The sequence below is a fragment of the Hevea brasiliensis genome, chromosome 16 (genome assembly GCF_030052815.1).
Source record: "Hevea brasiliensis isolate MT/VB/25A 57/8 chromosome 16, ASM3005281v1, whole genome shotgun sequence".
In the NCBI taxonomy this organism is placed as follows: Eukaryota; Viridiplantae; Streptophyta; class Magnoliopsida; order Malpighiales; family Euphorbiaceae; genus Hevea; species Hevea brasiliensis.
In genome coordinates this window covers 65,717,185-65,781,603 of record NC_079508.1, presented here as the reverse complement: position 1 = coordinate 65,781,603, position 64,419 = coordinate 65,717,185, and the positions used below count along the sequence as shown (strand labels likewise).

At 35.9% G+C, this 64,419-nt stretch overlaps 6 protein-coding genes, 1 non-coding gene and 2 pseudogenes across 13 annotated transcripts; 4 read left to right on the top strand and 5 right to left on the bottom strand.

The window, feature by feature from the left end:
* Nucleotides 1–696: 696 nt before the first annotated feature.
* On the bottom strand, nucleotides 697–11,631 carry LOC110670245 (ATP-dependent Clp protease proteolytic subunit-related protein 4, chloroplastic). 3 transcript variants are annotated; one of them, XM_021832222.2, is made up of 8 exons: nucleotides 11,280–11,631; nucleotides 10,473–10,676; nucleotides 10,289–10,344; nucleotides 9,333–9,459; nucleotides 9,143–9,220; nucleotides 2,326–2,439; nucleotides 2,119–2,236; nucleotides 697–922 (listed from the first exon to the last, which is right to left on the bottom strand). In XM_021832222.2, the coding sequence occupies exons 1-7, from the start codon at nucleotides 11,553–11,555 to the stop codon at nucleotides 2,165–2,167; spliced, it is 927 nt and encodes a 308-aa protein (XP_021687914.2). In that variant the 5' UTR covers nucleotides 11,556–11,631; the 3' UTR covers nucleotides 697–922; nucleotides 2,119–2,164. The 3 variants fall into 3 exon arrangements, with proteins under 3 accessions (XP_021687914.2, XP_021687915.2, XP_021687916.2); XM_021832223.2 differs by lacking the exon at nucleotides 697–922 and adding an exon at nucleotides 958–1,251; XM_021832224.2 differs by lacking the exon at nucleotides 697–922 and adding an exon at nucleotides 1,250–1,388.
* Nucleotides 8,103–8,175, top strand: TRNAK-UUU (transfer RNA lysine (anticodon UUU)). The gene has a single exon. It is a non-coding gene; the product is annotated as a tRNA-Lys (tRNA).
* A 6,163-nt stretch (nucleotides 11,632–17,794) lies between the features above and the next one.
* Nucleotides 17,795–19,233, bottom strand: LOC110670257 (polygalacturonase-like). The gene is made up of 4 exons (XM_021832236.2): nucleotides 18,808–19,233; nucleotides 18,423–18,712; nucleotides 18,102–18,330; nucleotides 17,795–18,013 (listed from the first exon to the last, which is right to left on the bottom strand). The coding sequence occupies exons 1-4, from the start codon at nucleotides 19,231–19,233 to the stop codon at nucleotides 17,795–17,797; spliced, it is 1,164 nt and encodes a 387-aa protein (XP_021687928.2).
* A 6,227-nt stretch (nucleotides 19,234–25,460) lies between these two features.
* Nucleotides 25,461–27,371, bottom strand: LOC131174698 (polygalacturonase-like; annotated as a pseudogene).
* Nucleotides 27,372–27,967: 596 nt separating this feature from the next.
* Nucleotides 27,968–29,493, bottom strand: LOC110670262 (polygalacturonase-like; annotated as a pseudogene).
* A 1,216-nt stretch (nucleotides 29,494–30,709) lies between these two features.
* LOC110670243 (light-harvesting complex-like protein 3 isotype 2, chloroplastic) lies at nucleotides 30,710–33,104 on the top strand. The gene is made up of 3 exons (XM_058138103.1): nucleotides 30,710–31,203; nucleotides 32,476–32,613; nucleotides 32,710–33,104. The coding sequence occupies exons 1-3, from the start codon at nucleotides 30,816–30,818 to the stop codon at nucleotides 32,958–32,960; spliced, it is 777 nt and encodes a 258-aa protein (XP_057994086.1). The 5' UTR covers nucleotides 30,710–30,815; the 3' UTR covers nucleotides 32,961–33,104.
* Nucleotides 33,105–34,245: 1,141 nt separating this feature from the next.
* LOC110670252 (dihydroorotase, mitochondrial) lies at nucleotides 34,246–38,017 on the bottom strand. Its single transcript, XM_058138267.1, has 8 exons — nucleotides 37,703–38,017; nucleotides 37,472–37,617; nucleotides 37,212–37,393; nucleotides 36,694–36,830; nucleotides 35,818–35,983; nucleotides 35,598–35,714; nucleotides 35,051–35,211; nucleotides 34,246–34,657 (listed from the first exon to the last, which is right to left on the bottom strand). The coding sequence occupies exons 1-8, from the start codon at nucleotides 37,730–37,732 to the stop codon at nucleotides 34,463–34,465; spliced, it is 1,134 nt and encodes a 377-aa protein (XP_057994250.1). The 5' UTR covers nucleotides 37,733–38,017; the 3' UTR covers nucleotides 34,246–34,462.
* Nucleotides 38,018–39,246: 1,229 nt separating this feature from the next.
* LOC110670225 (uncharacterized) lies at nucleotides 39,247–56,528 on the top strand. Of its 5 annotated transcripts, XM_058138761.1 has the most exons (10): nucleotides 39,247–39,384; nucleotides 40,076–40,163; nucleotides 40,325–40,364; nucleotides 40,470–40,517; nucleotides 40,663–40,748; nucleotides 43,828–43,923; nucleotides 44,583–45,326; nucleotides 45,466–46,735; nucleotides 54,690–54,758; nucleotides 56,280–56,402. In XM_058138761.1, exons 7-9 carry the CDS (start codon nucleotides 44,586–44,588, stop codon nucleotides 54,746–54,748), a joined length of 2,070 nt encoding a protein of 689 aa, XP_057994744.1. In that variant the 5' UTR covers nucleotides 39,247–39,384; nucleotides 40,076–40,163; nucleotides 40,325–40,364; nucleotides 40,470–40,517; nucleotides 40,663–40,748; nucleotides 43,828–43,923; nucleotides 44,583–44,585; the 3' UTR covers nucleotides 54,749–54,758; nucleotides 56,280–56,402. The 5 variants fall into 5 exon arrangements, with proteins under 5 accessions (XP_057994744.1, XP_057994740.1, XP_057994742.1 ...); XM_058138757.1 differs by lacking the exon at nucleotides 54,690–54,758 and having other exon boundaries at nucleotides 56,280–56,528; XM_058138759.1 differs by lacking the exon at nucleotides 54,690–54,758 and having other exon boundaries at nucleotides 40,451–40,517; nucleotides 56,280–56,528.
* Nucleotides 39,279–41,312, top strand: LOC131174697 ((S)-ureidoglycine aminohydrolase-like). The gene is made up of 6 exons (XM_058138471.1): nucleotides 39,279–39,403; nucleotides 39,486–39,570; nucleotides 40,470–40,574; nucleotides 40,663–40,748; nucleotides 41,060–41,141; nucleotides 41,298–41,312. The coding sequence occupies exons 1-6, from the start codon at nucleotides 39,279–39,281 to the stop codon at nucleotides 41,310–41,312; spliced, it is 498 nt and encodes a 165-aa protein (XP_057994454.1).
* Nucleotides 56,529–64,419: the final 7,891 nt, after the last annotated feature.

Here is a 64,419-nt window from a genome sequence, read left to right as displayed (position 1 = left end):
AATTGTGCTTAGAAATTGCTTGTTGGAAGATCCCACCAGGCCATGCCCATTCAAGGAGGCCAAGACAGGACTTATTACTAGATAGAGTCGTCACGTATCAAAGCTGTGGGCTATTATAACCAATCGGATTAAAGCCAATAACCCCGCGTTGTTAGTTTCGTTGTAACGCACAGAAGAAGGGCTGCCAATTTACGTAAGCATTAGCTATTAGCTATTCCTCGTGTCAATCGTTCGGATAAGACTGAAAATTTGGGTGGGAGCACTTAAATACTTTCCAAGATTTCTCTCAAAATTATGTTAAACAAATGGCTTCGCGACTTTTTGAGCTTCAATGAATTTGGGGTAGGTAGAAGGCAGGCAAAGCAAGATGCCAAATCCAAGTGTAATTTTAGCGTAGGAGAGGTTGTATAAATCAACATTGGGGGAGAAATTGGGGTAGGTGACTCTTATTCCTTGTCGTCCAATTGGCAATTCCATAGCAGCCCACCAATTTGCAAATAAGAAAGGGACAATAATAGCCTAATCGGCTGCCTGCCGTCACCAATATCATTATTCATGATTCTCAGACGTCCCATTATGAATCTATTCCTTAAGAGGTTAGATTTTCTATATTATTGCATTAATTTTCTAAATTTCAATTTTATACATGAGGTAGGGGTACTGAAGCTCCTGTTCTCTCCATTCTCCACTCAAAAATTATGGTGCAAACTATTTCAGCATTACATGCTTCAGCCATTCACCAAAGAGAGATTTCTGCAATACATTATGTTACCATCAACGCTTGTTATATGCACAGATTAACCACAGAAACAGTATAATCCAAGGCTAAAATCCCATTCAAAAACACATTCCGTTTCTTGGCTCCTTCGAGTCATCATCAATTCAATATACATTGCTCCAGCCAAATGAAAATCAACATAACCTAACAACATTAAAAAGAAGAGTTGGAGAAACAAAAAAGCAATAACAAAAATACAAAATTACAGTTTGAAATACTTAATAATGCTTATTGATTTGCAATGAATCCAATGATAATTTGACAGAGAGAGAGAGAGAGAGAGAGAGAGAGACTGTTCCAAATCTGAGATAGTAACTGCCACTAGCTACCATTATGGCTTGTGTAATGTGATATCGCTTAACACGGTGCCCCAAACACTGGATACAAAATGGAGGAGGTGCTGTTGATATCTGGGACCATAGACGCGTACGTTTGATATTAAAAAAGCACTGCTACCATGCGGCATCCCCACCCTACATTTGCAAATTTGAGATGACAGAAGGCACAGAAGGCTATATAGTGGTGGATGAAACTGATGATACCAGACAATAAAGTACACCACCAATTAACGTTGTCTCCTCGATCATTTTCAATGTCAAATCCAACGATCCTAACAGAACAATCAAAAAAGCAAATACAAGGTGTATCCACGTTTAATTGTAAAGTCAATCTACAACTTAGCTGATACACTTTTCCAGGAGTCTTTCAACAGATATTTCAGGAAGGAAGATAGTGCAATAATGGTAAGGTGGCACGGCCATGAAAAGAATGGTAAGGTGGCATGACCATGAGAAGAACAAGCAAGTTCATTCAATTTCAGAATATACTTCACCTTACATGCTAGAGCAGTGGAGTAGTTAAAAAAAGCAACCTGCTCTGAGTGGGTCTACGATCGAGAGGCATATGATAGTGATTGAAATATATCCCCAAGGGTTGGTCACGTACATCTTAATATGTTCATCAGTAGCAAGATTTTCAAGGGCCAGTGGATCATAATAATAAATTTATCAGGATGCAGAGGTATTCTGGTCAGCTCACTGGTAGCCTACACTTTGCTCCGGCCAGTTGTGATAATGCTACCAGGGCCGTACCTAATGCTAATTAAATTGATTTTCAAGTCTCGAGCACTGTCAAAATTGTAGTATGTTTCAAATGGATCACTGATCAAAAGTGCCATAAAGGATTTCAGGAAAAAGTACAGAATTTTCAAACACTTTGTTGGAAAGAAAGCACTAAATGTCCCCCATGAACTAACATTTATATTATTATAAAACAGCAAAAGTTTTATATTTAAGAGAATTTTCACATAATCCAAATCTGACAATGACTTGCAGATATACCTTAAGCGGATTACTGCCAAAAATCACCAATTGAAATTTCTCTCAATCATATAAGCTGTGCCTTTTTAAGGTCAGAAACAACACCACGGTCTTCAGTGCTCCTTTCATTATATAGTACCTGCAGAAAATCAAGGAGAAAAAAAAAAGAAGCAATCAATGATGCATGAAAACCAAACTGAAATCAAATAACTTATCGAACCAAAGTACCTTGTCTATGATGCCATATTCAACTGCCTCAGCGGGATTAAAATATTTTGGGCGACTAATGTCTGCTTCAATCTGCTCAGGTGATTTTCCAATATGTTTTGCCAAGAGATTGACCTGTAAGATTTTTTTTTTTTTTTTAAATTGACCTTTAAGATATTTTTTTAAGAGTAATGAATTATTGTGTTGTGATAGCACAATTATAGATATGTTTTTCTAACGAGTACAACATTACACTTGTTAAATTTCATTAAATATCCTTATTTATTACTAATTTTGTATCAGAAATTATAACTCCACCTAAGTAGCTTGCTCTTAGTCGGTCCCAAGCCTGGATAAAGAAGGAGAGTTGCGGTAGGTGACAACCAGCGTAAAAATTTCGTCACATCTTATGATATGGATTCAAATGATATAAATATTAGGGCGTCCTCTACTCACGACGCGCTACATCGGAGCCCGGGTGTAGTGAAAAATATGCAAGGATGTAGAGGCGTTCACCAAAAGCGATGCGCCATGCCGGCCCCCGGGTGTGGTGTTAAGTGACAAGGGTTCCCACATTATGGACGGGTGTGGATAAAGAAGTTAGTCCATAGGACAGATAGTAGAACAAATAGTGGAACAGAACACAAGATAGACATAGAAAACAATAGAAGATATCATAAAAGGAGACCTATTAGGAAGGAGCAGGATAGGAGGAGGATCAGGGTTAGTATTTGGAATGTTGGATCACTTACAGGAAAATTAATGGAGCTTGTGGATACCTTGGAAAGGAGAAGAGTGAATATTGCTTGTATTCAGGAGACTAAATGGAGAGGAGAGAAAAGTAAGGAAGTGGGTAATTCAGGGTACAAACTGTGGTTTACCGGAAAGAAGAGAAACAATAATGGAGTGGGCATAATCATAGACAGGACATTGAAAGACGCAGTAATAGCTGTGAAAAGAGTAGGAGATAGAATTATACTAGTAAAGCTAGTACTAGAAGGAGAAACAATAAATATAGTTAGTGCTTATGCCCCACAAATAGGACTAGACAGTGAGAGTAAACAAAAGTTTTGGGAAGATATGGATGATTTAATGCAAAGCATACCGAATGAAGAGAATGTTTTCATTGGTGAAGATTTGAATGGACATGTACGAAGTGATAGACAAGATTATGAGAATGTTCATGGAGGTTTTGGCTTTGACAGTCGAAATGAGAAGAGAAAAAACATCCTGGATTTTGCTATGGCATATGACCTAATACTAGCAAATACCTACTTTATAAAAAGAGAGTCACATTTAGTGACTTTCAAAAGTGGGCAACATAGAAGCCAAATCGACTTTCTCTTAACCAGGAAGACAAATAGAGCTCTATGCAAGTATTGCAAGATCATTCCAGGAGAGGCTTTAACAAGTCAACATCGGTTGGTGGTCTTGGACGTCAAGTTTAGGAACAATTCAAGTAAGGTTAGAAGAAATAGTGTAGCTCGAACAAAGTGGTGGGAGTTCAAAGGAGTAAAGCAAGTGAAGCTCAAAAATGAGCTTCTCGAGTCCGAAGTATGGAAGCTGGATATGGAGGCCAATGATATGTGGATACAGATGGCATCAAACATTAGAGAAGCAGTTAGAAAAGTACTTGGAGAGTCTAAAGGACATGGACCACCCTCAAAAGAGAGATGGTGGTGGAATGAGGAAGTACAAAAGGCAGCGAAGAGAAAAAGGGAATGGTATAAGAAATTACCTAAATGTGATAATAATGAGGCATATGAACAGTACAAAATAGCAAAAAAAAAAGGCAAAAAAGGCAATTAGTCAAGCAAGAGCACAGGCCTTTGAAAAGTTATATGAGAAACTTGGAACTAAAGAAGGGGAGAAAGATATTTATAGATTAGCAAGGAAGAGAGAAAGGAAATGTCAAGATCTGAATCAAGTTAGGTGCATTAAGGATAAAGAAGGAAAAATGTTGGTGAAAGATGAGGACATTAAAGAAAGATGGAGAAATTATTTTAATGATCTCTTTAATAATAGTAAAAATGGTAATAGCATGAATATAGACTACAGAACAATAAAAAATAATGTGAATTATACTAGAAGGATTAGATCTTTAGAAGTAAAGGAAGTACTTAAGAGAATGAAAGTGGGTAAAGCCTGCGGACCTAATGAAATACCAATTGAAGTGTGGAAGTGTTTAAGAGATATGAGAGTGACATGATTAACTAAATTATTTAATAAGATTCTAAACTCAAAGAAAATACCTGATGAATGGAGGAGTATTTTAGTACCTATTTTTAAAAATAAAGGAGACATATAGAGTTGCTCAAACTATAAGGGAATTAAACTCATGAGCCATACTATGAAGTTGTGGGAGAGAGTTGTGAAGCATTGACTACATCATCATACTTCTATCTCTCTCAATCAATTTGGTTTCAGCCCGGTCGTTCAACTATGAAAGCGATCTTTCTTATTAGAAGCTTGATGGAGAAATATAGAGATGTGAAGAAAGATCTACATATGGTTTTTATTGATTTGGAGAAGGCTTATGATAGTGTTCCAAGAGATGTCTTATGGAATGTGTTAGAATAAAAGAGGGTATTTATTAGGTACATACAATTATTGGAAGATATGTATGAAGGAGCAACTACTATTGTGCGCACAGTGGGAAGGGACACGAGGTTTTCTGATCTCAATTGGATTACACCAAGGATCAGCCATAAGCCCTTAACTTTTTATATTAGTTTTAGATGAATTGACGAAACATATACAAGAGTGTATTCCTTGGTGCATGTTGTTTGCGGATGATATTGTTCTAATAGATGAGACACGAGAAGGAGTCAATAGAAAGCTAGAACTTTGGAGAAGTACTCTAGAGTCAAAGGGTTTTAAGTTAAGTAGAACGAAGACAGAATACATGCATTGCAAGTTCAGTGAAGGCCAAACTGGTGATAGAGAATGAGTTAGTTTGAATGGAGTGGTACTGTCCCAAAGTAATCACTTTAAATATCTAGGCTCAGTCCTTCAAGTAGATGGGGGATGTGAGTAGGATGTTAGTCATAGGATTAAAGCCGGATGGTTAAAGAGAAGACGTGTCACGGGAGTTTTATGTGATCGTAAAATTCCCAATAAGTTGAAAGGAAAATTTTACCGTACAGCCATACGACCGGCTATGTTATATGGTAGTGAGTGTTGGGCACTAAAAGAGTCGTATGAGTTGAAGATAAGTTGAGTTGCAGAGTTGCAGAGATGAGAATGTTAAGGTGGATTAGTGGCCATATTAGACTAGATAAAGTCCGTAATGAGGGTATTAGAGAAAAGGTAGGAGTGGTGTCAATTGAAGATAAGTTGAGAGAAGGGAGATTGAGATGGTTTGGTCATGTGAAGCGTAGGCATACGGAGGCTCCAGTTAGACAAGTAGAGCACATTAGGTTAGATGATAGAAAGAAAAAAAGGGGTAGACCTAAATTGACTTGGAGGAGAGTAGTACAACATGACCTAGAAGCATTACATATTTCTGAGGATTTAACCCAAAATTGTTTAGAATGGAGAAAGCGAATCCATATAGCCGACCCCAAATCTTTGGGACAAAGGCTTAGTTGAGTTGAGTTGAGTTGAGTTTGTATCAGAAATTATCAATATTCATAGAAATGTGTAATATTACATCGAAAATGTTGCAATATCACATAGAAAATATAATTTCTTATGTTATTGATGCAAAATTAATAATAAATAAGCATATTTAATGAACCTTAACAAGTGCAATGTTGCACTCGTTAGGAAAACCTTTTTGGATATAATAAATACATCAAGTTGCAAGGCAATTTGTTATTCAATTAGAAAAAAAAAAAATCTGTGAAATTAGTGCTACATTCAAATAAAGCTTTTTGAGATATTTACAGCAGCATTTTCAAATCTGAACTCCGTAGATAAATATTTTTAGGACAGCTTCTAAGTAATCTTTTTTAAGGAACTTATGGTGCTTAGTTTTAGCCCCAAAGGGCAACTGTTCAAGTTCCAAACAAAGTCCTTGAATTAAGGTCAACTATCAGAGAGTTTGGAAGTAAAGGGAAAGGTAATGATAGAAGCTAGATATACACACACATACCTTATGCACTTGCAAAAGGTTGCACTATTTTTTTTCAAACCTCCATCTACAAGCAGTAAACTAGCCAAGTGTTAATGTAAAGCATAATCACCAAGAGTATGCTATTCTCTAGATTGTGGAATGCGGAGGGATACATCACTTGAATTAATATGTGGTAATAGGCTTAGTTCATTAGCTAATTTAAATTGTGGTACATGTATGACATTTATTGGGATCATGCCATATGTATTATGCTTATTAATATTGATTACAAAGCCTCCTAGTAAGTTATATTGGTTGAATAGCCAATGGAGTAGCCAATTTTCATTTTATTTTATTTAAATTTTAACAATGAGGTTACTATTAAAAGCGAATCCATATAGCCGACCCCAAATTTTTGGGATAAAGGTTTAGTTGAGTTGAGTTGAGTTAATGAGGTTACTATTAAATGCTTAATCGCATTTGAAATTGATTAAAAAAATTTTTATTTTCAAATTATAATAAATTAAATCACGAGTTCTTGCACAATCCTTTTTATTTTTTCTTTAAAAGAGAAAGTAAGTAGAATAATAGAATTACACAATCCTTAGAATTATTGGGCTAAATAAGATTATTGAAGGGCCTACATATATATAATGAGAGCTCCAACTAGAGATGGGCTCAACCAAACAGGCAGGGTAGGATTCAACAAGCCCAAGCACTGCTTGGCATTGTCTAGGTTCTAGAATGATAGTCTAGGTTCTAGAATGATACTATCTACCCAAATTCCTCTTTTCATACTTTTGTTTTGCATTCTTATCCTTTATGAAAATTTCCAGACCACCATCATCGATTTCATTGGCACTTTGGCAGTACCTTGGCCTTTTTCACACAACTTGAGTACAGTCAACAACCACATGAGACCAACATCGTCAACAGTAATCTTGGCATCTGAGCCAGACATTGTTTGAGATAAATGGTGATATTATTCTTAGATCAAGCCATAGTGGAGACTGACAATCATTCCACCTTTTCAATGCTGTTAGACCCAACAAAATCTATTAACACCCCTTGGTTTTCTCTCACCTCAAGGAATGGGTTCCCTAATATTGAGATCTAGATTACATACCATTGTGATTTGGATCATAAAAATACCAGTCTCAGATGCAAATTGTTGAAGTCCCACATTGGAAAATAACAAGAAATTGAAAGTGAATATATAACAAGGGGGAGCGAAACCAACTTGGCTTAAGCCATTTTAGTAGAGGCAACTTTAAGCTCAAATAACTAAACTATGACGACAATCTTCAGCACTCTCCGGGTCAGAGCAAATTTCACGTGATATCAGAGTAGGCCACAATTCGGAACCTGAAAAAGCATGGTGGGTTGTGTGCAGTGAGCCAAACTTAAGTGCATCCATGGGCTAGTAACAAATAGAACTAGACCTGCAGAGCCAAGCCACAAAAGAGAAGGCCAAACTCTAGATGGGCCACTGCATGCAGTTCAGGTGATAACTGGATCTAAAACTGAAGTTCGGTCTAGTTACACTTGAGGGAGAAGTGTTGGAATCTTACATCGAAAAATAACAAGAAATTGAAAGTGAATAAATAGCAAGGAGGAGCCAAGCCAAATTAACTCAAGTTATTTTAGTGGAGATAACCCCGAGCTCAAACAACTAAGAAGAAGAGGGGCTGCCCTCTTTTCTTTTCCGCACCAATCCTTATTTACTACTACATAATTTTTTGGTTGTATGGCTCAATTGGTAGAGAATTGGGCTTTTAACCTAATGGTCGCAAGTTCAAGTCTTGCTATACCCAAATACCTTACACTACACTATTAGTAAGGATGCGTAGTAGCGTTCAAAGATCACTCTTTGGCGCAGACAGTCTTCAGCACTCATCAGCTCAGAGCAAATTTCACATAAATCCCAGATGGCAGTACCATGGAGAGGTTATGTCAAATTAGGAAATTTCTGTGTAAACAATGCATTAATCACTTTTTTTTGACTGAATGGTAAAAGAATATTATAGGCTATGGAGCTATGCAGTTGAAGATAAGTTTCCTGCATTACTTCTTTCTTTCTGAAGTGGACTGCAGTCTCTAGCCTTTTTTTTCAACCAATAAATAATGAACAGATGAGGCATCACAAAACAACTCACATTCTAACATGATCTTAATACTGATCTATTGGTCGGTAGATAAAAGAAAATTTTGTTACGAAATACTCTTTTCCTGGATTGTTAATTAAAAATACTTTTGTATCCACCAAAGCAATCAATGAGGGGCTGTGTTTGGTAGAGGGTAAGGAAAGTAGGAATAATACAAGCTAAATACATAAAGTGGAGGAAGTGTATCTTAACTTATAGAGTCAAAATACAATTCCTTGCATCTTCCTTTCCTTCCAAACAAACACATAATTGGAGTCTCTCAGGCTAAGTATAGATGAGATTCCATCTCCATGTTAGCCCTACTTTTGTGGTCCCAGTCCTACCTCGTTAGGCCCAAGAGAAAGGCCTTCCTCTTCTATAGGATGTCCAACTATAGTAGAAAGAAGAAAGATAATGTATTACATCTCTCTTCATTTCATATGTTGCTGTCAAACATTGTGGCATAATCTACTAGGCAATCATTCATGCCAGTTAGAAAACTTATGACCAAGCCCTACCCAAGAACAACTATCATTCCTAGTAGTCAACAAATATGCCATTCTGGAGGTTGGATGTATACAACCAAAGTTAGTATTATTTAATCAGAAAGAGACACCAAAGCCATTATTAATTTTACCAATTCTGCTTTCACATTCTTCACTTCTTTTCTTGCGAGGTCGACATCTGTTGCTTGACCTTGAAATCTCCCAATTGGCTATAGATTGGTAGGACAAAAAAAAATTATAGATTTTCACGTTAGAAATATCTGGTAGCAAGATATTAAAAGAACAGAGTGCAGCACTAAATAACAATGGTCAAGAAAACACCTGCTTTATCATGATAGTTGATGAAGGTAGAGCAGAACGATTTCCCTTTGACCCCGCAGCCAGAAGCAGAGCTGCTTCTCCCCAAGCATTACCAACACAGAGAGTAAATATAGGTGGCTTAACATACCTGCAGCAAAATAAGTCAGCCCTAAGCAAAATAGACAATACAGAATCTCCTTAATAGTTAGGTGGTTTACTGATGTTCATAACAAACTTTTACATTAAACTTACTGAACATCACAAAATAGAAAACAGACGCAGATGAAGGGAATCAATGAAAAATTATCTCCATGACTTATGAGACATGTCATGCAACATATATGTCCTACTCATATCAAAACTAAACTATTTTATTTCTCTCAAAGTCTTCAAGTGGGCATTGAATAAGTAAATAATCAATGATATGCACCTACACAATGATGTAATATGCATTACATATATGCATACAAGTACGTGTTTGTAATTTGAGAGGGAGAATCAATCAAGCTTGTAACATGCATATGGCTAAAACTAATAAGAAGATGGTAAGTAAATACGTAACACAAAGTTGTCCTTCATACAATACACATCAAACTGGCTTACAGTAATGTTGAAGGTATTTATTAGGATCCCATTCAGATTTGGATTATTCATCCCAGTACATAACTGTAAGAATAACCATGTCCTATGTTAAAGTGAACTATCCTTCAATTGTTTAGATCACATAAAAGGATGAATTGAAACACAAATGCATTGGTAAATGCAACTTTGGAAAGATTTAAACCCGGTCTTATGTACAATTGTTGTCAAAGACAGCAACATTTCATGGTTAGATATCCCCAAGCTACCATGAGGCCTCAGCATGATTATGACAGAAAAATGCAGAAAAAAAGGGGTGGGTATGGGGTTAATTTTGAATGGCTTAACAGAACGTCATATAAAAATTGCATTATGTAGAAGGGCATAAAGTTTATGACCCCATAACATCATAGATTGCAAAAGCCTCTGTCTCATAACCCAGCTTTTCACCACCCTAAAAAAAGAAAAGGCTTTTGTTAGTATCATAAATTATCAGAAGACACCATAATTCAAGAAACATGCTCTGGGACACACACATATATATCAGACAAAGGAAAGCTAAAGTAATGAAGAACAGTCAACCTTAGTTGTACCAGTGGAGTTTATATAAAGGTAAATAGGTTTCTCTTCATCCTCATACTGAAGGTAAAGAAATTCTGCAAGTATTAACTCTGTGACAGAAGGAACAAGAGACATGCCCAAGTAAACAATCCGATTCTTAAACAAGTAAGATGCTAAGTCAGGAGGAGGTTGCTCCCATGCACTTCCCCTAGTATAAGGAATAACCTGCCAAAGGAGAACAACAAATAAACAAACAAATGTTCCCAACATGGCAAATTTTCAGAGATTTTATGCCCATGAAAGATCTCATTTCACAAGGACATACAGAACTTAGAACAAATTTATGACATCACATAATAATGAACAGAAGAACTATCAATCTTACTCTGTTGATCAGATAAGGTTCAAATCAGATATCAACCATGATAAGAATATGAAACGAAAGTAATAAGAATCAGTCCTTGAGTCACAGGTCAAAAATACAATGCCAAACCCTGATATTCCTTTGACGGGCAGCAAGCCAAAAATTATAATAGGAACTTTCATGAATTTTCAGTCCCTTGAAAGGTCTGCCATGCAATGTGTTGTGAAAAGTATATGTCTCAACTACAAATCTATCATTACATAGTCTCATTTTACGTAATCATATATAAGCACTGGAACCTACCAATGAGATTAATAACCTTAGCAGAGTGGAAAATGATTCCCAAGTCTTTGGTTACAGTACTCTTTATGTGGTAATCCGAAACATCAAAAATCAAGACAAACCTATAATAATATATCAAAAAGGGCGAGAAAAGGAATAAGGAGGCTAAAAATTGAACTCACCATAGTGACCACGCTTCTTTTACCTTTCGAACTCGAAATTGATGCCGGACTGAGACATTCAGGTCGGATTTTGATGCCAGAGAAATCGCCAATAACACTTCCGCCGCCAGCGAAGGAGGATAAAAAGCTTGTTGAGAGAGAAGTCCTGAGAGAAGAAGATGAGGAAGCGAAAGACAGGGTTCCGTTGGAGCTTGAGGTTCGTGAAGAAGCCTGGGGAAACGTTAAGATGCGCGTGTGGAGCGCGAGGCTCGATGCTGTTGCAGTTGCTACTTCCATTGACAGCGTTGCTGAATGCTGAGAGAAAGAGTAGAAGAGATTGAAATGAAAATGCCGAAAGAAACAGAACTGATTGTCGATGGGTTTTTGCCCGTTAGTGGACACCACTACCATAAAGCCCAATATCATGGAATAAGCCCAATATCATGGAATAAGAAAATCGTTCAATCACATTAACACGCTTTTTATAATATAAAAAAGAGACCATTTTTCATATTGTACAGTATATTAATTTGATCAATATAATAAATTATATTTAAATATAATATATATACATGTATAAATTATTAATTTAATTAAAGTTTCACTATAAATCATAAAAAAATAAAAAAATTATTTTAATTATTATAATTTAAAATGTGCTTACTTCAATTATTCTAATTCTAAATTTGTTTTATCATATGATACAAATATTTTAGGATAATGAATCCTATAATTTAGGACACAATGAATAAAAATTTTAATGATTTATTATATTTTAAATATAATATAATTATTTAAATATAATATATGAAATTATTTAAATTTAAAATGCATTAAATATTTAAATATAAAATTTTGATAAAAGAAATAATTTTTTAATTAAACAAAATTTCATAAAATTAATTATTTCAATTGAAAATAAAGTTAGCGATAATTTTGACGAAGGGATTAGTTTATAGATGTTATAAAACTTAAGGTATTAAATTGATTCTGATTAAAAATAGAGAGACTCAATGTGATTTTTTTTGAAGCATTGTGATGCTTCCAAAAATCTATTATTTTATAAATTTATACTTAAAAAAAAAAAAATTGTTCCGAAATATAGTAGAAAGTATAAGTTTTGATAAAATTGAAGGACTAGTGTGTAATTTACCTTTTTAACTTTTGGAGATGAAGAAAACAGTTTGACTGCTTCAGAGATGAATACTGGCAACAACTGTTTTGGATGCTGGCATCCACATGACCAAGGCCAAATTTACCAACCCAAAATCATTAAAAGAATCCTGATCAAGAAGATATTCTACAGTTTGTTTCATTCTTTTGCCCTCCCATTTGCTTATAATCTTCGTTTGTCTCAAGAAATCAACACCGAAAGGGGAATATCCCCACGATATCCCTAACATTGCTTCCTGTGAATAATGTAAAAAAATGCAGTTACTTATTCAACAATGATTACCTCTTTCGGATGATTAGTCCGTTCATTAGCCAACGTTTATTTCAATGCAAATGTCACACTGACAAACTTCATATTTTCATATAAATTTGTGTTTCCTTCTTTAAAAATACTTCAAGGCCAACGGCTGTTTATTTACATCTTAATCTTCTCTAGATTGAGGGCCTACTCTTCAGCCTAGTTATTAATCTTTACATATATCGAGGCTTGGTTAATGATATTGTGCTTCTTAGGGTGATGGATCAAGATCAACAGTTGATTAATGCTTCCCAAGTGGGAGACGTTGATACCCTGTATGCACTGATTCAAAAGGATTCCTATGTCTTGGAGCACATTGACAAGCTTCCATTTGCAAACTCCCCTTTACATTTCGCCGCATCTGCAGGGTGCACTGAATTTGCCATGGAGATCATGAAGTTGATGCCATCATTTGCTTGGAAGCTTAACCAAGATGGGTTCAGCCCCATTCACCTTGCTTTGCAAAATGAGCAAAGCCAGGTGGTGCTTGGGCTGCTACAACTTGATGGCCTCCTTGTCCGGATAAAAGGAAGACAAGGCATAACTCCTTTGCATTATGTAGCCAGGTCAGGAAACATCAATCTTTTGGCTGCTTTTTTATCAGTTTGCCCCAAATCCATTGAAGACGTGACTAGTAGAAATGAGACTGCTCTGCATATAGCTCTCCGAAGCAACATGTATGAAGCTTTTCAATTCTTGCTTCACTGGGTCTGCCACGAAGAGGACTTTTACCTGAAGAAAAAATTCCTCGACCACAAGGATGTAGAAGGCAACACCTTATTACATATTGCAACATCCAGAAATCAACCCCAAGTATGCATTTTCTTTTCTTTAGTTTCTCCCAGTTTGGGAAGGCTTTAGATTGATTACTGATGAATTCGTTGGTGCATTTCTCTATTGTAAAAGCAGTTTGTAAGGTTATTAATAGATCAAGGAGTTGATATAAAAGCCAAGAATTCAGAGAACATGACTGCTCTGGCCATTGCCCAGGGACAAGAATTAGAGAACAATGAGGTTAAAGATATACTACATGATGCTGAAGATTCTGCACTTCCCAGTTACTTCTATGACTATTGCTTAAGGTAAAATATGCCTTTTGGAGAAAAATTATCAGTAATTTTCAAAATGAGCATACCTTTATTCACAGTTATAATTTATATACATAAATAAGAGGCAAGTTCAGTCTAGATTAAAATCAATTGGGAATCTGTGCAATGCATAATCAACAACTTTTAATTTGCAAATTTAACTAGCAGATATACAGTTAATTATACCCACCGTGTCAGGTGATTTCCTGCTAATCAAGTGAGTCTCCTCATTCTACTGATGTGTACATATAATGTTAAGAGTTGACTAATTACCTTATATTCTTTAGGATTAATAGATATGTATATCTTGACAGCATAGATGAGAAGTTAAGGAAGGCTGCGGAAGGAGGATCCGTTGTTATGCTACACTTTTTACTAGAGCAAGATCCACATCTTCTGGAGTGTTTAGATAGGATAACAGCAGCCGACTCTCCAGTGCATATAGCCGCAAGAAAAGGGAACACCACTTTTGTTTTGGAAATTGTGAGTCTAAAGCCATCTCTTGCTCGAAAGCTAAATCAACATGGGCTTAGCCCCATCCACTTAGCTTTGCAAGAAGGGCAAACTCAGACAGTGATAGGGCTCATGAGAATTGACAGTGAACTCATCCGACTCAGAGGAAAAGATGGGATTACACCTTTGCATTATGTGGCTGAAATGGGGGATGTTGTTCTTTTGTCTAAATTTCTACGTTCTTGTCCATCCTCTATCCATGATTTGACAGTTCATTGTCAGACTGCAGTGCATATTGCCGTCAAGAAGAAAAAATTGGCAGCTTTTGAATTTCTGTTCGGGTGGCTTCATCGGCGAAATATGGAAGAGATCCTAAACTGGAAGGATGATGAAGGCAACACTGTTCTGCATATTGCCGTACAGGAAAATGAACCGAGGGTATGTATGATCAATCAATTCCTAATGCAAGCGATGTTAAGATAATTTCTAAGTGTCTAGTGCCTAAACCCTCCCAGTATTTTGGGATCAAATGCCACAATATATATATATATATATATATATATATATATATATATATATATATGACTAATTTGCAACCCTTTACTTTTTATTGAATGAAGGCTGTGCAGTTGTTGATCAATAATGTAGATATAGATGTCAGAAACCTTGACGATAAGACAGTTGTGAATATCTTCGACAGTCAAGGGCAATCTCAGAATAGCAAGATAAAACAAATCCTAAGCAGTGCATCATCATTTTCAAGATTGTTAAATTCGCTAGTGAGGATACGGGACACATACCTGGGAGTTTCAGCTGAAAACGAAAATCCTGCAAGTGATGTCCGTGATATAATACTTGTTGTGGCAGTATTGATTGCAACAGCAACCTACCAGGCTGTACTCAGCCCTCCTGGTGGATTTTGGGGGGATAATTATGATCCACCAGGGAACACCACGAACGCCAGCGTAATTGATGGGCAGCAAAAGCCACACCGCGCTGGTACGATAATCATGGATGGCTGGGAGAGTTCTTATTTTGCTCTTCTGAATAGTGCAGCCTTCTGCGCCTCCGTGAGCACTATTATTATTCTGATGATGGGGCTTCCTTTTGCTCTCTTGCTTGTAGGATCCACAGTGTTCATCTCATTCTCTTATTTCTTTTCACTTCACACCATATTCCCAGCATTGGATGGTATTACAGTGTTTCTTCTTTCATTACTTGGGGCGATACTGTTTTCTGTTCATGTCCTTGAATTTGAGGTCCATCGACGCCAGCGAGAGAGGCGCAGGGTGGGAATACTCTACTAGCCACCACATTTTCGATTTTCGTTGTCAGTATCTCAAAATTAATGTGATCAAGAAAATCCTATTCAGGATTATGCATTTTTCAGATATCTATAAAAATAAAATGCGGATTCTGGTTTCTTTCTGATTTCTATAGTTAATTAGTTCTAATTGTTCTGTTTCGTTGATCCTGTATCTTAGATATCTGACCTAAGACTTCCCATCATGAAATAAAATTCATTGGTTAAAATAAATGAATAAATAAAATGTTTTCATGTTTAGCATAAATTCAAATCCAGGAAACACATTTTAAACTAAAAATTACATGATCTCATCGGTCATCACTACGTAAGAAATAGCAGTTTTTTTCTTTTTCTTTTACAAAAGAATAGAATGGAGATATTAACTAGGCTTGTTACTAGTCAGTAATCAGAGCAGCAGTCTTTTATCTGAGCTCGACGCCTGTTACTTTGTGCTGTTTTGCAACTTGAGCAAGCTAAATTGGGAATTGTTAGGACCCAGAAACAAATAACGGTAAAGGATGTCAAATATAAATTGAGCAGCTTAATGAGAAGAGAACTCCAAACGTTAAGGCCGTCAAGAGCAACTTGATGATGGGATTGAGCTTATTCAAACACCTACTTACTTCATTGAAAGAACGACCCCGTAAGGCATAAATCTAATTCAATAACTAGGTTAGAACCAGTAATGCTTGCTTAATCAACGGAAAAATTTCAAGCCTTTTATATAGTCCTGAAATCTTGATGCCGGCCACGTGCCTAGTAAATATCGAGTAAACTGTAGGCCCTGAAATGTTAGTTCTCTGTTTCTTTGTCTCTGTCTCTGTCTCTGTCCTCTGCACTTCTTGCCAAAATCCGTTCTAATTAGTATTTAAAGTGTCTATGGAACTCTTTCTTATTTCAAACTTCTGTTCTACCTTTTCGTAGCTTAAGTTGAAGTGATCTTTATCATTTCCTCTCCCATTTAGCTAGAATGGATCGCCTTCTGGATGCTACTGTAGGAGGAAGTATAGATAGCCTATATGCTGCGATTGGAGAGAATCCACATATTTTGGCTCACATTGAGGAGATCCCAATTGTGGATACTCCATTACATGTAGCTGCGTCTGCAGGACACATCCAGTATGCCACGGAGATCATGAGATTAAAGCCATCATTTGCTCGTAAGTCTAACCAAGACGGTTTCAACCCCATCCACATTGGATTGCAGAAGGAGCATTTCCATTTGTTGCTTTGCCTGGTAGACATGGACTGTGACCTTGTCCGCGTCAGAAGGAGAGAAGGGTTTACTCCTTTGCATTATATAGTTGAAAAAGGAAATCTTCATCTGTTGGCAAGAAATCTTCAGTGCCGTACTTGTTGTTGCTGTACTAATAGCAACAGCCACATACCAGGCGGTGCTCAGCCCTCCAGACGGAGTTTGGCAGGGCAATCCTACTTCACTATTTCATAATTTTAATGTTAAAGACACCCACAGCCAAGCCAGCTATACCAACCGGAGTGCATTTTACCGTGTGAGATTACCGGTCTTGATCTCTATGTTGCCGTATGTGTGGCATCTATTCTCGGTTTTGAATACAGCAGCATTTGTTGTATCAATGGGAATAATCTACAATCTCTTGCCAAAGTGGCCTTTGATTGTTCTACCACTCGTGATACCCCTGTTTCTTTGCTATGTGACATCTTGGTATGCCGTGCAATCTCAAAGACTTGTATTGTCCCTCAGCCGGGGTTTTTAGTGCAGTGATATTAATGCTGTCCTTGTAGGGGTACATGGCAAGGTTCCGAAAAGCCTGGCGTAATCTGGCGAACGTTATGGCTTACTACCCCAGAATTGAGAGAGGGCATGCGATTGATTAGTTGTCAGAAACTTCTAGTTATAAAAGAGATTCAATTTTACCATCCTATAGCTCCTTTACAAATTTCGATATGAGAATTAACTAAAAAAAAGTTAACTGCTTAAATTTTTGTAAAATTTAATTTTTAAATAAGAGGAAAAGGATTGCTTCAGAATCCAGTCTATATATATATATATATATATATATATGGCTCCACCTCAATTAACAGCTAGTCTGCAATAAAAATACCTCTGTTTTTTAACATGCATAAATAGCGGTGGATTTAAGAAATTAAAAAGATAATAATAATTTTATTAAAAAAAAAGAATAATTTTATATTTCTCATCATTGGCAATTCATACAAAATGTGTATTAAAGATGAATTACAAGCAACCATTGGGTTGAACTAAACCAATTATCTTTCCGAGCACATTGGCACAAAATGATTGAGCTGCTTGATTCGAGCATGTCAAATCTACATTTTGCAATCTAATTCCATTGCAAGGATACTTAGAGCTGCAGTCAAAATTTATAGCTACTGGTGTGGCTGACGTACCACGAATATCTTGATATATCACATCACTAATTTTCACGCCAGATACCTATACACGACGTAAAATAAGCTAATAATTAAAAAACATCATTTAATTTTCAATTAATAGTGTATAAGATTCATTATTTTTTAATTACCTGATTAGGACAATTTAAATTATGAGGACAGTAATGTTGGTCAATGATAATGGGATTTTGAACGTTCCGCATAATAGCACCCATGAATCGAATCCTTTGGGCAAATCCATTACTTGGTCTAGCCCATGACTTTATCCTGAATCCATTTTGGGTGCCTGCAAAGACCGTCTTTGTGACCGTCACATTTCGAACCCCTTGCTCTTCTGGGTCCTTACCTAAGCTTCCAATGCTGCAAATGTAGTAAGAAACAAAATTATAGATGTTCATGGCAATATGCAAATAATAATCAAGCAAGCTGTGAGAGATAAATTAGTATCTGACCTAATGCCATGACCAGGGCCGCATTTGATTCCTTCGATCCACAAGTTTTGAGTCCCAGGGCCAATGGAGATGCAGTCATCTCCAGTATTAATTGTAGAGTTAGTGATCACGATATTGCTGGATAATTGGACGTGGATACCATCTGTGTTTGGGCTGTCTCCAGCAGCGATCACTGTGACCCCTTCAATATTCACATTTTGGCAGCCATTGATCACAATGTGGAACATCTGGCTATTTAATGACAATAAACCCTTAATCTTTATGTTGTTGGAGTTCGTAAAGCTCAGTGACTGCACCCAAACAAAAAAATTCAATTACCCATTAAACTAATTCTAATAATTAATTGAATTTCACGAATATGATATTAGATATAATTAAGTAGTACCGAAGCTCCACTTGGGCAATCGTTGCCTTTGGCTTTGCAAGCCCACAAGGGTGATCCCTTCGCATCAAGTGCACCACCCACGATGGAAACGCCAGCAACTCCTTCGAAGCTAAGCCAGTTGGCAGCTTGGCCAAGAATGCGATAATCCCCTGGAGCCACTAGGGTTCCATCTATCTGAATGGTGATATCAGGGCTTTTGCAACCACCTGCAAAGACCATAGAGCCAAGCCAATATCTTCCTCTAGGTACGTAAATCATTGTCGAATCTGCAGAGCCGCATGCTGCTGTCCATGCATCAAGGAAGGCCTTGGTTGAATCAGTTAATCCATTTGGTTTGGCTCCATAAGTTAAGACGTTAAAGATTGTTGTGGCAAATGCTGAATTGATGTGTAAGGCAAAGAAAATGAAGAAGAGTAATCTTGCCATGTTAATTATTTTGCTGCTGGATAAGAAGAAAGAAAAGGAGAGATCAGAGAAGCTAATAGCGGAGGTGGTTATGACTTAATTAAGACTTACGTGCAAGTTATAGGAAGTTGAAAATTAAGATGATGAGCTCGATGGTGGGGAAGTTTGGTTTAATAAGGTATTTATATGTATAAATTCCGTAAAGAGTAACTGTTATAGATGAAGATGAATAGTGTAGGGCTTAAGAGAGCTTACTCAAAAATGGGAATTGAAAGAAAGCTGCGCCAGAGCACAAACAGCTCCTCCAATACACGTATTGGTTCCTTTCTTTCCAATTAAAAGCATATATTCCTTCGGCTTCGTAGACCGTTGTAGCAGTCAATTTCTGTGAAGAGCATTTTGCCAGGCCACCACCTCAGTATTGCTTAATTAGAGAGCAATGGAACAATTAATTTATCAACATTACCCAAATTGTCAATATAGGTATGTCAAATTAGAGAAGGCTGTTAACGTGACAATTAATCCATGCATGCAGAGTTCCTTTGTATATGTACAAAGCCCCCTCACTTCCAAGGATGGCGACGTGCCCGGCCGTTTTCTTGTGTCCTATCGTTCCCATGTCCGTACTCTAATGTTTAAAAAAACACAAAATAAAACTCATTAAGAAACCATAGGATATGGACAATCTAAGCTGACCTATTCAAATATCCTTCATATGCTTCCTGATGAATGTATAATAGACAAAAAAAAAAAAAAAAAAAAAAAGAAAAGCTTTTTGGGATAAACTTGTGGCCATAATTAATACAAAGCTGTTAGCATAATTACAGCAATCAGCATGATTATAGGAGATTTGTGTAACATAATTACAGCAATCAGCATGATTATAGGAGATTTGTGTAGCATAATTATAGCAATTATTATTCTTGTCCAAATTAGTTCATATTCTCATGTATAAATAGATGTAATATCTCTGTAAATGGGACAATAAATACACAATCCTTTTCTTCATTACTTGTATTCTTTCTTCTAACATGGTATCGAGCCATAAAACTTTTATTTCTAGTTTTTGGGGTCTCTCTCGCTCTCTCTACAACCTGCTTCATTCTTTCATACCTATTATTATACCATTTTTTTCCTCATCTTGTTATCAATGGAGAAATCGATATTTCAAAACCTATTTGGTTCCAACTATAATCTTTGGGTTCAAGGAATGAAAAGTTTTTGATAGGTAGCTTTGGCGTATTGTTGAGATATCACTACGCCGACAAGAGAGAACGATGAAACCGATGCAAAATTTGGCCTTGAGGATTGGGATAGTAAAAATCATCGATCATCACCGTTTCGCAATACCCCATCCACATCCGGTTGCTAATTATGACTCGCAAAAGAAATCGATTTTTGGCTAATCGATATCGGACTTGCCCACTATTATCGGTTGTGGACTACTCTTCATAATCTGAAACAAGAAGCGGTCAATCGTGAATGATTTTCTTGGTCCAACCTATTTGGAATCAAATATCTCGTGCCAAAATCGGTGAAGATCATCTTCATCTCATTCAAGTTCTAATGGCTCTTCGATCGAATATGAGGCCGTTCGAGCGTCCTCGCTACATCAAATCCACTCCCATCATTGGAAACCGCTATTCAAGAGATTATTTTTGAAGAGACTCGTCTCGGTTTGGATAAAACTCCTCAATTTGAAGTCGCTCTTGCAACTACTCGATCCTCACATCGTAATCGGCAATCAACTCGTAAGAATTGTAATCAAATTGGTCATGCTTTTGCATATTGTCCTACCATAAAATGCGATATTGTCATGGTTACGGTCATATTCTTGAACATTGTCCCACACGCCCTCCAAGATCAAAAGGAGGGCATTCTAAATTCAAGAATGTCTCAAAGCCCTGGATCTTCCTCTCGAGGGCTCTACCGCCATCACCATGAGTGATCTTGAGGCACTATTCAAACAGTTATCTCTTCTAATTCTCCGCCGCCATGTCCGCCACTCCGGTAATTCTTATTGGCTTTTGACTCTGCATGTTGTAATCATATGACCACTAATCTTAAATTCTTGTCTTCGTATCTTCCTTACCACCAATCCATACCGCAAATGGTACTAAAATGAACATCACACATAGGTCATGTGTCTACCTCAAATCTTCATCTCCGACACCTATTATATCCCTAATTTGGCACTCAATCTTATTTTGGTCGGTTGTGTGAAAAAGGACTAAATGTTATTTTTCTCACCATGGTGTCAGTGCACAGATCCACAAACGGGACAGATTCTTGGGGAGGGTCGCAGAGTGGGTCGATTATTTGAGCTTACATCTTTACATCTTCCTCGAGATTTGTGTCTGCAGCTACAATCCCTAATTCCTCCATTCACCAATGGCATCTTCGTCTTGGTCATGCTTCTACCAAATTCAACCTTTAATTTCTCGTGGATTATTAGGATCTACTAAGTTTGAGTCATTTAATTGTTTAAATTGTCACTTGCAAAACAACCTGCATTATCTTTTCCCATAATAATACTACTTGCACTCCTTTTGGTTTAATTCATTCGACATTTGGGGTCCTTCTCCTATTTCTTCAATAAATGGTTTTCGTTATTTTGTAATATTTATTGATGATTATTCTCGTTTACTTGGATATTTTTTGAAACATCGATCTGAGTTATCACAAATTTACATTACATTTGCAAAAATGATTAAAACTCAGTTCTCTTGTGACATTAAAATTCTCCGAACAGACAATGCCATGGAATATCGATTCTTCTTTGCTTCAGCTTAGTCAACAAGGCACCGTTGTTCAACGTTCTTGTCCTCACACCTCTCAACAGAATGGGCGAGCCGAACGCAAGCATCGCCATATTCTTGATTCCTTCTTCTTTCTCGCCTCATGTCCGTAAAAATTTTGGGGAGAAGCACTTTTCATGTTATGTTATTAATCGCCTTCCTACCTTGGTTCTTCATAATTTATCTCCTTTTGAAAAGTTGTTTGGACAACCTCCGACTATTCCATCCTTAAACCTTTTGGATGTGTTTCTTTTGTTCTTTACAACCTCATGAACATACCAAATTAGAACCCCGTGCTCGTCTATGTTGTTTTCTTGGTTATGGCATTGAACACAAAGGGTATCGTTGTTGGGATCCTGTTTCTAATAAGTTACGATCTCTCGTCATGTTACCTTTTGGGAAAATACTATGTTCTCTTCTCTTTCCAAATTTCATCACTCACAATGACTCTCTATTTTTCACCGACTCCTCCAAAGAGTCGTTTCCAAGTCCCGATCCAGTGATTGTGATGTGCTCAATATTAGCCCAACTACACCGCTCGTTGAATCTGTTGATCCGCATCTCCTCCTAGCACTACTCTTCGTCGTTCTATGTAAGAGAAACTCCTCATTATCTTTCTGATTTTCATTGTTACTCTACTATTGCAACCCTTCATGAGCCTCATTCTTATCGTGAGGCACCTCTTTGGCGAAGCTATGGTGATGAACTTGGGCTTTAGAGAAAACTCATACTTGGGATTTAGTTGATCTTCCACCAAACAAGACTCCTATTGGTTGCAAATGGATTTACAAAATCAAGACCCGCTCGATGGAACTATTGAACGCTACAAAGCTCGCTTAGTAGCCAAAGGGTACACTCAAGAGTATGGTATCGACTATGAGGAAACTTTTGCTCCCGATTAACATCTATTCGCAGCCTCTTAGCTATTAATGGAAACTTTTCCGGATGGATGTTAAAAATGCTTTTCTTCATGGTGATTTAATGTAAGAGGTTTATATGCATCCTCCTCCGGTTATCATTCTCCTCATAAGGTTTGCAAACTTACGAGCCTTATATGGATTAAAACAAGCTCCTGTGGCCTGGTTTGCCAAATTTAGTTCCACTCTTGCTCAACTTGGTTTTCTCTAGTCCACATGATTCTCATTATTCACTTGGTATTGTTCTTCTGCTTTATGTTGATGATATGATAATAACAGAGATGATTCATCCGTATTTTAGAGTTACAACATTATCTCAATCAACATTTTGAAATGAAAGACGTTCTCTCACTATTTTTGGGCCTTGAAGTTTCTCAAAATTGATGGCTATTATCTATCTCAAGCCAAGTATGCATCCGACTTACTTTCTCGGCATCACCGATAGCAAAACAAGATCAACCCCATTGGAGCTCAATTGCAAACTTACACCTCTTGATGGCACTCCTCTTGATGATCCTACTTTATATCGGCACTTTGTCGGAGTCTTGTTTATCTCACGATATTTCATATGTCGCTCATCCTTATGTCCGCTCCTCGCTCAACTCATTTCTCATCCTTCGTTATATCAAAGTCACTCTTTTACATGGTTTGCACTTTTCCGCAACCTCCTCCCTAGTATTATCGGCTACTGTGATCCGGATCGCCGCTCTACAACCGTTATTGTTTCTTCTGTAATTCTCTTATCTCTTGGCGTAGCAAAAAGCAAATCGTTGTTGCACGTTCTAGCACGTAATCTGAATATCGTGCTCTTGCCGATGCTACATCCGAATTACTTTGGTTACGGTGGTTATTAATCGATTTGGGTGTCACTCATTCTTCTGCCACAATACTCCATTGCGATAATAGAAGTGCCATACAGATTTCTCATAATGATGTATTTCATGAGCGTACCAAACACATCGAAATTGATTGTCATTTTGTACGTCATCATGTTGCTCATGGCACCATATGTTTGATTCCTATCTCCTCTCACACAAACCACGATATAAACGCATCCTCCACTTCGCTTCCGGATCTCTTAAGCAAACTCAAGTTGGCTGTGCTACCACCTTGAGTTTGAGGTGTTAGCATAATTACAATGATTATAGGAGATTTGTGTAACATAATTACAAGAATCAAGATGATTATAGGAGATTTGTGTAGCATAATTATAGCAATTATTATTCTTGTCCAAATTAGTTCATATTCTCATGTATAAATAGATGTAATATCTCTGTAAATGGGACACAGACAAATACACAATCCTTTTCTTCATTACTTGTATTCTTTCTTCTAACAAAAGCTAAATGTAAAATTGATATAAAAAAATGTCAACGATATATATCGGTATAAATATTTTGGAGTCAATAGGCTTTTTTAATTAACTTTATGCCTTATTGTAAGATAGGCATTGGCCCACAATGATGTTGAGTCAATATTAAAGTCAATCCAACCCTTTGGGCCTGAAGAAAAAGAAATATTTAATCTATCAAGACCATTGCAAAGATTTAAAAAAAAAAAATCAGAAAAACATTAATTTTTTAAAGACAATGACATTTTATAAGTCGCTTAATTAGAAATTTAGAAAAAAAAATATAGAATTTATATCATAATTAGTTTTTATTTCCCTTTGGATGTAATATATATAAATTTTTAAATAATATAATTTAAAATATCCATAAATAAAAAAAAAAGGTGGTGAGTTCCTCTTGGGGCCATGACCTCCTTTGGTCCCCAAGTAGCTCCGCCCCCGGATAGGAGCATGCTTAGAGCAGCCACATGTAGGCGCTCGTTAATGTCTTTGACGGCAACAATATTCAAACAACTTCAGTATCTACGCATAAACCTTTATGTATATATTTTTCCAATCACCAACAGCAATTGCTGAACTTGATCATGTGGGCGTTGTTTCTTTGCCTTTGGGCTGTCTACTTGATTAAGCTAATAAGGGAATCATTAGCAGAAAACCCAAGAAGAATAATACAAGATTGAGAAAGAATGAAGGGAGATATATATACACAACTAACAGAAAAGACATAAACCCCAAATGGTATAGTTATTAGGATCAACCTAATGGTGAGTGACCTTGATTATGCCAATGATACGAACGATTATGGCCAGTGAACAAAAGAATCGAAAAATGTTAAATGCTACAATAGGGTAGAATAGATATGGTCTTTCATCACATAATATTGCAGTTCCAGGTCTGTGTGATATGGTGCTTCTATTGTTAGTGAATTTCTGATCATATTGTCAAAAACCACCCGGAGGATTCACTCCTAAATAAAAGCATGCTATTGTCGTCACCATGGAAAATTTTAATTTTAATTTTGCGTCTAATATAGATGAATTTAATAATAATTAAATTAAATATTTTTATTAAAATTTAAAAATTATTAGTTAAGATATATATAACGAGAATATAAATTTAATATACAAATATTTAATTTAATAATCGTTACTATATATTCATGAATTTTTTTTTCTATGATAACTAAAGCAAAACGCATCTAAAGATGAATTTTCCTATTAATAACAAACAGCCATCGGGTTTAACTGAGCCAATTGTCTTCCCCAGCACATTAGCACATGATGATTGAGCTGCTTGATTTAAGTAGGATAAATTTATATTGTGTAGTCTAATCCCACCGCATGGATATTTGGAGCTACAATCAAGTTTTATAGCAACAGGTGTAGTTGACTTTCCTCTAATTTCTTGATATATTACATCATTGATTTTTATCCCTGATACCTGTAGATGACATGAAGCGGAACATTAATTAATAAAGAATCCATATCATTTGATTTTTTTTTTCCAAATAATACTTTATGAAAAATTTTGATTCTTTACCTTTTTGGGACAATTGAGATTGTGAGGACAATAATGTTGATCGATGACAATAATGTTGATCTATAACAATAGGATTTTGAACATTATGCATAATAGCATCCATGAATCGAACTCCTTGGACAAATCCATTGCTTGGTCTAGCCCACGACTTGATCCTAAACCCATTTTGAGTGTTTGCAAAAATGGATCTATAGACGGTCACAGTTAGAATTCCTTCTTCTTTCATGTCCTGGGCTACGCTTCCAATGCTTAAAGTAGTAAGAAAAGAAATTAATTATAGGTTAGAGAGATAAGCATTAAAGTAATAATTTAGAAGGTCTGGAATGAGTATAATATCTGAGCTAATGCCATGGCTAGGCCACATTTAACTCCTTCAATACACTTGTTTTGAGTACCTGGGCCTATGGAGATGCAGTATTCTCCTGTTTTAATTGACGAGTTCATGATCACAACATTGCTAGATAATTTGACATGAATACCATATGTTTTTGGGCTGTCTCCAGCAGCTATGATCCCTTCAATGTTCACGTTCTGGCAGCCATTGATCACGATGTGAAACATCTGGCTGTTTAATGACAATAAACCATTGATCTTTATGTTGTTTGCGTTGGTTAAGCTCAGTGTCTGCAAGAAAACAAATTACCTATTAATCTAGTTCTGTTGGAATTAAAGAATAAACTCTTATATGTATTTTTACTAATTAAAATTGTTGTACAGTAGTAGTACCGTAGCGCCTCTGGGGCAGTTACTGGATTTGGCGGTGATCCTTAGCATCAAGTGCTCCACCCACAATGGAAACGCCAACAACTCCTTCGAAGCTAAGCCATTTGGCTGCTTGACCAAGATTGTGATAATCCCTTGAGCCACCAGCGTCCCATCAATCAGAATGGTGATATCGGGGCTTTTGCAGGCACCTCTAAAGACCATAGCCCACCAGGCACCTTCCTTTAGGCACGTACATGATGGTTGAATCGGCTGCAAAGCCATGTCAACGATATATATCGGTATACATATTTCAGAGTCAATAGGCTTTTTTAATTAACTTTATTCCTTATTGTAAGATAGGCATAGGCCCACAATGATGTTGAGTCAATTTTAAAGTCAATCCAACCCTTTGGGCCTGAAGAAAAAGAAATATTTGGCCTATCAGGACCATTGCAAAGATTTAAAAAAAAAATCAGAAAAACATAATTTTTTAAAGACAATGACATTTTATAAGTAGCTTAATTAGAAATTTGGAAAAAAAAATATAGAATTTATATCATAATTAGTTTTTATTTCCCTTTGGATGTAATATATATAAATTTTTAAATAATATAATTTAAAATATCCATAAATAAAAAAAAAAAAGGCGGTGAGTTCCTCTTGGGGCCATGACCTCCTTTGGTCCCCAAGTAGCTCCGCCACCGGATAGGAGCATGCTTAGAGCAGCCACATGTAGGTGCTCATTAATGTCTTTGACGGCAACAATATTCAAACAACTTCAGTATATACGCATAAACCTTTATGTATATATTTTTCCAATCACCAACAGCAATTGCTGAACTTGATCATGTGGGCGTTGTTTCTTTGCCTTTGGGCTGTCTACTTGATTAAGCTAATAAGGGAATCATTAGCAGAAAACCCAAGAAGAATAATACAAGATTGAGAAAGAATGAAGGGAGATATATATACACAACTAACAGAAAAGACATAAACCCCAAATGGTATAGTTATTAGGATCAACCTAATGGTGAGTGACCTTGATTATGCCAATGATACGAACGATTATGGCCAGTGAACAAAAGAATCGAAAAATGTTAAATGCTACAATAGGGTAGAATAGATATGGTCTTTCATCACATAATATTGCAGTTCCAGGTCTGTGTGATATGGTGCTTCTATTGTTAGTGAATTTCTGATCATATTGTCAAAAACCACCCGGAGGATTCACTCCTAAATAAAAGCATGCTATTGTCGTCACCATGGAAAATTTTAATTTTAATTTTGCGTCTAATATAGATGAATTTAATAATAATTAAATTAAATATTTTTATTAAAATTTAAAAAATATTAGTTAAGATATATATAACGAGAATATAAATTTAATATACAAATATTTAATTTAATAATCGTTACTATATATTCATGAATTTTTTTTTCTATGATAACTAAAGCAAAACGCATCTAAAGATGAATTTTCCTATTAATAACAAACAGCCATCGGGTTTAACTGAGCCAATTGTCTTCCCCAGCACATTAGCACATGATGATTGAGCTGCTTGATTTAAGTAGGATAAATTTATATTGTGTAGTCTAATCCCACCGCATGGATATTTGGAGCTACAATCAAGTTTTATAGCAACAGGTGTAGTTGACTTTCCTCTAATTTCTTGATATATTACATCATTGATTTTTATCCCTGATACCTGTAGATGACATGAAGCGGAACATTAATTAATAAAGAATCCATATCATTTGATTTTTTTTTTCCAAATAATACTTTATGAAAAATTTTGATTCTTTACCTTTTTGGGACAATTGAGATTGTGAGGACAATAATGTTGATCGATGACAATAATGTTGATCTATAACAATAGGATTTTGAACATTATGCATAATAGCATCCATGAATCGAACTCCTTGGACAAATCCATTGCTTGGTCTAGCCCACGACTTGATCCTAAACCCATTTTGAGTGTTTGCAAAAATGGTTCTTTTGACGGTCACATTTCGAATTCCTTCTTCTTTCATGTCCTTGGCTACGCTTCCAATGCTTAAAGTAGTAAGAAAAAGAAATTAATTATAGGTTAGAGAGATAAGGCAATTAAAGTAATAATTTAGAAGGTCTGGAATGAGTATAATATCTGAGCTAATGCCATGGCCAGGGCCACATTTAACTCCTTCAATCCACGAGTTTTTAGTACCAGGGCCGATGGAGATGCAGTCATCTCCTGTTTTAATTGAAGAGTTCATGATCACAACATTGCTAGATAATTGGACATGAATACCATCTGTGTTTGGGCTGTCTCCAGCAGCTATCGCTTTGATCCCTTCAATGTTCACGTTCTGGCAGCCATTGATCACGATGTGAAACATCTGGCTGTTTAATGACAATAAACCATTGATCTTTATGTTGTTTGCGTTGGTAAAGCTCAGTGTCTGCAAGAAAACAAATTACCTATTAATCTAGTTCTGTTGGAATTAAAGAATAAACTCTTATATGTATTTTTACTAATTAAAATTGTTGTACAGTAGTAGTACCGTAGCGCCTCTGGGGCAGTTACTGGATTTGGCTTTGCAAGCCCACAAGGGTGATCCCTTAGCATCAAGTGCTCCACCCACAATGGAAACGCCAACAACTCCTTCGAAGCTAAGCCATTTGGCTGCTTGACCAAGATTGTGATAATCCCTTGGAGCCACCAGCGTCCCATCAATCAGAATGGTGATATCGGGGCTTTTGCAGGCACCTCTAAAGACCATAGAGCCCACCAGGCACCTTCCTTTAGGCACGTACATGATGGTTGAATCTTTAGAGCCACAGGCTGCAAAGCCATGCATGAAGTAAGGCCTTCGTTGAATCGGTTGCTCCATTTGGTTCCGCTCCATAACTTAAGACGTTATAGTATTTTCGGGAAAATGATGAGTTGAAGTGCAAGGCGAAGAAAACGAAGAAGAAGAAGACTGATCTTGCCATGCTAATTTTCTGAATAAAAGGAAATTACAATGAAAAAGAAGAGAAGCTAACAAGGGTATGGTAGTTATGAATACAGAAGAAGAAGTGGGAAGTTGAAAATGAGTGGAAAGTTGAAGTAAGTTTAGTACTTAGCAGCGGTTATTGAGACTTGAGAGAGCTTATTCAAAAATAAAAATTAAGTGAAAGAATTAAAATTTATTTGGCAAATTTTCATGTTTAATTTGAAAACTATATATATTATTAGTAGTATTAAATTCTTTTACTTTTACAAATAATTGGAGGGAAAAAAAAAAAAGAAAAATAAGAGATGTCCTATTTGGATAACGGAAGGAAGGTAAGGTGAAAGAAATTAATGAAAATTAGAAGAGCAGGATTCACACCTAACTTTATTATGTAAGAGATAAGCAAATTAGGCTAAATAAAAATAAATTATAATTACGAGAGCATAAAAATAATTTTAATTAATTTTTTGCTTCGTTCCATTTTATTTTCTTTAAAAATTATGGAAGCATCTAATATAAACTCCGCATTATATAAAAATTAATTTAATAATTATTAAATTAAATATTAATATCAAAATTCATGTAAAATTAATAAAATTATATAATATATATATATATATATATGAATCTATATATAAATATTTAATTTAATAATTATTAAATTTATTTTTATATGAACTTAAACTTTTTATAATCACACTTCAAATTTATTACAGAGATTCAACATTGTGAGTCTCATAAAAAAAACATATTTATTTTCTTTTTTTATTATTTTTCTTCATCTTTAAACGAAGAAAAATAAGATTTATTTACATCCACGATATTATGTTAATTTTTTAATGTTTTAAAAAATTAATATTAAAAAATTAGAAAATAGAGTTTTAATTTTTAGACTTAGTTTTTTTAAAATAAAAAATAGAAACCAATTTTCTAAAATTATAATCAATTAGTCTAGAAAATAATTTATGGAAAACAATTTCCAAATCTTCCTCTTATTCCATAATTTCTTCTTCTCAATTTAATGTTGCTGTCAACTTAAAAAAATAAAAATTATATAATCAATCAATTATATATTCAATATTTTTTAATGAATTTTGATTATTCAAATTCTCCATCCAGTAGATATTGATCAGATTTTGGTATATGTAAATTTTTTTTTCTAATTTATTCAACAAACAAATACTTTTTTATTTAATAATTTTTCTTGTTTGTTGGTTCTTTGAGCCATCTGCTAGTAAAGCCCGAAGAGCATTTCTAAAGGATAACTCGATCAAACACAGCCATGAACTGACATCCACAACACCTCCATCAACCGAAACAATGTCAATTTCAATGTCCTTTTTCTCTCCTCCCACGCCTACCCACCTCTTAATATCCTTCTCCTCCAAACCCCATTTCACCGACAAAACCATTTTCTTTCTTAGACCCGCAAACCCCCTCCTTTTATCGGCTCCAAAAGTCTCCACGGACAACGGTGCTGGAATTTCAGCCGCTATAGAGGAACCAAAAGCGGAGCAAAAGGTTGCTGAGCCTGCTGGGTCTGCTCCGGAGGGTGAAAAGAGCTCTTTGGGGTCTAATGGAGCGGTGGCCGATGCAGGGGTGAAGCTGGAAAGTAAGTTTGTGGACCCCAGATGGATTGGAGGGACTTGGGACTTGACGCAATTTCAAAAAGATGGGAGTACTGATTGGGATGCTGTTATTGATGCTGGTGAGGTGTTGGGTTTTCCTTGATTTAGTCTATTGTTTGAATTGCTCTGATTATTTTTTATTTTGTTGATTGTGTTTGCTGCTACGAGTACGAAAGTTGGAGCATTTTCAGTTTTGAAGAAATGCTGATTGATTATGAAAATTGAATCCTCTGAACTTTACCAGTGCAAACTATCTCGGTAAAATTGGGAGTGCAACTGCAATTACTTGACTGAGGGTAATAATAATAGCTGAAAATTTAGACCTCTAGCCCAAATGATATCCAAATTAGATGTCATTATCTGTGCTTAGTGGATTGCAGTGCATATTAACTCGAACACTTGGGTTTCTATGTTCTTGGAGTGGCCTCCCTTTTGATCACCATCAATTCATGGATTTGGGGTTGTTGGGTTGGGAAGGGGAAGGGAATAGAATCGGGTCAAGTATGTTTCAACTGCCAAACATGACATGCAATGTCTATTGGTGATGGCTCTGTTTGTGGATATACTTTTGGAAGAGAGAGAGTGACTGCATTTTTGGAGCTTGGTATTATCTGTTTCAAATCTTGTATATTTGGCAAGAGGTCCATTGCGGAGCCCATGGTTCAAGCTTGAGCCTACTGATTCACTTAAAAGTTACATGATATCTAGTTGTTGAGATTATTGATCCAATTTCAAGCATTTTCTAGGGAGATGATTATTTTCTTTCTCAATGGTGAAACTTACCTAGTTATAGGCCACACTTTATGTTAAGCTATTCATACCATTACTCAACAATGCTGGGCTAACCTGATTTGATACCAAATTTGGAAAGAATTGTTTTTGCAATCTCTTCTTCCTTTTTCCTAACATGATCCAAATACTGTAATACGACCTTATGTGGTTAAGATTATTCATCTGGTTCAAGTTAGTATTATTTTGGAGAACGCTGTATGAGTTTGTTAATCTTTTCCTGTTTTCTTTTCTCCTGAGAATAACATAAGCTTTACAGAACACTCAATGGCTTCATACTAAATTATTGCATTAACTGGTACCGGCTAATTTCCTTTTCCATTTGGGACGTCCAAATATTCAGGATACATGTCTCAGTGGTGTGGAAAAACATCCAATTCACTATTAATGCTTCCTATCTACTTTTAGCTGGAACATCATATGCATGTTTTTTATTCAATTGACAGGTTCTGGTGAAGTTGGGATTTCTCGTATAATATTTCCTTTGATATATATATATTTTTCTAAAGCTCCTCCTGGGATTCGTTGGTTTCTAATAATTTGGGCTAGATGATCTTTTCTAGAGGTTAGGAGGAGAAAATGGCTTGAGGGCAATCCAGAATCATCCAGCAATGATGACCCTGTAGTTTTTGACACCTCAATCATTCCATGGTGGGCATGGATAAAAAGATTTCATCTACCTGAAGCAGAACGACTTAACGGTTTGTTAATATCTCTTCATTTTTTGCAATGTACATTTAAGATGTGCCTTTGTGACACATTGGTTCAAACTAATGCAGTTCTATGACTTTACACAGGCCGTGCTGCAATGATCGGATTCTTTATGGCTTACGTCGTAGATAGTTTGACTGGTGTTGGTCTAGTTGATCAAATGAACAACTTCTTCTGCAAGACTTTATTGTTCATAGCTGTGGCAGGAGTACTTCTAATCCGAAAGAATGAGGATATAGAAACTCTAAAAAAATTGCTGGACGAGACAACCTTTTATGACAAGCAATGGCAAGCAACCTGGCAGGATGAAACCCCTAGTAGTTCCACAGCAGAGTAACTAGAAGTTGTTTTGTGCTCTTAAGGTTTAATTGTTGTATTCGATTATCATCTTATGTTGTTTGTAATAATGAATTTGCAGAGGGGAACTTGATTTTAATTTTGGTCCCACTTTAATCAAGGTTTTTGTTGAGGTCTGGAAGCATATCATGTTTGCTTCTTGAATTTTTATTGCTTGTGGTGTGATTGTTGACGACAAACCAATAATCAGATGATGTAGCTAAATTTCCATTAGCTTCCATGATGATTGGGCAGACCTCTTCATAATAACAATAATTCCATTCTAACCTTGGAAGTTAAGGGATTAAGTTAAAAAGACGCTAATAATGACTGTTTGTTTACATTTCTCTCACTTTTTTTATTTTAGCTGAGAGTGAAACTATTACTCATGAACGCTTCTCTGGTTTTTAATATAAAAAATTAATTATTTTCTTTTATCGTGATAGATATGAGCATATAATAATAATAATAATAATAATAATAATAAAATATGTGCAAGAAATATGTTACGCACAAATACTTTTTTTTTTAATTATTATTTGAAATTTGTCTTGCACAGTTAATGTTTTAATTTAATTTAAGTTTTAATTGTATTTGTTTTCTATTAAGTAGATGAAATATATTTTTCTCAATATATTTGCTATCCCAAAATGTATTTAATGAAAGGAAAATAAAGTTAAATTAACAATAAGGAGAAAGTTAACTCTTTCATTTTTCATAAACTTACAAAATATATATTAAAGAAAAAAAGAAAAGTTATCATATCTAATTAAGCAAAGAATAATAATTTTGAATTCATATAATATGGTGGACTTTTTTTTTTTTTTTTTTGAGATTGGTTGATTAATTTGCTCGATTCATATCACAAAAAGTAATAAAAGAACATTAAAAATTAATATAAAAATTCTATTTGTTTAGTAAGAAATCTTTATAATAAGCACACGTGACATACTCATCAATGAGACTTTAAGTAGAAGACCATATACCATATTTAACTTTTTTTTTTCCACTAGTTCATGCTAACAATTTTGTCGAATAAATTTAGATAAGGTGCATATTATACCGATATGGTAAATTATTATTTTTTTAAAAAAAAAGAGATTTGTCGAAACATAGAATTTAATAAATGACGTACCATCAATAAAATAAATGTTGTGGTGTACTACATTTTAATGCCAAAAGTAAAGAATCATTGCAAGGTGTCCTGTTTTCCAATTAGTATTGGTCATAACACTATTCCCATCAATGACAGTTATTCTCGTTGATTCATATAATTAGGAGACTGATGACAACATAATTTCCTCTCCCAATGTTGCTTTTATTTCTTAATGAAAAGGGGGGACTACTTCCCTGATTAAGTGCATTTTATGGGGAAAAAAATAATGAAAGAAGGAACAAGAAAGAGTTGAATTAAACATCTACAAGTGCCAACCTTCATTTTACGCAGTAAGGTTGACGAATAAGAAAACCATAAAATATTTTCTCTTGCAATGAAAAATGAAATCAGACACAGAAGGACTGCCACTCAAGCGTCTCTCCTGCAAACATTGGTACGATGTCTCCAAATGAAAAAGAATAAGATTCTGGCACCTTCCATGGGGTCTTCTTCAACTTGATATGTGATGTGTTCCTTGGAAGTCCATAGAAGTCTGGTCCATTAAAGCTTGTAAATGCCTCTAGCTTATCAAGCGCGCCAGCCTAAAATTAGCAAGCTACCAAGTAAGGTACAATGAAGGCAAGAATATATAGGGCAGGACTCATAAAGATGAAAAAAGCAGTAACATGGCATAAAAAAAGAAAAGGCTTTAGAGACATTAAAATATTTACTTGACCACACAACAAGATAAGATAATAATGGAAAATGTATAAAAGACTTTTTTTTATCGACAAAGCTAATGCCCAGAGGCAGGTCCTAACATTAGACTTTTCTTTGCGGTAGATTGTGCATTGTTTACTTTATCAAAGAATGAATTGCTTTTAATGCTATACTCACACAGATGCAGCCAAGAGAAAAAAAATAAAAAAAAAAGGAAAATATTTTTAAATCTTGCTGTGGCACTTGGTAAGAAGACAGATAAAGCAAAAATTTACCTCTTCAAAAATCTTGGCATACAGTGACAATGCAACAGGAGCATTATAAATTCCAGCACATCCACAAGGACATTCCTTTTTCCTTCTCTCATGAGGAGCACTATCAGTCCCAAGGAAAAATCTTTTACTCCCACTAGTCACAGCTGAAACAATTGCTTGTCCTAGATGAGACATAAACATATAAGCTCATAATTAAAAGAAAATACGAAAAATAATATGCATGAATTCTTAAGCAGTCCATTGTGTACTCCTTCCTATTTATAACTGAAGCCTGCGACTGCATATACAACACATCAAAATAATATTTCTTGAGCACAAGTTATTAACCGGACTTTATAGACAACCAAGTGAAGTATTTGTATGCAGTGAATGCATGCCAAAATGCCTTATCAGCCTCATAATTTATTTTTATGTAGATGCTGGGCTACTTTACATGCCATAACGAATATCATCATTTTCTACAACAAACAAATTATTAAGCTCAAGATTTTGAAGTTGTCAGAAGTTGCTCATTTGCAGCTCAATAAAAGATGATAATGGAACATACTATGGGTTTCCCTTTTGAGTACCGGAAGACAGTAACTATGTGGTTGTAGCCCTCCTTGGAAGAGAGCATTTCTGTTGAGAACAAGATGCTGAGGAGTAACGGTTGCTGCCACAAATCCTAGAGGATTAAAAAAAAGTTAGAAAATTGAAACATTCACAAATTGAAAGCAAATTGATCACCAGTAAGGATAATGGAAAAACTACTCCATGACTAAGCATACCATCATCACAAGACTCAACAAACTTAACAGCATCCATTGTAGTGATATGCTCCATTACAACCTTTAGATGCGGAAGCCTTTTCATTAAGGGCTGTAAAACAGTGTCAATGAAGACCTTTTCACGATCAAATACATCAACATTAGGATCTGTAACCTCCCCATGAACCTGTAAAAAGAATTACATGTGCATATGAAAGTCAATTAAAAAAAATTCAGATCCTCCTTGTATGAGAAACTGTTAAAATTATTCTTTTGAAAAGTCACGTTTAGTTGCCTTTGGCTTGGTTAAGTGGAGTTCTAAGAGCCAATTCATTTGGGGTTCTAAAAATGTATTTTGAGTGATGATGCAAACTACCACTACAAACACCCCCTTAACAGGTTCATTATCTCAAAGAACCATGGAGTCGAGCAATAATAATTCAGTTGTAATTCGTAAAGATCCAGTTTCATCAGATTGCACCACAATTTAAACTAAATGGTTCAAGAATTATATAAGCGTTTGGGAGAAAGTTTTGAAGGTATGGTATGGGTTTTTAAAGTTGTGTGTTTATTTGGGATAAAGCTTTTTAAAAGGGGGTAAGGTTTTTGGCGATTTCAAACCCTCCAAAAACCTCACTTTTACACACCAAATTGGTGGGTTTTGGAGCTTTTGATACATTACCTTCCATTACCTTATCTTACTTTAAAAAAACCTCCATAAACTCAATTCAAACATACAGTTTAAGTGCCGAATGCACCCTCATTAAAGTGTGAAACAAAAAACTTACTCCAAGAAATTTTAAATCTGCTCACACAAGCAGAAGGAGAATAACAAAAAAATTCAAAAAGACGACCTATTAAGAAAACTCAAATGCCAACTAAATATGGTAAAATTACCAGCAAAGGCATATTTTGTTCCACCATCTCCTCAAGTACAGGAAGACATTTCCCAAAAAGATCAGTAACACCATCTTGAGAATTTGTTGTAGCACCAGCAGGATACAACTTTACAGCAAAAATAACTCCACTCCTTCCTGTTAAACCAAGTCGAACAAGCCTTGACACAAAATAATTTCTCAACAACAATATACAGTTATTACAAAGTACCGATGAGGTAAATCAAAGATTACACTATTTTGTTTAACAAAATTGAAATTAGTGGGACTAGTGAGCCTATTGCCACCATAAATGCCCTTTATGTAATAAAGAAAAGGGTCAATGCAAGTTCCAGAATATTATGCTTCAAATAAAACATGAGAAGCAGGTAATTACAGCCCAAGTATATTCAAATGCGTTCACATTCTGTCAGACCATTGAGAGAAATACAAGTAAAGGAAAAGAATAAAGTCATGTATCTTCCAGATGTGAACTAACCAACAGCCTTCCTATGTTTGCATATTTTAGCTTAGACTTACTTGCGAGCTTGATCTCATCTGGACTAGTTGAATCTGTCAAATAAAGTGTCATTAGTGGAGTAAAGTTGCAGCTGGCCGGCAGTGCTTTCAATATAGATTCTCGGTAAGCAACAGCAGCAGCAGTAGTGGTAATGGGAGGTTTCAAATTTGGCATAACGATCGCCCTTCCAAAATGATTGGCACTGCAGGGCACAAGAAATATTAGAAAACAAAAACAAAAACAAAACCAATACACTCTCAGAAAACGTTATGAGCGTGACCTGTGAGAGACAACAGCTTCGAGAAGTTCATTGTCGCGAAGGTGAAGGTGCCAATCGTCGGGACGTGTTAGAGTGAGTTCCATTTTGGATGCGTTGCACTTTAAATGCCTAAACCCAGTAATCTTACAAGATGGAAATTGAAATGCCTATATTAAAGGAAAACAGACAACAATTAGAAATCTAAATTTGGATCAAGAAAGCAAAAGTTTGGAAAAAGGAAAAGATACATGCTTTGAAAGGTGGAACTGAAGTCTTTATCATTCCAAATTCAGAAACCTTCTTAAGCTTTTAATTCAGACAAAAACTCGAACAGGTTGCATGCATCAACTAAATAGAGATATATTCTCAGGCCGGTTTCTATTGGGGAGCGGACGGATGAGGATGTTTCGGGTTGTGGCTTATTAAGTTGAAATTTGGGGCCGTCCCCTTTTCGCTCTTCAAGCGGCGGCTGTGTAGGGCAGAGAACCGACTAACCGAATTTCTTAAAAATAGAAACGAACCGAACCGTATAGAGAATATAGCCGAATCGAACCGGTTCGTTGGTTTTCATTTCAGCAGATCCCAAGTCCCATCCCATTCTTTCCCAGTTCGGCAGTTCCCTTCAACGCTTAACAAAAACAAATTCAGCTCAAATCTTCCATCGATGAATTAATTAAAAAAATTAATTAAATATATATTAATTAAATATTGTATTTTTTAATATAATTAAATAATTTTAATCAAATAAAATTTATTTTTAGAATCAATATTTCAATAGGTTATAGTTATAGATATCTTAATAATATTATTAAAATTTATATGAAAATATTAAAAATATTTTAATTTTAATTATTTTTATTTTGAATATTTATAATTAATACATTAAAATTATGAAATACTAATAAAAAATATATATTAAAGTTAAAATTTGATTTATAAGAGTGTATCATCTAAATTAATAAAGTTATTTAAAAAATCGGCATGTAACTCAATCTCTTTTTTATTTTTATGTTTTTATATAAAAAATTAATTTATCATATTAAACATTAATTTTTTATCTAAATATTTTCAAATTAAAACTATTAAAATCTTATCTAATAAAAAAATTATATAAAATTCTTTTTTATTTATTTTTGACGAATTGTGAAATTTTTAAGTTTATACTTTGAAACATTAAAAAAACTTTGCTTAAAAAGTGGTGATCATAAAAATTTTATATTATGATTTTGAAACATAAAATATAATTAATTAAAAATAAAAATAATATTAATTTTAAAATTATAATAATTAAACTTTTTATATTGCGTGATTTTAAAATATAAAATATTAAAAATAAATATTAAATTATATTACTAAAATAAAATCACAAATAATTTGCGTAACATGTACCGACAAAACGACTATTTATAGATTAAAACTAGAAAATAACATATTATTTTAACAAATTTCTTCTATTACCGTAAACAAAAGAATTGTAAGTAAGTAATATATTATTTATTTATTAAATATAAATTTAAATTTTCAAATATTAAAATATGAAACTAATTTATATTTTTAAAAATTTTTAAATTAAAAAAATTTTAATAGATTAACAGATCATTTATTTTTTTATTATTTTTTATCTGATTTAATGAGAAAATCAGTTTAATTTTATGTCCAGATTATCTGTTGATCGGGTCAACCCGCGGGCGGGAGTGGTTTAATAACAATGTCACTCAGTCACACGTTGGATTCCACAATAACAAGATCCGAGCCAATGCCAATTCCCTCGTGAATTAAGAATGTTTACACTATTTTGTTCTAGGTATGGTTATGATTGCTCTAGCTGATGGAGGGGTTCTGCTCCGCGCCTTCAGTATTTGATGCGGGAGAAGAATCGAAGCCTCTCTACTGGAAAGTTACAAATCCCACTATGTCTACTTCTCATCTCCAAGGTCAGTATTTTTCAGAACTGTATTCCGAAATGGCAAAAGATAAAAAATAAAGCCATCATCATCTGTTTATGTCTGTTTATGAAATCTCTTGGAATAACCAGAGGAAATATAAAGATTTCATGGTTATGGATTCTTAGGGAGCGTTGGTTTGAGTTTGTCAATTCCTCAATGACACTCGCAGAATTGGTAAGTCTTTTGGTTTGGGAATAAAGTTAAATGCGCATGATGCACAATGGCGCTGAAAATTAGATTAAAAAATAACAGAGAGTTTACAGATGAAGATATTAAAGCTAAGGACTTAACTAAAATAGTCCACGGTGTAGGCTCCATCAAGTAGAGCTTTTGATTTTATAGGGTTCTAGGTAATTTACAATAAGATTGTGATTTGTTTTCCCCTGTCCCATCCTTAAACACAGCAACCAAATGGGCATGGTCTGCTCAATGTAGGCGCAGAACTAGGTCCATGGGGGTGGACTTTTGAAATTAACAATTCGCCCTTATATTTGAGGGTGATTGCAAAAAATATTATGTCAGCTTTTTAGCTAACAGCATATTCATGTTTGTGGGAACTAGAAATTTAAAACCAATGCTTCATATTTATTTTCCTTTTGTTGTTCATTTTTAATCACTAAATAGACTGCTCAAGCAGTAGTTTAATCATCTGCAGTTTAATTTGGTTGTTTCTTGGCAGACTTACTAGGCTTCACCTGCAGTGTTTACAAAAGAAACCATGCTTTAATAACACCTGAAAGTCAAGCATTCAGTCCTTTACCTGAGTGGTATTTGCATCTTTGTATTCATTCCCATTTCCTCCATAATAAGTAATTCAAGTGAAATATATGTATTTTGTGGCATTCATGTGAAAAATATGGTATAGCAGTTTATGCCTGCCTAATAAATTTGGTTTATTGATTAATTAACGTAAGCTTCACCTCTGCAGGAAAATCAAGATCACGGCTTCCTCCTCATGATGTAGAGAGGTGTATTAATTTTTCTTTCTTTTTCCATTATCAATTGGATGATCCATAATCATGTCTAATGCTTGCTTGCTTCATATACTTACTAGGTTCATATTCGTGGTTCAGGGTTCTGTGACTCTTACTAATACATCTAGTGCTGGTCACAAACTAACGGTAAGAGTGTCTGGTATACATTCATTAACTGCATATGAACGCAAACTGGCAACATTTGTACATGTGAAGATATGTGTTTTAGCTTTAGTTTTCTAGTTTGTCAATGTAGGCCTCATAATTTTGATGTTATACTGTGGTTATATAGGTGGATTCATATGCTTATCTCCCTCCCAATTTCGAACATTCTGTGAAGTGCGATGTATCTCCTACTCTTGTTGTCTTTGAAAAAAGGTTTGTTAATTTATGAATTATGGTTAAGCAAATGAATAGCCATCCCATCTCACATTTGCCATTCCTTTTCTGTTTTACATGTCTGTGTGTGAGCAGCCTTACGGATAGCATTTGTGCTATAAAATTGGTTGAATGCTTAATTTTATTGTGAAGTTATGATATCAAGATATTGTCAAGGCTAATGATGATTGTTGCATAATCCATTGCTTTAGATCTCTCTTTTATCGGTTTTACTATTTAATCTACTGAAGTTTAGCTATTAAAATATTCTTAATAATTATGAGCACCAAATCTATTACTTATCCTTCTAGGTATGCTTCTCTAGACAATCTAATTACTAAACAGATTCTGGGTTCAACAGACAAGCAGCTACTTCTTGAGACTCCAGTGGAGGTAAGTTGCGAATTGTTGTTTTGCTAATAGTTTTAACTTTGAAATGACGCTGAAGAGTATTTAGAGTATCACACATGGATTTATATAGTTTTCTTTCAAGTCAGACAGGGATACCTTTATATTCATCCTTAAGTCTCCATTAATCATTCTTGTCAGCAATTAAGGATATAATAAATTCTTCATATTTTTGAGCTTTATTTTACTTTCAAAGTATCTGAATTTTATGGTACTGAATATTTTTACTATGAATCTGCACTAACAATAACTATGCTTGGCACAAACATTGCAACACTTGATCTTATATTGTAACACCCTCACTGTAGCAATTCTGTACATTCTACTGTTCCGGTGACCGGTGTCGGTCCGGACAGCTAGAACGTCTGGAAAAAAACATTTAAACTAAAGTGAGGAACCATAAATAACTCAAATATTAATAAGAAAAATGTAGGAAAAATATTAGAAATAAAATACAACTAAGTTAAATGAGCCGGTGCCCTAGTGATGGGTAACCCAGTGGGAAGTTGCGGTCCTCGCAACTAGAAGCCCTAAACCCGGGAGAAAATTCATAAAATAATTTTTGGGACTCCAGAGAAGAGTCATTGAGGTTTCTATGGCATTAGAATGTCAAGAAAATGCTTAGAAAAATTTTTAAATCGATACAGACGATTTTGGCTCAATAAGCCAAACGGAGGGCATTTTGGTCATTTCGTCTTCAGAGATGATTTTTGGCCGACTTGTCCATTTAAGTAAATAATTATTATGATCTAAAATATGAATAAATATTGCTAAAAATTTAATTGAAAATGAATAGAAAAAAAAAAAAGAGAAGAAAAATGGGACTTTTGATCTCATATGATGTCATTTAAAATCCTCCCACTCAATCACATTGTGACACATGGTAATAACTCATTTAAAATGACTAAATGAGCAGAAAATGAAAGAAAACAAATCAGTTTCTTCCATCTTCCTCAGCTGGCCAAACCAGCTCCAAGGTATTCCACCATTGCCATTCCCAACCAAGCTTCCTTTCACATCATTTTACACCATAAAATCCCTTGCTCATTTCATTAAAAATTTTCCTTACACCTAGAGCAAGTATTGGGCAGCAAAAAGGAGGAAAAGAGAAGTTCTTAAGCTTTGGAAATTAGCTAAATCAAGGTTAGTGTCCAATTTATTCTCTCTCTCACTCAATTCATGTTTAAGGACATGATATAAGTTGAAATTGTAAGTTTAATGTATAAATTGAACTTTGAGAACTTGGAGACTTGAACAAAATTAGGGTTTGCTCATGTAATGGTATATGAACATTGTAATGGTCAATTAGTGACCATTTGACTATATGTGAGGAGGAATTGAAGTGATTTAGGACAATGGAATTGAGGTTAGGCATGCTGCCCTTGGTAACCTGCAGGACTGGGTGTGAGTCCAGCAGATTTGGGCAGCTATAACTGGAGTTGTGTAGGTTCAATTGGTGCAAAGCCAATTGGACATGAAACTAGACACATAATGGTACAACTTTGGTGAAGAAACCCTACCTAGAAAACCAAACCAAGTTGATCTAAAAACTACCCTAATCCCGGTGACCAATATGCAGTCCCTGGAAAATGACCAAATGAACAGTGTTCATTCATTTGGTCATAACTCAATGTAGAAAAGTCCAATTGACCTGAATTTTTACCAGTAGAAAGCTGAGACATAGCCCTACAACTTTCATGAAGAAAACAAACCTAAATTTTGACCATAACATGTCCAAAAACTGATCAGTGTACAAAAACTGCAGAATTGATTCTGTCCAGAAATTCTGGAAAAATTGCAATCCGGCCAGTTATGGTATTTAGGCCATAACTTGAGCTACAAAACTCCAAATTGAGTGATTCAAAAAAAGAAATGTAACTAGACACAAAAAGGAACAACTTTGATGAAGAACATTTGGCTAAATTCTCACTGTAGAATGGTCTAATGGAATAGTAATCTCTAGCCTCCAAAACTGAAATTTCTGATTTATTCACCATTGGTCAGAAGTATGGATTAACAACTAATGCCAACACTTTTGAAAATCAAAATGTGATAAATTTATGTGATTAGGACTTATGTAGCTATTATGCATTGAAAAGTCAATAAATTGACCTAAATAGTAAAATGAATAGTAACCTTACATGTAAAACATGAAAATTCAATCAATAACTTGGTAATGTGCCCTAGTACACCTAGTAAGATTGGTTTGGATAGGTTGGCATGCCAATAGGGTTCAGTTAGCAGTACTACACATGGCATTATGCTATTCTGTGATTTTATGGTTTTTAGCCATTCTGATATTATGATGATACTTAGCCTTGTGCCTAATGTTATTACAGCTTATCAGCTGTTCTGTTGCACACCGGGAGACACTATGTGACCGATGGTGTGATGGCCCGAGGTACTTGGTACCCAGTGCCAGTTTACCCGTTTATCCAGTCCAGTCTTCCAGTATAGGTTACTTGGGCAACAAAAAAATGGAAGTTGATAAATTTAATTAAATAATTGACATAACAAGTACTAAATAAATAGACTACAAATATTTACCAAAAAATTGTCTGCATGAGATATCAATATATACACTACATGTTTATTTCTTTTTAGTTCTCTTTATTTTATTATTGGCACCACTAAGCATTATTGCTTAGCGCGTTGCTTTTGCCATGCGTAGATACTGGAGATACGGAGCGCGATCCCAGTAGACCCTTGTCAGGGTGAGAGTCAGATCTGCTAGTGTCCTGTGTCACCTCTCAGCTACAGTGCATTGGTAGGATGCTAGGCTACATTTTGTATTTTGTGTTTTGTATCCTTGTAAATTTTGTAATTAAATTTTTATTTTGTCATGTATATTGAAACTTATGCGAGTATGTATTAATGAAATTATCTATAAATGGTGTTCATAAATAAAAGTTGAGTATTTATTTATAATTTGAGTATAAATATGATGTGAATTGGATGATAGGAAAGTTTGAGAAATTGATGAGAAATTGTTAAGAATTGATGACATATTTGGGATTGTGGATTGGAACAAGTATTGGAAGTGTTTTTCACAGGTTTCGAAGAATTGTTTTCTCCATTTTTAGTCGGTACTCTGTCGGATTTTCTATAAAATTTTCGGAACCTCAATGAATTTATAATTTCTATAAATGACTTAAATGAGTCAAATCTCCCAAATTGCATTTCATCACCATAAAAAAATAAATTAAGGAAGGATAAAAATAATTGAGATTAAATATGGTGTTCCGGTACACAATATAGCAAATCTTGCTCGGCTATACTGTAGACGGGTAAGGAGTGTCACATTTAGTGGTATCATAGCACGGTTTAAGCGTTTCTGGGTCTAGATCGAGTCCATACCATGCATTGTATTTGTAAGAGTCGATGTGACACTAATAAAGATCTGTTTGTCTTTATTATTTTGTTTAGGATATGGACCCTACGTCACAGAGGGCAGTTGATGAGGAAGTGGAGAGTTATGTTCCACCTGTAGCAGCTGAGACTGGGGGTAGGGGAGAACCTGCTCCACCAGCTCCAGCAAAGCCTGCTCAGCCTCCACAGGCCATGTTCCAGCAAATGGCCGAGTTTTTCAGACAAATGGCAGGGGTAATGCCATCACCACCACCTCCACAGCAGAAATCCCATCTGGAAAAACTGAGAAAATTTGGAGCAGTGGATTTTTTTGGCAAGAGAGAAGATGATTATGTTGTAGCAGAGAACTGGTTGAATAGAACAGGGAGAGTTTTAAAACAACTCCACTGCACTCCAGAGCAAAACTTAGAAGCTGCTGTATCTCTACTGCAAGATGATGCTTATCAATGGTGGGATACAGTGTCCAATAAAGTGCAGCCAGAACAAATAATCTGGGACTTCTTCCTCTCAGAGTTCAAAAAGAAGTATGTGGGTAGTGTATATCTGGAAGGGAGAAGAAGAGAATTCATTAATCTGAGGCAGAGACAGCTGACAGTGGCAGAGTATGAAAAGGAATTTGTTAGACTAAGCCGTTATGGAAGGGAAATAGTCCCTAATGAGGTCGAAAGGTGTAAAAGATTTGAAGAGGGACTAAATGATAACATAAAGATAATGATCACTGCCTTGGGAATCACAGACTTCACCAAGTTAGTCGAAGTTGCAATAAAGGTTGAGAAAGTCAGAATAGATCGACTTAGACGGGTAAGGAGTGTCACATTTAGTGGTATCATAGCACAGTTTAGGCATTTCTGGGTCTAGATCGAGTCCATACCATGCATTGTATTTGTAAGAGTCGAGGTGACACTAATGCAGATCTGTTTGTCTTTGTTATTTTGTTTAGGATATGGACTCCACGTCACAGAGGGCAGTTGAGGAGGAAGTGGAGAGTCATGTTCCACCTGTAGCAGCTGAGACTGGGGGTAGGGGAGAACCTGCTCCACCAGCTCCAACAGAGCCTGCTCAGCCTCCACAGGCCATGTTCCAGCAAATGGCCGAGTTTTTCAGACAAATGGCAGGGGTAATGCCACTACCACCACTTCCACAGCAGAAATCCCATCTGGAAAAACTGAGAAAATTTGGAGCAGTGGATTTTTTTGGCAAGAGAGAAGATGATTATGTTGTAGCAGAGAACTGGTTGAATAGAACAGGGAGAGTTTTAAAACAACTCCACTGCACTCCAGAGCAAAACTTAGAAGCTGCTGTATCTCTACTGCAAGATGATGCCTATCAATGGTGGGATACAGTGTCCAATAAAGTGCAGCCAGAACAAATAATCTGGGACTTTTTCCTCTCCGAGTTCAAAAAGAAGTATGTGGGTAGTGTATATTTGGAAGAGAGAAGAAGAGAATTCATTAATCTGAGGCAGAGACAGCTGACAGTGGCAGAGTATGAAAATGAATTTGTTAGATTAAGCCGTTATGGAAGGGAAATAGTCCCTAATGAGGCCGAAAGGTGTAAAAGATTTGAAGAGGGACTAAATGATAACATAAAGATAATGATCACTGCCTTGGGAATCACAGACTTCACCAAGTTAGTCGAAGTTGTAATAAAGGTTGAGAAAGTCAGAATAAGTAAGCAGACTAGAAGAGAGAGACAGCAAAAGAGGGGTCCAGGTCAGTCTAGCTCATCTCTTGCACCTGAAAAAAAGTTCAAGGGTCCACCTGCTCAGAGTTCAGGTCAGCCTCAAGGTCAGGGTCAGTCCCAGGGGCCCAGGCCACAGTTTACACCTAGGAGAGGTCAGTCCACACCATCAGTGGGCAGCTCTCCAGTGACTGTGTTCAGGGGATTAGCTCCAGCATCTTCTGCCTGTCCACACTGCCTGAAATGGCATAAGGGGGAGTGTTGGAGAGTGACGGGTGCCTGCTTAAGGTGTGGGTCGACAGAGCATCAGTTAAGGAACTGTCCACGCAGAACTATTACAGCTGCTCCAGCACAAACAGATAGACTTGCCCCTGCATCTCAAAGGGGTAGGAAGTCTGGTAAATCTGAGATAGTTGGTCCATCACAGAGACCTGCATCTGAGCCAGCCGAGAGGCCAGAGGCCAAAGCACCTGCTAGAGCTTATGCCATAAGAGCTCAGGAGGAGCAAGATGCCCCGGACGTCATCAGGGGTACGTTCTCCCTCTACAATACATCTGTGCATGCATTGGTGGATCTAGGATCCACTCATTCATACATCTGCATCAACCTACCCGTAGAAAGGGAGATACTAGTAGGGGAGAGTGACCAACACATTCTGGTCACTAATCCATTGGGCCACAGTGTAGTGGTGAACAAGGTGTATAAAGGTTGCCCGTTAAGGATTCAGGGGTATGAATTCCTGGCAAACCTGATTGAATTGCCTTTCCATGAGTTTGACGTGATTTTGGGAATGAACTGGTTGTCACGTCATCAGGCAATGGTTGATTGTAAATTGAAGATGATTTCCTTAAAAACTCCTGAGGGTAATGAGATTACAGTTATGGGGGAAAGGACAGATTTCTTGTCCAATGTCATCTCAGCCACAGTTGCAAGAAAACTTATGAGAAAAGACTGTGAAGCCTACCTAGCACATGTGGTGGACACTAGGCAGGCTAAGCCAGATCTGTGTGACATACCCACAGTAAGAGACTTTCCAGATATGTTCCCTGAAGAATTGTCTGGCTTGCCACCAAAAAGGAAAATCGAATTTGCTATTGAGATACTGCCGGGTACAGCACCAATCTCTATTGCTCCTTATAGGATGGCACTTATTGAGTTAAAGGAGTTGAAAATCAAGTTGCAGGAGTTACTGGATAAGGGGTTTATATGCCCCAGTGTGTCATCATGGGGAGCTCCAGTGCTGTTTGTAAAGAAGAAGGATAGGACTTTGAGGTTATGCATCGATTACCAGCAGTTGAATAAAGTGACTGTGAAGAACAAATATCCGTTGCCTAGAATTGATAATTTGTTTGATCAGTTGAAGGGAGCAGGAGTATTTTCTAAAATTGATCTCAGATCAAGGTATCATCAGTTGAGGGTGAAGGATGCAGATGTACCAAAGACTGCATTCAGGACCCGGTATGGGCATTATGAGTTCCTAGTGATGCCCTTTGGCCTAACAAATACACCAGCAGCATTCATGGACCTTATGAACCGTATCTTCCATTCATACCTAGATCGGTTCGTAGTGGTCTTTATTGATGATATTTTGGTATATTCTAAGACCAGGGAAGAACATTATGAGCATTTGAGGATTGTTCTGCAAACCCTGAGAGAAAAGACGCTATATGCTAAGTTGTCCAAGTGTGATTTCTGGTTGAGTGAGATTGCATTCCTTGGACACATAGTGTCAGCTGATGGGATTAGGGTGGATCCCAATAAAATAGAAGCAGTGATGGAAAAGAAGCCTCCCAGAAATACAACTGAGGTCAGAAGTTTCTTGGGGCTAGCTGGGTATTATAGAAGATTTGTGAAGGGATTTTCTTTAATAGCTGTTCCAATGACTAAGTTGTTACACAAGAATGTTAGATTTGACTGGAATGACAAGTGTCAGGCTAGTTTTGAGAAGTTGAAGGCTATGTTGACAGAGGCACCAGTGTTAACACAGCTAGTGTCGGGAAAGGACTTTGTGGTCTACAGTGATGTCTCGCATAATGGGTTAGGGTGTGTATTGATACAAGAAGGGAAGGTCGTCGCCTATGCTTCCAGGCAGCTAAGGCCACATGAACAGAATTACCCTACCCATGATCTAGAACTTGCAGCAATTATCTTCGCACTGAAGATATGGAGGCATTACTTGTATGGTGAAAATGCTACATTTACACAGACCACAAGAGTCTGAAATATTTGCCAACCCAGAAGGAGCTCAACCTTAGACAGAGGTGATGGATTGAGTTCCTGAAGGACTATGATTGTGTGATTGACTACCATCCTGGGAAGGCAAATATAGTTACTGATGTTTTGAGCAGAAAATCCATCACAACTTTGAGATCATTGAATGCTCGTCTATCCTTGGCTCGAGATGGAGCTATTTTGGCTGAGTTGCAAGTGAGGCCAAACCTGTTACAGCAGATTTTAGATGGGCAGAAGGTAGATGAGAAGTTAATGGCTACTATGAGCAAAATCTCAGAAGGGAAGACAACTGACTATGAAGTGAAAGCAGATGGGTGTCTGCACTACAAAGGAAGAGTGTGTGTACCTGATGATGGGGAATTGAAAGATAGTATTCTAAAAGAGGCACACACCAGTGTTTATGCTATGCACCCAGGAAGTACAAAAATGTATAATGATCTGAAGCTTCATTATTGGTGGCCTGGTATGAAGAAGGACATAGCTGACTATGTGACTAAATGCTTGACATGTCAGCAAGTCAAGGCAGAACATCAAGTTCCGTCGGGTTTGCTACAGCCCATATGTATACCTGAATGGAAATGAGATCGGGTCACCATGGATTTTGTAAGTGGTCTACCTCTCACCCAGAAGAAGCATGACGTAGTATGGGTGATAGTAGATAGATTGACGAAGTCAGCACACTTTCTGCCAGTTATGACTGACTACTCACTGGAAAAGTTAGCAGAATTGTATATCAGTGAGATAGTTAGACTGCATGGAATTCCACTTTCCATCATATCTAATTGAGACCTAAGGTTTACATCGAGATTTTGGAAGAAGTTGTATGAATCCTTGGGTACACAACTCCACTTCAGCACAGCTTTTCATCCTCAGACAGATGGACAATCAGAAAGAGTAATCCAGGTAAACATTGAAACCAATTGAATTAATACAAATATTGAACTGAAATGATAATAATAACATGAAATATATGGTAGGTCCTTGAGGATATGCTGAGGAGTTGTGTTATTGAGTTTGAGGGAAGTTGGGATAGATACCTCCCACTGGCAGAATTTGCATATAACAATAGTTATCAAGCTAGCATCCAAATGGCCCCGTATGAAGCACTGTATGGGAGGAAATGTAGAACTCCAGTGTGTTGGACTGAATTGGGAGAAGACAAAAAAGTAGGGCCAGACCTGGTGAAACAGACTGAGGAGAAGGTAAAGCTAATTAAAGCCAATCTGAAGGTTGCCTCAGACGGACAGAAATCTTATGCCGACCTGAAGAGAAAAGAAATAGAATATGCAGTTGGCGACAAAGTGTTCCTCAAGGTGTCACCGTGGAAGAATGTATTGAGGTTTGGAAGAAAAGGTAAGTTAAGCCCTAGGTTCATTGGCCCATATGAAGTCATTGAACGTGTGGGTCCAGTGGCCTACAGGCTAGCTTTACCACCAGAGCTGGACAAGATCCACAATGTGTTCCACGTATCTATGCTAAGAAGATATCGCTCAGATCCTTCACGTGTCATCTCCATGGGAGGAAATGTAGAACTCCAGTGTGTTGGACTGAATTGGACGAAGACAAACTAGTAGGGCCAGACTTGGTAAAACAGACTGAGGAGAAGGTAAAGCTAATTAAAGCCAATCTGAAGGTTGCCTCAGACAGACATAAATCTTATGCCGACCTGAAGAGAAAAGAAATAAAATAAGTAGTTGGCGACAAAGTGTTTCTCTAGGTGTCACCGTGGAAGAAGGTATTGAGGTTTGGAAGAAAAGGTAAGTTAAGCCCTAGGTTCATTGGCCCATATGATGTCATTGAACGTGTGGGTCCAGTGGCCTACAGGCTAGCTTTACCACCAGAGCTGGACGAGATCCACAATGTGTTCCGTGTATCTATGCTAAGAAGATACCGCTCAGATTCTTCACATGTCATCTCTATGGAAGAAATTAAAGTACAACCGGATTTGACACATGAAGAAGAACCCATATGGATCCTGGCTCGAGAAGTGAAAGAGTTAAGGAATAAGCAGATTCCACTAGTGAAAGTGCTTTGGAGGCACCACAACACCGAGGAGGCAACTTGGGAAAGTGAAGAGACGATAAGGCAATAGTTCCCTCAACTGTTTGCATCAGGTAAATTTCGAGGGCGAAATTTAAATTAAAGGGGAAGAGTTGTAACACTCTCATTGTAGCAATTCTGTACATTCTACTGTTCTAGTGACCGGTGTCGGTCCGGACAGCTAGAACGTCTGGAAAAAACATTTAAACTAAAGTAAAGAACCATAATTAACTCAAATATTAATAAGAAAAATATAGAAAAAATTTTAGAAATAAAATACAACCAAGTTAAATGAGCCGGTGCCCTAGTGATGGGTAACCCAGTGGGAAGTTGCGGTCCTCGTAACTAGAAGTCCTAAACCCGGGAGAAAATTCATAAAATAATTTTTGAGACTTTAGAGAAGAGTCATTGAAACTCCATCTAAGTAGTTTGTGCTTAGCCGGTCCCAAGCCCGGATAAAGGAGGAGGGTTGCGGTAGGTGACAACCAGCGTAAAAATTTCATCACACCCTATGATATGGATTCAAATGATATAAACGTTGGGGCGTCCTCTACTAACGACGCGCTACATCGGAGCCTGGGTGTAGTGAGAAATATGCAAGGGTGTAGGGCGTTCACCGAAAGCGACGCGCCATGCCGGCGCTCGGGTGTAGTGTTAAGTGAGCAAGGGTTCCCCAATCATGGACGAGTGTGGGTAAAGAAGTTAGTTCATAGGACAGATAGTAGAATAAATAATGGAACAGAACACAAGATAGACATAGAAAATAATAGAAGATATCATAGAAGGAGACCAATTAGGAAGGAGCATGATAGGAGGAGGATCAGGGTTGGTACTTGGAATGTTAGATCACTTACAGGAAAATTAATGGAGCTTGTGGATACCTTGGAAAGAAGAAGGGTGAATATTGCTTGCATTCAGGAGACTAAATGGGTAGGAGAGAAAAGTAAGGAAGTGGGTAATTCAGGGTACAAACTGTGGTTTACCGGAAATGAGAGAAACAAGAACAGAGTGGGCATAATCATAGACAGGACATTGAAAGATGTATAATAGCTGTGAAAAGAGTAGGAGATAGAATTATACTAGTAAAGCTAGTACTAGAAGGAGAAACAATAAATATATTTAGTGCTTATGCCCCACAAATAGGACTAGACAGTGAGAGTAAACAAAGGTTTTGGGAAGATATGGATGATTTAATGCAAAGCATACCGAATGAAGAGAATGTTTTCATTGGTGGAGATTTGAATGGACATGTAGGAAGTGATAGACAAGGTTATGAGAATGTTCACGGAGGTTTTGGTTTTGGCAGTCGAAATGAGGAGGGAAAAAGCATCCTGGATTTTGCTATGGCATACGACCTAATACTAGCAAATACCTACTTTATAAAAAGAGAGTCATATGTAGTGACTTTCAAAAGTGGGCAACATAGAAGCCAAATCGACTTCCTCTTAACTAGGAAGACAAATAGAGCTCTATGCAAGGATTGCAAGGTCATTCCAGGAGAGGCTTTAACAAGTCAACATCGGTTGATGGTATTGGATGTCAATTTTAGGAATAATTCAAGTAAGGTCAGAAGAAATAGTGTAGCTCGAACAAAGTGGTGGGAGTTCAAAGGAGTAAAGCAAGTGAAGTTTAAAAATGAGCTTCTCGAGTCCGAAGTATGGAAGCTGGATATGGAGGCCAATGATATGTGGATACAGATGACATCAAAGATTAGAGAAGTAGTTAAAAAAGTACTTGGAGAGTCTAAAGGACATGAACCACCCTCAAAAGAGACATGGTGGTGGAATGAGGAAGTACAAAAGGCAGTGAAGAGAAAAAGGGAATGGTATAAGAAATTACCTAAATGTGATAATAATGAGGCATATGAACAGTACAAGATAGCAAAGAAAGAGGCAAAAAAGGCAGTTAGTCAAGCAAGAGCACAGGCCTTTGAAAAGTTATATGAGAAACTTGGAACTAAAGAAGGGGAGAAAGATATTTATAGATTAGCAAGGAGGAGAGAAAGGAAATGTCAAGATCTCAATCAAGTTAGGTGCATTAAGGATAAAGAAGGAAAAGCGTTGGTGAAAGATGAGGACATTAAAGAAAGATAGAGAAATTATTTTAATGATCTCTTTAATAATAGTCAAAATGGTAATAGCGTGAATATAGATTATAGAACAATAGAAAAGAATGTGAATTATACTAGAAGGATTAGATCTTTAGAAGTAAAGGAAGCACTTAAGAGAATGAAAGTGGGTAAAGCCTGTGGACCCAATGAAATACCAATTGAAGTGTGAAAGTATTTGGGAGATATGAGAGTGGCATGGTTAACTAAATTATTTAATAAGATTCTAAACTCAAAGAAAATGCCTGATGAATGGAGAAAGAGTATTTTAGTATCAATTTTTAAAAATAAGAGAGATATACAGAGTTGTTCAAACTATAGGGGAATTAAACTCATGAGTCATACTATGAAGTTGTGGAAGAGAATTGTGGAGCATCGACTACGTCATGATACTTCTATTTCTCTCAATCAATTTGGTTTCATACCCGGTCGTTCAACTATGGAAGCGATCTTTCTCATTAGAAGCTTGATGGAGAAATATAGAGATGTGAAGAAAGATCTACACATGGTTTTTATTGATTTGGAGAAGGCTTATGATAGTGTTCCAAGAGAGGTCTTATGGAATGTGTTAGAACAAAATAGGGTATCTATTAGGTACATACAAGTATTGAAAGATATATATGAAGGAGCAACTACTATTGTGCGCACAGTGGGAGGGGACACAAGAGATTTTCCGATCTCAATTGGATTATACCAAGGATCAGCCATAAGCCCTTACCTTTTTACATTAGTTTTAGATGAACTGACGAAACATATACACGAGAGTATTCGTTGGTGCATGATGTTTGCGGATGATATTGTTCTAATAGATGAGACATGAGAAGGAGTCAATGGAAAGCTAGAACTTTGGAGAAGTACTCTAGATTCAAAGGGTTTTAAGTTAAGTAGAACGAAGACAGAATACATGCATTGCAAGTTCAGTGAAGGCCAAACTGGTGATAGGGAAGGAGTTAGTTTGAATGGAGTGATACTGTCCCAAAGTAATCACTTTAAATATCTAGGCTCAGTCCTTCAAGTAGATGGGGGATGTGAGGAGGATGTTAGTCATATGATTAAAGCCGGATGGTTGAAGTGGAGACGTGCCATGGGAGTTTTATGTGATCGTAAGATTCCCAATAAATTGAAAGAAAAATTTTACAGTACAGTCATACGACCGGCTATGTTATATGGCAGTGAGTGTTGGGCACTGAAAGAGTCGTATGCATCTAAGATAAGAGTTGCAGAGATGAGAATGTTAAGGTGGATGAGTGGCCATACTAGACTAGATAAAGTCCGTAATGAGAGTATTAGAGAAAAGGTAGGAGTGGTGCCAATTGAAGATAAGTTGAGAGAAGGGAGATTGAGGTGGTTTGGTCATGTGAAGCGTAGACATACGGAGGCTCCAGTTAGACAAGTAGAGCACATTAGGTTAGAGGATAGAAAGAAAAAAAGGGGTAGACCTAAATTGACTTGGAGGAGAGTAGTACAACATGACCTAGAAGCATTACACATTTCTGAGGATTTAACCCAAAATCGTTCAGAGTTAAGAAAGCGAATCCATATAGCCGACCCCAAATTTTTGGGATAAAGGCTTAGTTGAGTTGAGTTGAGTTTTAGAGAAGAGTCATTGAGGTTTCTATGACATTAGAATGCCAAGAAAATGTTTAAAAAAATTTTTAAATTGATACAAACAATTTTAGCTCAATAAGCCAAACGGAGGGCATGTTAGTCATTTCGTCTTCAGAGATGATTTTTAGCCAATTTGTCTATTTAAGTAAATAATTATTATGATCTAAAATATGAATAAATATTGTTAAAAATTTAATTGAAAATGAATAGAAAGAAAAGACAAAAAATAAAGAAAAATGGGACTTTTGACATCATATGATGTCATTTAAAATTCTCCCATCCAATCACATTGTGACACATGGCAATAGCTCATTTAAAATGACTAAATGGGCAGAAAATGAAAGAAAAAAAAAATCAGTTTCTTCCATCTTCCTCAGCTGGCCGAACCAGCTCCAAGGTATTCCACCATTGCCATCCCTAACCAAGCTTCCTTTCCCACCATTTTACACCATAAAATCCCTTGCTCCTTTCTTTAAAAATTTTTCTTACACCTATAGCAAGTCTTGGGCAGCAAAAAGGAGGAGGAAAAGAGAAGTTCTCAAGCTTTGGAAATTAGCTAAATCAAGGTTAGTGCCCAATTTATTCTCTCTCTCACTCAATTCATGTTTAAGGACATGATATAAGTTGAAATTGTAAGTTTAATGCATAAATTGAACTTTGAGAACTTTGAGACTTGAACAAAATTAGGGTTTGCTCATGTAATGGTATATGAACATTGTAATGGTCAATTAGTGACCATTTGATTATATGTGAGGAGGAATTGAAGTGATTTAGGACAATGGAATTGAGGTTAGGCATGCTGCCCTTGGTAACCTGCAGGACTGGGTTTGAGTCCAGCAGCTTTGGGCAGCTATAACTGGAGTTGTGTAGGTTCAATTGGTGCAAGACCAATTGGACATGAAACTAGACACATAATGACACAACTTTGGTGAAGAAACCCTGTCCAGAAAACCAAATCAAGTTGACCTAAAAACTACCCTAATCCGGGTGACCAATATGCAGTCCCTGAAAAATGATCAAATGAACAGTGTCCATTCATTTGGTCATAACTCAGTGTAGAAAAGTCCAATTGACCTGAATTTTTACCAGTAGAAAGCTGAGACATAGCCCTACAATTTTCATGAAGAAAATAAACCCAAATTTTGACCATAACATGTCCAAAAACTGACTTGCAGTCAGTGTACAAAAACTATAGAATTGATTCTGCCCAGAAATTCTGAAAAAATTGCAATCCGGCCGTTATGGTGTTTAGGCCATAACTTGAGGTACAAAACTCTAAATGGAGTGATTCGAAAAAAAGAAATGTAACTAGACACAATAAGGAACAATTTTGATGAAGAACATTTGGCCAAATTCTCACTGTAGAATGACCTAATGGAACAATAATCTCTAGCCTCCAAAACTGAAATTTCTGATTTATTCACCATTGGTTAGAAGTATGGATTGGCAACTAATGCCAACACTTTTGGGAATCAAAATGTGGTAAATTTATGTGATTAGGACTTATGTAGCTATTATGCATTGGAAAGTCAATAAATTGACCTAAATAGTAAAATGAATAGTAACATTACATGTAAAGCATGAAAATTCAATCAATAACTTGGTAATGTGCCCTAGTACACCTAGTAAGATTGGTTTGGATAGGTTGGCATGCCAATAAGGTTCAGTTAGCAATACTGCACATGGAATTATGCAATTCTGTGATTTTATGGTTTTTAGCCATTCTGATATTATGATGATACTTGGTCTTGTGCCTAATATTATTACAGTTTATCGACTGTTCTGTTGCACACCGGTGGACACTATGTGACCGATGGTGTGACGGCTCGAGTTACTTGGTACCCAATGCCAGTTTACCCGTTTATCCAGTCCAGTCATCCAGTATAGGTTACTTGGGCAACAAAAAAATGGAAATTGATAAATTTAATGAAATAATTGACATAACAAGTACCAAATAAACAGACTACAAATATTTACCAAAAAATTGTCTGCATGAGACATCAATATATACACTGCATGTTTATTTCTTTTTAGTTCTCTTTATTTTATTATTGGCACCACTAAAGCATTGCTTTTGCCATGCGTAGGTACTGGAGATACGGAGCGCGATCCCAGTAGACCACAGTCAGGTGAGAGTCAAATCTACTAGTGTCATGTGTCATCTTTCAGCTACAGTGCATTAGTTGGATGCTAGACTACATTTTGTATTTTGTATCCTTGTAAATTTTGTAATTAAACTTTTATTTTGTCATGTATATTGAAACTTATGTGAGTATGTATTAATGAAATTATCTATAAATGGTGTTCATAAATAAAAGTTGAGTATTTATTTATAATTTGAGTATAAATATGATGTGAATTGGATGATTGGAAAGTTTGAGAAATTGATGAGAAATTGTTAAGAATTGATGACATATTTGGTATTGTGGATTGGAACAAGTATTGGAAGTGTTTTTCACAGGTTTTGAAGAACTGTTTTCTCCATTTTTAGTTGATACTCTGTCGGATTTTCTATAAAATTTTCGGAACCTCAATGAATTTATAATTTCTATAAATGACTTAAATGAGTCAAATCTCCCAAATTGCATTTCGTCATCATAAAAAAATAAATTAAGGATAAAAATAATTGAGATCAAATATGGTGTTCCGGTACACAGTGTGACAAATCTTGCTCGGCTATACTGTACACGGGTAAGGGGTGTCACATATATGCTGTTTATTTTTTACTAAATTTTTGTTAGTATGCTCGTGAAATTGTATTCTTTATGTGTTAACAGGCTTTTGAACTCAGGAAGCTTCTGCCCCCCTCATTGTTTATGACTTCAGGATCCATATGAGATTAAGTTATGTCTTGTTTCCCAAAGTTCAATCCTTATATACATATGGTTTAAATGAAGAGGCCAATAAACTTTTTTCCTTAAGGTGATAAATTTAGATGTTTGTGCACTGGACATGGAATTTTGAACCCTTTTGGTTGAATAGAAGTTTCAACCCACAATTATTTCCTATCCTCCCCCCCCCGAATTTATATTTCTGCATGTGGGCTCATCTATTGAGTGGAAAAATATGAGAATGCAGATTAGATTTCTTAATGCGCTAGATTTCAATGTTTATGTCCAACATTTTGAATAGAAGTCACTGCACTAAGGATATAAGTTAGGGCCTGACTGATAAGTTTAACTTATTACAGTTGGATCTTATTGCTGGTGACTTATAGCGACATGATCTGGAATCTTTTTTTTGTCATATTCTCTAAAACTTAAATGCTATATGATCAAGTACCCAACACAGAACTTAGGATTGTGATTAAATGTATTACTGGGATATTATTTTGCAGTTTTTCAAAACTTCTCGTCTTTTTTAGATGAGTTCCAACTTTGATGCATATAACCCTTTTGGAGATTTTTTTTATCCTCCTCTCATATCATGATTTCTCCTGTGAGCAGATCATAGATTTTCAACCAGTTGAATTCCTTAATGTGAATGCTTTTCTTTCTGATTGAAACTGTTCTTCATTTTAGAGTCATCTTCTTCTTTAATTTTTTACCTTTCGTAAATAAGAAATCCAAGCCAATATAAAACAACTATCAATACAGATAAAGACAAGACTGAAAAAATATTGCTCCAATTAGTCTGAACAACACTTAAAGGGCACTCCTCTGAAAACCCATGGAGCACAAGCTGTCAAGGAAGCCTAAAAAACCACCTTGTCTTATGACAGATTAAGGGACACAGTCTGATTTTGGAAAGCACATGTTCCTCTCCAATCAAATACTCCATAATGGTGCAAAAAAAAATAAAGAAGAAAGCGAGGAAGTTCCAATATAAAACAACTATCAATACAGATAAAGACAAGACTGAAAAAATATTGCTCCAATTAGTCTGAACAACACTTAAAGGGCACTCCTCTGAAAACCCATGGAACACAAGCTGTCAAAGAAGCCTAAAAACTACCTTGTCTTATGACAGATTAAGGGACGCAGTCTGATTTTGGAAAGCACATGTTCCTCTCCAATCAAATACTCCATAATGGAACAAAAAAAAATAAAGAAGAAAGCGAGGAAGTTTTAACATTGTTTCACTCACCGAACATCTGTTATATCGGAAAAACCAAAGTGTTCAGACTCCACATATCAAGTTCTCGTCTAACAGACCAAAATGGCAGTTTCAAATTTCCCATGCTACCACACAATGTAAAAACAAATAGAAATTAGACTCTTTGGGCTTGTAACACATGATATACCAAATAAAGAGATAAAACCTTGTTAAGCCTCCTTTTCTGCAACAAAACATCAGTATTCACCTTTTGGAGAATCACAGGTCGAGCAAAATCTTGCACCTGGAGTGATAGCTTTATTTTGCTTCATTTCAAAACCTTAGGTATAATTTTCTTTTGTTTACTGTTCCGTTCCTTGGCCAATATCAATTCAGTGGAGAAAGAAGAACACAGAATGTCAAGCATACCAGTTTTTGTGCAAAATATTCAGCTAAATTGTGGTCATTCTTCAGAAAGAACTGATTTGTGGAGAGAATGCAAAGCATGGCCATGTGCCCAATGCTAAAACTTTTTCCTTAAAAAACTGTTGGGTTTTACTCCGTATATTGGGAGTTGTAGCATTCTTTTTAAAAATTCCATGTTCTCAGTAATTTTATTAGTTTTCAGTCATATGAATATATAACCTTTTTCTTCCTGTCTGCTTGCTTCACAGGAAGTCCATTATAATCAACATGGTTTACTGCTATTAGAGGGACAGGGTATTTATCGTCTGGGTGATAGCTGGTAAGAGGTTTAATCTGGAGTTGCTACAATAAAGAATTGTGTGTTTTGCTGCTCTTTTCTTAAGCAATCTTCTATACTTTTTCCTGTTTCCTTAAATGTTTCAATGATTAGTTCTACATTTTATAGACAATGTAAAGTAACTCAATTTTTTTGTTGCATTGCCAGGAAGCTTTTCCACAGGAGTACATGTATAAGACAGGAAAAGCAGATGTTGTATCATATGTGAAAATTCTTGATTTACATAATAATTGATAAAATGCTCTTATAGCTATATTCGATACACATATGGACCTCTTTTTTCCTGAAAATCAAACACCTAAAAGGATTTGGACTTTTTGGAGTATGTTAGTTCCACATGCGAAAGATTGAATAACATCATGCTTTCATGTCATAGTTTATTTGTGATTTTTTGTGTCTTTTCTGTACTTGCGGAATTCCCAATGCCCATGCTTTGCACAGCCAAGCTTTGATTAGGTGCTTAGATCAATACTTCTCGAACATCTTTGATGTAACATTTCTTTAACCTATCACTTTATGCCTGCTTTTGATTTGCTCTTTTCTGCTGTACCATTTCTACCACTTTTATAGTCTGTTCTTATGGCATAAGTATTTGCCTTTTATTTTTTTCTTAGGTACCCAGTCCAAGCTGGTGATGTCATTTGGATGGCCCCATTTGTGCCTTAATGGAAAGGAATATAATGACCTCTCTTTTTCTCACATACAAATACATGCTAAATAAATGTACCTCCAATGCACCCAAATCTTATAGGCAATGGCGTATTTTACTACTATTTCAGGTATGCTGCACTTGGTAAAACCCGGTCAAGGTATTTGCTGTATAAAGATGTAAATAGGAATCCTTTGTAATGATATGCAGCACAAGATTTGCCCTTGGGCTTCATTGACATGATTCTGGCAAGAGAGCAATTCATGGAGCACTAAACAAGCTGCTGAAGCCTGTAAACTTTACAATGGATGGGAGACTGTCATCCTCGTGTAATCTGTGCACTCATGGTGCCAGAAAACTTAGATTGTAGAACTTATTTGGTAAATAACTTGACATTCGGTCCTCCTTTAATATACAAAAAGACTCTTGAACATTGGTAGATATGTGCTGGTGATCTTTAACATGCAAAAATTATAATTTAGTTAGCTACATATTAGTTTAGATTGCTCATGATTCTACAAGGAACTTCTTCCCAGGAACTCATAACTCGTGAGTACAAAATTCACCGTCTCAAAATTAAAGCACGGTGAACTTGAGAACATTTTTTGTGAAACCTTGTGGCAAATCATCATTGTTTCTGCATTTGATTTAATTTCGAGATGAAGTTAATGCCTTGCAAATTTTGGAACTTCTGATAAGCTTTCTTTGTTTTATGATGAACAATTTCCATTAGGATAAGAAAGCATCTGAAGTTAAAATCTAGTGAAGAGTGATTTCTCCTGAATTTATGGACCATGAATACGTTGTTATTGCATGCATGTGTGTATGTTGTGTAGTACATTCATGCAAAAACAAGTAGTGTACTTGTCAACCCAGCTAAAAATTTCTTCTTATAGGTTCCCATCAGTAATACACTCCTGCTGTCTATTTGAACAAGCGAGACAATCGCAAAGGTAAACTTGCGTCCCTATCTCAATTCTCTTATACTTAGTTTTACAATTAAATTTTCGTTGTAAAATTTTTACCTTAATGTCTGATTGAATGTGTTTGACCAAACTGGTTTTTATTTGTCCTGTGGTGCATGCGTTAATGGGTTTAAACCTTTTTGCTTCTCTTAGCTGCTTTGGCACAAGAAAAGCAATTTCTTTCTTGTTCAGCCTTTTGATTTCTTTATATGAAGAAATCAAAATTATTCTCGTAGGACCAGGCATCTCATTATTCTCAAATTTCCTCTAGTGTGAGCACAGAATTGTGCGAAGACGCTCAAGTATGATTTATTGTTCTTTTAAATGAAGTCCATGGGTCTAAACATGCAATAGTAGTTCATCTGGTTCAATTTGACTTAATTTAGTTTAATTAAATTCCATGTTCAAAACATTTTAAAAATAAAAAATCTAGATTTTGATTTAAAGCTGGATCAAACTGGTCAAAATTGATCCGATCAAGTTTTGATTTGGTTTTAACTGGGTTGATTCTGTTCTAAATTCGGATCAGTTCCATGTCTACCTTGTACCTTAAATTGATTAAATCTCCCAATGAACCAGTTCTGTTTAAAAATAAAAAATTCCAACAACATGTCTTCTCATCCTTGCAGAGGGGATCTTGGGTTCTTATTGATGGTAATGCAGAAGTCTAAAAACTAAGGGTACCAAATGCTTGTTCACCAAAAATATAATCCCAATTCCTAAATTAAGAAATGTATAAGGTGGATGCTAATTTGGTCCAGAATGTGGTTGGCGTGCCAATCAAATGCATTGAGTTTAACATGATGAAGATGTTCCTCCTAGTGAAGCCCATTAGAGAATTTGGGAATATCTTTTAACACAATCTTTCGAGTTAAATTATCAAAGATTATAATCAAATGTTTGTGTTTAACCTTTCAAAGGCCAACACACTTGCAGCCCAACAACATTATGGTGGGATATAAATTAGAGAAAGATGGGTTCATAGGCTGCCACGTGGCACTTGACAGACCCTTAGGAATAAACCCAAATTGGGACCACCCCCACACCAAAAGAAATACCACCACCGACCCATTCTCTTCACCACTCCTTTCTCCATTTTGCCTCAAGCTCTTTGAGTGGATGCCCCCAGCCTCTTCCAGATGGGAATATTATGATAAACATTATCTCCTCGTGTTCAAAGTTAAAAGAAAAGAAAAAGTTGATTATCTTTTCCTTTGGAATTAAATTACTTATCTAAAGGTATCATTAGTGGCATTAATATGTCACATAATTCCCATTCTTTGGTTTCTTCTTGGTCATGAAAGTTATTTACTTTTGTTAGTCTTCGCTAATCAATATATAACCAACTCAAGTTACTTGCATAGTTACTTTAGGACAACAAGTTAATTAAGTATATCTTTGATAAGTTTGTGCATTATTCTACCTTACCATAATGTTTTTTTTTTTTTTTTTAAGATGTTCCCTACTATTTTTCAATCTTTTTTCCGCTCTTATCTGAAGGTGGGCCAAAGAAAATTTAAAAAACTGAAAAATCTATTCAAAATTGAAAAACCTATTTAAATATGGAACTGAAATTAATTTTTAGAATTAATTAATATAAATTAAATTTGTTTCATTTACATAAAAAAAAAGAAATAACATGAATAATTTGATTCGGAAAATTTTTCTTATGATCTGATTAACTGAACAATGCTCACCCTTACCCTCACTGTTTGGAATTCTAGAACTCAAATATCTTTACTCCCCGGTCAAGCAAATTGCAATAAAAAAATACTACAAAGCAAATTGAATGGTAAATTTACAATTACATTGACTATTTTATGGCAAAGATTAAGGTATTGGATGGTGAAGAATATCCTGCCCATAAACTATAATAATAATAATAATAATAATAATAATAATAATAATAATAATTAGAAATAAGTGCATTTTATAAAGGTTCAACTAGCATCCATAAAAGATATGATGAGTGAAGGTTATATAAAAATGATTTGGCCGTACGCATAACATTTCAAGGAGCAATAATAAAAACGAGATAAATAATAATAATAATAATAATAATAATAATAATAATAATAATAATAATAATAACTAGCACTTTACAAATAGGATTATTTATTTTTACGCAATGAATCTGAGTCACTATTCCTCTCCCTAAATGTTGGGTGTTATAAAATGGGGGCTGACTCTGATACAAATAAATATGAAAGTTGTTAAAGTTGAACAATGTAAAAAATATGTCATCTAAGTAGAACTCACCCTTGAAAACCAACTGAAGAGTGCCTAAAGACTTATTAATCTCTTATTAAGGTTGTTTCTTAAAAACATGGGATCGTAACAAAGACATGCATAAAGAAATTTCTCAAAAACTGAATGTTTTACAATTTTCTTGCGGTGATAGCTTGATTATCCTTTTTATCGCCGCAAAAAAAAATTACATATATATATAAAGAAAATGATTCTATTGATTTCCTTTTGTAACACCCTTATCCATACTAAAAGTCATTCTTCCCTTGCTTTACAAGACCATAGAGTCTAGCTAGTCAGAGTATCTAAAACCATTAAACTGATTCTCAACATCCATCTTACATCAACTACAAAACTGTATTGCAAGATCCCAACTCACAAATATCACATCTCCATCCATATAAAACCATACTCAAAAGCTTTTCTTGGACGAATGGGAGAACTATTGCTCCTGCAGAGTTCTATTGATTTCCTTTTGTAACACCCTTATTCATACTAAAAGTCATTCTTCCCTTGCTTTACAAGACCATAGAGTCTAGCTAGTCAGAGTATCTAAAACCATTAAACTGATTCTCAACATCCATCTTACATCAACTACAAAACTGTATTGCAAGATCCCAACTCACAAATATCACATCTCCATCCATATAAAACCATACTCAAAAGCTTTTCTTGGACGAATGGGAGAACTATTGCTCCTGCAGAGTCCTGCTTCTACCACTGTTCACCTTCTTCTCCATTTCTCTCTCTCTCTCTAATTTCTTATATTGTAGACCAAATTCCTTCTTTTCCCCTTGTTAGCAACCTCCCTCACTAGAGAAACTCTAAAGAATTTGGCCATCCTTCCTCCTTCCTTCTCTTATTTTTCTTTTCCTTCTTCTTTCTTTCTTTTCCCTTTCTCCCCCCTTTTTTCTTCCTTTTTCCCTATTCTTCTTGTTTATCCTTTTTTTTTTCATTGAACTAAAACTCATTGATAAAATATAGGTTAAATACATTTACATATGTTCTAGCCAAAGAAAATCTGTTAGTAATATAATATAAAATTCACATGGCTTAGCTCATCTCCTAAATTGTTAGGTTATCTCCAAAAAGAAGATGCATCTCTATCAACTTTCTTTGATTTCAAATCTTTGCATTTCTTGTTCTTAAACAACTTGAGATCAGCAATGCATAAGGATTGTAGGGAAGAACATTTGTCTTCTGCCTTTACGATAACGAAAATGATTCCCAACGCAACCTTTTTATTTTTATGCACAGCAAAAATCCTTTGTGCAAGGGATAGTAACCAAATCTTCAAGCCTTTCTCTCCTATTCTAAGATATCATTCTGTGTTCAAGTGAGGCACAGGTGCTGCTGGTTGGCCTCAAGGATGTTACAAATGCTGAGAATGAAGAGAAGATAGCAGCAGAACCTTTCTTTTCTTCCTTGATTTCGTTTTCTTGAGTGAGAGAATAAATGAACCAAGGCTTGGTTCAAAGCATAGAACAGGTGTAGATGAGTTTTGCAAGGTGGTTTAGCCAAAAGTTTGCTAAGATTGGTAGGATTTTGAGTGATCTACAACTGCAATG

Coding starts and splice junctions, on each gene's coding strand:
- LOC110670245 (XM_021832222.2), bottom strand. CDS start 11,555: ATGGAAGTAGCAACTGCAACAGCATCGAGCCTCGCGCTCCACACGCGC. Junction 9,221..9,332: donor CAACTATCATGATAAAGCAG/GTGTTTTCTTGA, acceptor ACCAATCTATAG/CCAATTGGGAGATTTCAAGG. Junction 2,237..2,325: donor AATATGGCATCATAGACAAG/GTACTTTGGTTC, acceptor GATTTTCTGCAG/GTACTATATAATGAAAGGAG.
- LOC110670257 (XM_021832236.2), bottom strand. CDS start 19,233: ATGGCAAGATTACTCTTCTTCATTTTCTTTGCCTTACACATCAATTCA. Junction 18,331..18,422: donor GGCCCTGGTCATGGCATTAG/GTCAGATACTAA, acceptor CTACATTTGCAG/CATTGGAAGCTTAGGTAAGG. Junction 18,014..18,101: donor ATTTAAATTGTCCTAATCAG/GTAATTAAAAAA, acceptor CGTCGTGTATAG/GTATCTGGCGTGAAAATTAG.
- LOC110670243 (XM_058138103.1), top strand. CDS start 30,816: ATGTCAATTTCAATGTCCTTTTTCTCTCCTCCCACGCCTACCCACCTC. Junction 31,204..32,475: donor GGATGCTGTTATTGATGCTG/GTGAGGTGTTGG, acceptor GATCTTTTCTAG/AGGTTAGGAGGAGAAAATGG. Junction 32,614..32,709: donor TGAAGCAGAACGACTTAACG/GTTTGTTAATAT, acceptor GACTTTACACAG/GCCGTGCTGCAATGATCGGA.
- LOC110670252 (XM_058138267.1), bottom strand. CDS start 37,732: ATGATAAAGACTTCAGTTCCACCTTTCAAA. Junction 35,212..35,597: donor ACTCAAAAGGGAAACCCATA/GTATGTTCCATT, acceptor TGTCTCATCTAG/GACAAGCAATTGTTTCAGCT. Junction 34,658..35,050: donor ATGCCAAGATTTTTGAAGAG/GTAAATTTTTGC, acceptor TGCTAATTTTAG/GCTGGCGCGCTTGATAAGCT.
- LOC131174697 (XM_058138471.1), top strand. CDS start 39,279: ATGGAGGGGTTCTGCTCCGCGCCTTCAGTATTTGATGCGGGAGAAGAA. Junction 39,404..39,485: donor GGTCAGTATTTTTCAGAACT/GTATTCCGAAAT, acceptor TGGAATAACCAG/AGGAAATATAAAGATTTCAT. Junction 39,571..40,469: donor CAATGACACTCGCAGAATTG/GTAAGTCTTTTG, acceptor TTCGTGGTTCAG/GGTTCTGTGACTCTTACTAA.
- LOC110670225 (XM_058138757.1), top strand. CDS start 44,586: ATGGACCCTACGTCACAGAGGGCAGTTGATGAGGAAGTGGAGAGTTAT. Junction 45,327..45,465: donor GAATAGATCGACTTAGACGG/GTAAGGAGTGTC, acceptor TATTTTGTTTAG/GATATGGACTCCACGTCACA. Junction 46,736..56,279: donor TGCCCCGGACGTCATCAGGG/GTACGTTCTCCC, acceptor TGCCATGCGTAG/GTACTGGAGATACGGAGCGC.